This window comes from Elaeis guineensis, chromosome 9 (genome assembly GCF_000442705.2).
Source record: "Elaeis guineensis isolate ETL-2024a chromosome 9, EG11, whole genome shotgun sequence".
Classification (NCBI taxonomy): domain Eukaryota; kingdom Viridiplantae; phylum Streptophyta; class Magnoliopsida; order Arecales; family Arecaceae; genus Elaeis; species Elaeis guineensis.
In genome coordinates this window covers 92197409-92269267 of record NC_026001.2, presented here as the reverse complement: position 1 = coordinate 92269267, position 71859 = coordinate 92197409, and the positions used below count along the sequence as shown (strand labels likewise).

General features: G+C 37.7%; 5 protein-coding genes across 11 annotated transcripts; 2 read left to right on the top strand and 3 right to left on the bottom strand.

The window, feature by feature from the left end:
• Window positions 1-1387: 1387 nt before the first annotated feature.
• On the top strand, window positions 1388-3248 carry LOC105032693 (uncharacterized). Its single transcript, XM_029261104.2, has 3 exons — window positions 1388-1778; window positions 1946-2116; window positions 2198-3248. Exons 1-3 carry the CDS (start codon window positions 1394-1396, stop codon window positions 2980-2982), a joined length of 1341 nt encoding a protein of 446 aa, XP_029116937.1. The 5' UTR covers window positions 1388-1393; the 3' UTR covers window positions 2983-3248.
• An 18963-nt stretch (window positions 3249-22211) lies between these two features.
• On the bottom strand, window positions 22212-36003 carry LOC105032692 (uncharacterized). The gene is made up of 5 exons (XM_010907205.4): window positions 35741-36003; window positions 33208-33272; window positions 24126-24324; window positions 22849-23309; window positions 22212-22562 (listed from the first exon to the last, which is right to left on the bottom strand). The coding sequence occupies exons 1-4, from the start codon at window positions 35870-35872 to the stop codon at window positions 22863-22865; spliced, it is 843 nt and encodes a 280-aa protein (XP_010905507.1). The 5' UTR covers window positions 35873-36003; the 3' UTR covers window positions 22212-22562; window positions 22849-22862.
• Window positions 36004-37370: 1367 nt separating this feature from the next.
• LOC105032691 (uncharacterized) lies at window positions 37371-43864 on the top strand. Its single transcript, XM_010907204.4, has 3 exons — window positions 37371-37554; window positions 43283-43396; window positions 43489-43864. Exons 1-3 carry the CDS (start codon window positions 37434-37436, stop codon window positions 43533-43535), a joined length of 282 nt encoding a protein of 93 aa, XP_010905506.1. The 5' UTR covers window positions 37371-37433; the 3' UTR covers window positions 43536-43864.
• A 3309-nt stretch (window positions 43865-47173) lies between these two features.
• Window positions 47174-52886, bottom strand: LOC105032690 (uncharacterized). 4 transcript variants are annotated; one of them, XR_012134297.1, is made up of 3 exons: window positions 52656-52885; window positions 48469-51444; window positions 47174-47450 (listed from the first exon to the last, which is right to left on the bottom strand). XR_012134297.1 is itself a non-coding variant. In XM_019846405.3 (2 exons), exon 2 carries the CDS (start codon window positions 51293-51295, stop codon window positions 48947-48949), a length of 2349 nt encoding a protein of 782 aa, XP_019701964.1. In that variant the 5' UTR covers window positions 51296-51444; window positions 52610-52886; the 3' UTR covers window positions 48255-48946. The 4 variants fall into 4 exon arrangements, 3 of the variants coding, with proteins under 3 accessions (XP_019701964.1, XP_010905504.1, XP_073099409.1); XM_019846405.3 differs by lacking the exon at window positions 47174-47450 and having other exon boundaries at window positions 48255-51444; window positions 52610-52886; XM_010907202.3 differs by lacking the exon at window positions 47174-47450 and having other exon boundaries at window positions 48255-51444.
• A 4744-nt stretch (window positions 52887-57630) lies between these two features.
• Window positions 57631-65905, bottom strand: LOC105032689 (thylakoid lumenal 17.9 kDa protein, chloroplastic). Of its 4 annotated transcripts, none has more exons than XM_073243871.1 (5): window positions 65600-65905; window positions 65359-65473; window positions 65205-65274; window positions 64078-64267; window positions 57631-57811 (listed from the first exon to the last, which is right to left on the bottom strand). In XM_073243871.1, coding segments are annotated over exons 1-5 (639 nt in total). In that variant the 5' UTR covers window positions 65863-65905; the 3' UTR covers window positions 57631-57810. The 4 variants fall into 4 exon arrangements, with proteins under 4 accessions (XP_073099972.1, XP_073099974.1, XP_073099973.1 ...); XM_073243873.1 differs by lacking the exon at window positions 57631-57811 and adding an exon at window positions 61243-61259; XM_073243872.1 differs by lacking the exon at window positions 57631-57811 and adding an exon at window positions 63076-63110.
• Window positions 65906-71859: the final 5954 nt, after the last annotated feature.

The following is a 71859-nucleotide window of genomic DNA, read 5'->3' as shown; positions in this document are numbered from 1 at the left end:
TACTGAGTATATAATCAAGATGTTCCTTTTTCTTGTAATTGCTGTAATAGCTGGCCTTGTAATCTATAAATACTCCTATTGGAGATCAATGAAATCAAAGTGTGAAAATTAGAAATTATCCTCAATAAAGAAATTATCATTGTCAAATTGTAACTCTCAAACCAGATGTAAGTGTTAGCTATAAACTACGCAGTATGCCACCCGCACTAGCATACCATACTGAACTGGTACAAAGACTTAGTACAAAGGGCATACTAAGTCTCAATATATTGAACCAAACTCTGCCCCAGAAATATTGATATTGTACCAGCATAGAACCCATATAGCATCCAATCAGATGGTGAACCTAGAAATAGTTTGAAAAAAATGCAAGTTTAGTAGATTAACATGTACTTATTTATATATGGCACAAGAGCATAATGCTTGTTCTTGGTGATTTAGAACATGAAACACTAAGTCCAGCTCCAAGTTGATCATCATATTTTGTCCACAAAATCCCTTCTGGTCAATGCTAAATTTGATTTTAAAGTGTTCGGCTATCCTGTGGTTGTTCCTTGAACAGGCCTTACTGTTTAGTTAACCAACAAACGTTCATATCCAACTTTATCAGAATATTTTTTTTAATAGAAGCTTTTATCTGGGAGTACAACATAATGTGAGAGAATACTATCAAAATTGTGTGTCTGCATGTGTAGACATCCAAACCTTTTGTTCTCTTAAAATATGCTATCACCGAACACCAAAATGCCACACTTATGCTCCTATGTCGGTGTTGGGTGCAAACGCTCTCAAAGTTGGGCTTAAATTGAAGGGTCTGGGTAACATACCTCATGACAATATTAGTTTTGGAGTAAACCTTATGAGAACGTTATGATAATCATATCCTTGAGGCTTTTGTAGATGATGATTGCATCTGCATATGTTGTTATTTATACAGTTACATCTATCGAATCAATTAAATTTAGGTTAACAAGTTATAAAAATAAATAAAGAATAGTGATAGCCAGCACTTAATTGTATGTTTGATATCATTTTGTTAGAATTCAGACTCTGCTAAGTACCTATCGACAAGAAATTTACGGCAAGAATAGCAGAGTGGACAAAAAGAAAAATTTGGAACATTTCTAATTGGAAGGCATACCAATGATGGTTCCAGATAAATGTGTTCAAATTCTGAGACACTTTGAATTAGGCCAATCCCAAGCTTAATCCTTTTTTTTGTTTTTCTGGTAGGAAGCTTAACATGCTTTGTCTAACCAATTATGAACTTATGGTGAGACTTTTGTTCTTTGAACTGAAGTCGTGACATGTCTATCTGCCTTCCATTATCCAAATTCTGGCATGCCATATTGCTCATTTAATTTTAACCAAAGTCATTGATAGGCACAGTAAGATGATAAATGAGAAGCAAGTCAAATCACCTCGGTCACAAACATTCCCAGTCTCTGAGGATGAGGAACTCCTCAAATTCTGGACGCCCATTATGGAAGAATTAGAAGCCAAAGAAGCAGAATATAACCACCAACAGGGAGAGGCAGAGGCAGCTTCTGACCGAAAGAGAAAGAGAATACAAGGCAATCTTGTAATTGAAGCTGGTGAAGGTAGTACAATCCTCCCTCTGGAACCAGAGCCAAAGCTAGCTGAACCAAGTAGCAAGCAGAACAATGCTGAACAAAGCAAGCTTCCTGAGCCAAAGTTGCCAAGCAACTTGACAAGAAAAAGGCGAGTGTGTCGACAAAACACAGGCATATCTTCCTTAGTTCGATCTTACTGTTTCGGTAACACTCAGATCCTAAAACCTTGCAAAGTTACTTAGCTCATGCATTTCACTCTCGAATCGTGTTTTCCATGATCCATCTTAGTACCAAATGATGCTGACCATGCCATCATTGCACTAGAAGTGAAGGGAAAAAAAGATGCTAACTGTAGTTTATTCTGCTACCAGAACCTGCATATGAGAACTCCATGTTGAACTTGCCAAGCACTCCAGTATTTCAGAGCCAACAACCAGCTGTTACAACCTCTAGATTTTCCCTTGGAATTTCTAGGGAGATGGAAACCTGGAGAAAAAGGGACATCCAAATGGATGGAATTCAAATGTCTGCTGGATATAGAGGTACATAGGTTTCTTCTTACCACATTTCTACTTTAAGATTACAATCAAAAATTCCACTCTCATTCATTTCCATCTTCATAGGAGACAAAAATGCTTGGCCTGCAGTAGCTGAACCAAGGAAAACAACTCTTCCATCAATGCTTGCACTTGGTGGATTTCAACCCATGAGAACAACTTTGTCATCAATGACTGCGACTCCAGCTTTGGGTTCAAAGCTGTCTCCTGCCATGGCAAATATTCCTAGATATTTCTGTAATAATGAAGCTTTGTCATCCCCATCTTCAAGTAAACAACTGGTTGCATGGACCAACATCAGAGGAAATATTGAATTTGTTGTGTCTCTGCTCAAGGAATGGCCTGTGGCAACTGAAGCCATTGAAGCCTTTCTTGATGAAATAGAGGCCAAGGAAAAGACTGTGGGGTGTAGCTTCAAACGCTTCAGGGATGGTGTGCGTCAGGTAATAGATGTTATCAGAAGGAACCAGTCCGCTAGTGTGAAGTTGATGGCAGAAGAAATGACCTCAAAGAAGTTAAGTGAGATTTATAGACAATGCAAATTGAACGCCATCCATGGAGCAGTGCATTTGGAAAGGAAGCCGAGTTCTGATCAAGGAGAACACATGCAGTGTATGGTTTCTGCTTCGGAAAGGGAACTGAAGGAAGAGAAGGTTAAATTGGCTGTGTATGAAAAGAGATCTCAGAGACAAGAAAAGGAAATAAGGATGGCAGCATCAAATACGATCTCAGATAAAATTGGGAAGGCTGAAAGAGAACATAGAGAGCTGGATATGCCCCAAGCCTTGTTCCCTTTCAAGCTATTTGGAAACAATCTGGTCGCCACCTTTCAAAATAACATCATTCCATGACTATGAACTTTGGGTATCATGAGAACTCAAGGTGAAACTAGAACTGAAGGAAAGAAAAAGGAAATGTAGCAATGTTCTTACTTCAATTTCTTGGAGCATTTGGCTTCTATCAGTCGATATCTTTGTTGGGCAATCATGATGTGATATTCTTACAAATGTGCAATTCTTCTTTGTAGTTCAATGAAAGAATTGGTCCTGTATTTAAGTTCATCTTGCGTATATGTAATACACACATTTTATTGAAACCAATCAATGGATGGATTAGACAAACTGCTTACACATCCCTATATGAGCAATTGAAATGCACACCGCAAATGCACTAGCATGACAAATATGTCTATAAAACTTGAGTAGCTTTATTTGGTTTGTGGGGCCCATCCAAATACAGATGAGTGTAACATGTTATTATACTTCCGATCTGAGATCGTGAGCCAAGGATCCTGGCAACTATCGCATATTTATGAAGAACTCTCTTCACAAGCATGCAAGATATCTCATCAGGATGTCATAAAGCAACAGCAGAATAAAATTTAAATAATTAATGTTCGACTTAATTCAAATAATGAAACCAAATGTCTTACAAAATAATATTCCATGATTTTGTATCAACTTTAATAAATTTTAATCTAAAATGAAAATATCAAAGTCTGCCTCTAATGCTCTCCCATATTGAATCTCTGAGTCAAGCTAGTCCTCTGAATCTGTAAAATAGTAAAATATAAAGTAATGAATTAGACAGCCCAGTAAGCAACGAATAACTTGACTCATATAATAATATGGATTATAAATATCAAAGTACAATTTATTATTAATTCGGGTACAAATGTTTTTGCGGGAAAGATCCACCTATCGATACCAATTCTCCACAAAGACGTGCCTAAGATAATGTGGTGAGGCCACACTAGCTGTAAACCTAGAAACCATCCATTCAGCTCATTATGCAGGTGAAGTCTGTACTTGACATCCATGACTGACAATCTCAATACGGAGAAGTGAGAGAGATTCCTCCCATAAAGAAGATCATAACATAGTCTAACAGCCTATAGAGCTAGATCTAACAAATGCAGATTCTGATTAGTAGCCTATAGGCCCACTCTTCAGATAAAAAGAGATATGAAGGGGATCTTGAGGTAAGAAAAAAAAAGCAAGTAAGAACACCCATAAGCACGGAGGAGCTCTCTCGCTCCATCTTTGCTATCTTTTCTTTTCACTATTCTCAAAGCTCCGACTAACTTAAACATCAGAGGGTCTCCCTCCAGAGCACTCTCGATAAGTGTGGACTTCCTTTGCAAGTACTCTCTGACATCGTAGTTTTGGACCAATGCCCAGCTATAGCCACGTCAGTACCCCATCGGAGCTTTGAGGTAACAGATTGGTGCTAGAAGAGGAGCCTAGGCCTCTTTGAGAGAAAGAAAAATATGGTGCAAATAAGAGTACAAAACTCCATGGCCTCCCACCAGTAATCCGCCCATCACAACCACAGCAGCACTATCGGTGGATACATTGCGGTGCAACCTTTGGCCATAATAGATCCACTGTCATTCAAAGCCCTGGCTCAGTAGATCTAGGCACTAACCAATGCTATGCAGTGACGAATCCTAGAGCAGTTCTCTCTCATCTCAGCTAGTGGTCTTATTCCCAGAGTCCAAAATCTACCCTCCGATGGTACTCTCGCCACTCTATTATTGTTCCAGTTCGTTCATCTTCCCATTGGAGCTTGAGGGAAAAAGCACATCATAAAAGCTCTTCCTCCACTAGCAATTCGGTCCCGACTTACTTTCTTAAGCCCGAAAGTTCCCGACAGGAGGAGGAACTCAACAAGAGAGTCCAAGATATTGAGCATCATCTCGATGAAGCCCAAAGTGGGCCTCACTGGAGTAGTGATGACCTCGACTTTAGCTCTCAACTGCCATTTATTCAGATCATCCTGGAGGAACCGATCCTAAGTCAGTTCAAAGTACCCCAGTTGGAGCCATATGATGGCTCCACAAATCCTCTTGATCATCAACAGGATTATAGAAACCTCATGATACTCTAGGGTGCTTCAGACATCCTTCTATGCCTTGTCTTCCTTGCCACCTCAGGAAGTCGATGCGGGCATAGTACTCTAGACTCAAATTAGGATTCATTCATTCATTTAAACAGCTCAGCAGGCTATTCATTGCTCACTTTAGCAACTGCCAACCCTAATCGAGGAACTCAAATAGTCTCTTTTCTCTCCAGCAAGAAAAGGATGAGTCATTACACGACTACATCATGCGCTTCAATGCTATCACACTCGAGGTATGAGATCTTGACCAATCGTTGGCAATGTTGGCGCTCAAGCGTGGCTTACGGAATGAGCACCTTACTTTTTTCCTCGACAAAAAATTCTTGAAAGACTATGTTGACCTATTGGCCCAAGCTCGGAAGTACATCTAGGAGAAAGAAGCTCAAGAGCTCCGTAAGAAGTTGGAAGGAAAGAAGGTCTCCGATAAGAAGAGAAGTCAGAAAGATCCTTGGCTGGCTCAAAGCATGAGAAAATCCTTCCGATCGTGAAAGAGCTATCACCTGAGGAGTCCTCCCTGGCAATTCAATAGCTACACTCTTCTGTCTGCCCCTCAATCCTAGATTCTGATGGAGATCGAAGGCCAGGAGTATTTGTAATGACTTGGACAGACGAAGTCCTCTTCGGACAAGGGGAGCAGGAGGAGATATTGTTGCTTCCACCGTAACCACAGCCATGACATCGAAAAGTACCACCAGCTCAAGGATGAGATAGAAGCCATGATCCACAGAGGTTGTCTCAGTAAATATGTGTGGGAGCAGTAAAATCAAGCCTCTGATGAGAAGAACAACAATAACTGATAAACGGCTAGCATCATCAATGCCATCTCCATCCCCGCTAAAGGTGTGGGGGGGCAGGAGATAAAATTGGAGAGATAAAGGGAACAACACCCTGGGAGGCATCACTCTCCATTCTAACTTTCAAGAGAAGTCAATGGCACCATCGTCGTACTGCCACCGATGGCCAACCCTTATGTAAATACACTTCTTATTTATAATGAAAACCTATCTGACACTCTATTTTATAATATTGTTTGAAGGATAAAACTACCAATCAACCCAAAAAAGGAGAGGCTGGAATAGTAGCCATGTCGAACAATGCACAGCCCCAGCAATGGTATTCTCGAAAGCAGTCTTGAAAGGCTCATGCAACATACAACAACCCAATCAAATAGTCGGATCCTCTATTGATCTCCACATACAGATGAAGCCTCGAGCCTCCCAAGGCTCAGCATCCAAAAGAGAGTGAAAGGCTCCCCGAGGCTTCCTATGACATGGAGGCTGTACTGCCGGAAAAATTCAATGAGGCCCGTTATGGCCACGGGTGACCCAATGTAGCCACATAGCCCACTGTAGCTAATCAGCCCACCATAGCTAATCGAGGCAAGTCCTCGAAAAATTCAATGTGGCCCACTATAGCCACATGGCCCGCTGTAGCCATCAACGTGGCCCACTGTGATCACGGGTGGCCCACTATAGCCAACTAAGGTAAGTCCTCAAAAAATCCAACATGTAGCCCATTGTAGCATGGATGGCCCACTATAGCCACACGGTCCACTATAGTCGAGACAGCCTACTGTAGCCAATCGAGGCAAGTCCTTGAAAAATCCAATATGGTCCACTGTAGCCACACGACCCATTATAGTTGAGACGGCTCACTATAGTCATCAATGTGGCCCACTATAGCCATATGGGCCACTATAGCCAATCGAGGAAAGTCCTCAAAAAATTTAACGTGGCCCACTGTAGCCACATGACCCACTGTAGCCAAGACGGCCCACTATAGCCACACGGCTCACTATAGCCGTTAATATGATCCACTGTAGCCATGAGTGGCCCACTATAGCCATATGGCCTAGTGTAACCAACCAAGGCAAGTCCTCAAGATATCCAATGTGACCTACTATAGCCACAGATGGCCTACTATAGCCAACCGAGTTTTTGAAAAATCCAACGTGGTCCATTATAGCGACGAGCGGCTCACTGTAGCCACATGGCCCACTATAGTCAAGATGATCCACTGTAGACATCGACATGGCCCACTGTAGACACGAGTAGCCCACTGTAGCCAACCGAGATAAGTCCTTAAAAAATTCAATGTGGCCCACTATAGCCAATCGAAGCAAGTCCTCGAAAAATCTAACGTAGCCCACTGTAGCCAACCAAGATACTCTAAAAAAATCCCATGTAGCTCACTGTAGCCATAAGTGGCCCGATGCAGCCACATGTCCCACTGTAGCCAATAGGGATTAGTCCCTTGGACATCTTTGCCAGCAAAAATCGATGATGACTATGGGAGAAGAACCGACTCATCCCAAAGTAATAAAGAGAAGCACTGATGACACATCAAAAAGAGCCTCAATGAAAGAAGTACTTTATTCAAAAAGTTTATGTACATTCTAGAGAAACTCATTACATTTCAATAGAGTGAAGCTCATTATAACAAAGAAAGCAAGAAGGATCAAAAGGGCCTAGCCAACATCCTCGAAGCATGAGCCAGACTTCTAGATGAAGCAATACCTGACAAAGAGCGCAGCCCTCCCTGTTTGGCGATGCTTACCAGCCACCTCAAAAGGATGTCAGCAATGGCATGGGCACTTCTCTTTTAGAAGGCTAGAAAGCAACTATGGGCAAGAGAAAAAGCAAGCCCTCTAGAATGGTCCAAGATTTTATTGTGGAGGATAAGGCATCAAAAAGCCTAGATGGCCGCCTCTACAACCCTTTAATCGAAGCAATAGAATTTTTCAATACCCCCCATGCCAAAGTAGGACACCCACTGAAGCACTCCCTCAAAGCATATGGTGATTGACCGCAAGGAAGGAGATCTCCCAAGACAAAGAAAAGCACCGACAGCGTTACAGCATTGGACAAGGTAGCTCCACCACAACATTGAAAAAGATAATTAAGGCAATACCAACCCTAGCCTGCAGAGCTTCTATTTATATCAGGTCTGAGTGAATTCAAATGCCCTATTATTTATGCGATAAATGTCACCACCATAAGGACTTCAAAAGCCACACTTCCTGAAAAGTAGATATCGGTATTAAATGCGAGCCCATCTAGATCTCTATACTACATGGCTCCCTAACATGCAATGCCGAATGAATCTTTTTTGATTTGCAAAAGTGATACATCACCAATCAGCATTCAATGCTTGGCATGTGCACAAGCTTGTGACTTCCAAAAAGTCCATGTAGATAAAGTAGAAGCTTTGGACAATATCAATAGAGTCAGCTCAAGCACAAAAATAATCCGACTGATCCATCTAAGCCATTCAAGCCTTTGATCGAGGTAAAAAGCCGACCATACCAACATCACAAAGAAGTGAAAGCTTGAACGAAAAGTAAACATGTTGAAATATATATATATATATATATATATATATATATATATATATATATATATATATATATATTTCATTGATTTAAAAAATATTATAGAATTTTCTGTAGATGAAGGCACTAAAAATAAATACAAAAAGATGAAGACCTAGTCTTCATCTGAAGAAAATGCCCTGACCTCATTGTCACTATTGCTGTGGCAGAGGCACCTCAGACCCAGCTTCAGAACCATCCTCTTCATGTGCGCCTTGTAGTCCTCGAAGCTTTGAATGCACTAAGCCAAAGATGCTTCGACGAGCTCGTCCTCAAAATACTCCTTGATGCATCAGAGTCTGGTTTTGGTTTAGACCTCCATTGCAACTTCGGTGAACCCTCAACTACCCCCAGGCAGACAAGGGTCCACCTCGAACCTCATCGATCCTTCAAAGGGAGGTGGGGTCCAGCCTGATGAAGAAGGGGCCTGGAGCGACCTTGATGTAGCAGCATGCGGCCCCATGGCTGTGACCGACCCACTCCCTGTTGAGGACTTCCACGAGTCAGGGACAAAGTTCAGGTTAGACACTTCTCACCCTCTTGGATGAAGACTCTCCATGGGAGGAGCTCATCTTCTTCACAGCCAACTTAACGGCTGACGGTAATGGCTTCATGACTACCAGATAAAGAAGAAAAAATCTCTCTCTGATGACTACAGCAACAAAAGAGCAATTGATAGTCAAACTACAGGAAACCCCATCGAATGAGTGGCCCATTATATCGGTCACCGATGGTGTGGATCCAGGTATCGAATTGCCAGATTGTGTCACTTGACTAGCCTTGAAGTGGAGGACTGCACGGCCCTTTATCACACCCTTATCTGATTGAATCATGTGGGATAACTTGTCGATCGAGATCAATTCTCTACAAAGGCGCACCCAAGATGCTGGGGTGAGGTCACACCAGCTATAAACTTAGACACCATCTATTCAGCCTGCCACTCAAAGGAAGCCTGCACCTGACATCTAGACTAACAACCACGATATGACAAAGTGGAAGAAAATTTCTTCCACGATGAAGGTCAGAACATGGTCTAACGGCCTACAGAGCTAGGCCTAACAAACGTAGATTTCGGCTAGCAGCCTATGGGCCTAACCTTCAAATAAAAAGAGGTATGAAGGGAATCCTGAGATAAGAAAGAAAAGGCAAGTAAGAACACCCACAAGCATGGAGAAGCTCTCTCACTCCACCCTTGCTATCTTTTCTCTCCACTATTTCTAAAGCTTCAATTAATTTAAGCATTGAAGGATCCCCCATCGGAACACTCCCAGTGAGTCTAGACTTTCTTTACAGGTACTCAATATCGTAATTTCAGACCGGTGCCCAGCTCCAGCCATGTCAGCCCCCACCAGAGCCTTACAACAACAAATGTAATTAAATTTATTTTCAAAATATGATTTTAATAATATCAATATTTTTTAAATATTCATATACATAATTATATATCTGATTTTGAAATCAATCATATTCAAAAATTGATTCAAAATAAATGTTACTCAACTTATCAGTCTTTAACTGTGACCACACTTATATCCTATGGTCGGACCAGAATATCATATTTATATTCTATAATTAGGACAGAGTACTATACTTATATCCTATGATCAGACTAGAATACCATACTAATACCTTATGACGGGATCAGAATATCAAACTTATATCCTGTGGCGGAACCAGAATACTATATTTAAATCTTGTGATAGGGCCAAAAATAGAAATGCACTCAAAGTGGCAACATATAATCTCCAATTGGTAAGATTCAGAATATAGTCAGTTTGAGAACCCAAACTCGATTCGTATGAAAATTTTTTTTACAGAATAACATATATTTCATAATCAAATCAAAATATGAATATATGATTTTAAATAAATAAATAATTATAATTATAATTTAAGAAATATTACTTCAAAATTTTATATCAATTTTCATTCAAAACATATTTTGATAAGATTTATATATAAATTAATTAATAATTTATTTAATATTTAAAATAATATTATATAAATAAAAGATCTAGAGAAAGTAAATCATTACTTACCTTACGAGCAAAATCAATCACACTTGAAGAAAAAAACCTAGGGCGTATCGCTCAAATTATTGGCCCAGTACTGGATGTCGTTTTTTCCCCGGGCAAGATGCCTAATATTTATAACACTTTGGTAGTTAAGGGTCGAGATACTATCGGTCAGCAAATTAATGTGACTTGTGAGGTACAATAATTATTAGAAAATAATCGAGTTAGAGCTGTAGCTATGAGTGCTACAGATGGTCTGATGAGAGGAATGGAAGTGATTGATACGGGAGCTCCTCTAAGTGTTCCAGTCGGCGGAGCTACTCTCGGATGAATTTTCAACGTTCTTGGGGAACCTGTTGATAATTTAGGTCATGTAGATACTCGCACAACATCTTCTATTCATAGATCTGCGCCTGCCTTTATACAGTTAGATACGAAATTATCAATTTTTGAAACAGGGATTAAAGTGGTGGATCTTTTAGCTCCTTATCGCCGTGGAGGAAAAATCGGACTATTTGGGAGAGCTGGAGTGGGTAAAACAGTACTCATCATAGAATTGATCAATAACATTGCCAAAGCTCATGGAGGCATATCCGTATTTGGTGGAGTAGGCGAACGTACTCGTGAAGGAAATGATCTTTACATGGAAATGAAAGAATCCAGAGTGATTAATGAAAAAAATATTGCGGAATCAAAAGTAGCTCTAGTCTATGGTCAAATGAATGAACCGTCGGGAGCTCGTATGAGAGTTGGTTTAACTGTCCTAACCATAGCGGAATATTTTCGGGATGTTAATGAACAAGACGTGCTTCTATTCATCGACAATATTTTTCATTTTGTCCAAGCAGGATCAGAAGTATCCGCCTTATTAGGGAGAATGCCTTCCGCAGTGGGTTATCAACCTATCCTTAGTACAGAAATGGGTTCTTTGCAAGAAAGAATTACCTCTACCAAAAAGGGATCTATAACTTCGATCCAAGCGGTTTATGTACCTGCGGACGATTTGACCGACCCTGCTCCTGCCACGATATTTGTACATTTAGATGCTATTACTGTACTATCAAGAGTATTAGCTGCTAAAGGTATTTATCCAGCAGTGGATCCGTTAGATTCAACGTCAACTATGTTACAACCTCGAATCATTGGTGAGGAACATTATGAAACTGTGCAAAGAGTTAAGCAAACTTCACAACGTTACAAAGAACTTCAGGACATTATAGCTATCCTTGGGTTGGACGAATTATCCGAAGAAGATCGTTTAACTATAGCAAGAGCACGAAAAATTGAGCGTTTCTTATCACAACCCTTCTTCGTGGTAGAAGTATTTACTGGTTCTCCAGGAAAATATGTTGGTCTTGCAGAAACAATTAGGAGGTTTCAATTGATCCTTTTCGGAGAATTAGACGGTCTTCCCGAGCAGACCTTTTATTTGGTGGGTAACATCGATGAAGCTACCGCAAAAGCTATGAACTTAGAAGTGGAGAGCAAATTGAAGAAATGACCTTAAATCTTTGTGTACTGACTCCTAATCGAATTATTTGGAATTCAGAAGTGAAAGAAATCATTTTATCTACTAATAGTGGCCAAATTGGCGTATTACCAAACCACGCCCCTATTGCCACGGCTGTAGATATAGGTCTTTTGAGAATATGCCTCAACGACCAATGGTTAACGATGGCTCTGATGGGTGGTTTCGCTAGAATAGGTAATAATGAGATCACCATTTTAGGAAATGATGCGGAGATGAGTACTGACATTGATCCGCAAGAAGCTCAGCAAGCTTTTGAAATAGCTGAAGCTAACTTGAGTAGAGCTGAGGGTAAAAGATAAGCAATTGAAGCGAATCTAGCTCTCAAACGAGCTAGGACACGAGTAGAGGCTGTAAATGCTATTTCCTCCTAGTCAAGTCAATACATCAAAATAATCAAAAGAAGTTCTTTAGAACTGTATGATATAACGAAAAAAAAAAAAGAAAATGGGTAGAAAAACTTATTAGATATCACTCAATTGACTTCAGTATCTAATAAGTTCTACCTACTATTGGATTTGAACCAATGACTCCCGCCGTATGAAAGCAATACTCTAACCACTGAGTTAAGTAGAATCCAATTAATTTTGAGAACCTCTCTTAGAGTTTGTTAGTACTATATCGAAAGTTTACGCATCTTATTGCGTAAAAGTATAGACCCTTCCTTGGGTCTGAAATTTCAAATTTTTATCTTTATTTTGTTTAGCTATTGGGGTAGGCTGACCCTTAATTCTTTGTAGGCACTCGGCTATTTTGTGACCTATCTTACCATATTTAAAGGAAGCATCGATGATCTAACAACATTCACTATCAACATGAGCTTTACCACAGCTAGAATATTTAACGCTGTCAGATGGTCCAGAATTATCACTCATTGACTTCTTGTTCCAATCCCTAGTATTTTTATTATTCTATTCTTGAGAATTATTTGATCTATTTTTCTTCTTTTGATTTCTTTCTCTTTATGTACATTCTTCATTGACTTTCTTTGAATTATTAATTCTTTATTCACCACATCTACATAAGTAGTTAATTCATATAGTACCACTTACTTTCTAATTTCTATCTTCATTTCCATCTCAAATTTATATACTCAATCACACTCATCCTCAACCAACCTCAGAATAAATTTGGCAAGCTCAGTAAATTTAGCTTCATATTCTGCAACTATCATATTTCTTAATTTCAGATAAATAAATTTTTATTCTTTCTAAATCTTTATACTTTGAGAAAAATATTGATCATAAAATGCTTTTCGAAATCTTTCCCAAGTCAGTTGCTCCTCTTCTTACTCATATTTATGTTATAGTCTTTGCCACCAGTTAAATGCTTCACCTTGTAAGAAATAAGCTATATAATAAATCTTTTCATCATCGCGGCACTCTTGGACTGTAAACACCTTCTCCATCTCTATAATCTAATAATCGGCTTCTAAAGATTCGATAGTCCTCTTGAAAGTCAATAGAGATAACTTCTTAAATTCTATAATATTACTTTATTGATCTTGTTGCTATCTATGTTCTTATGGTGGGGGTGTTTGTTGTTGTATATGATGTTGTTACAGTAACTGTTGTTATAACTATTTTTGTGATTATACTAAGCCGACTAAGATCTACATTATTCAGACTATATTTGGTTCTTGCTGCTCTATCTAGGTGTTTTTGATAGAATCAATGACTCCTTGCTGACGGATGCTACCAACTTACTAAGGAGTATCGCTATTATGTTGGTTTAATATTTTTCTAGCAGCATCTCGAGTAGTCTTTTTTATCCGACGTGGGCCATCTTAATCTTGCATGAATAACAAGCTTTCCAAAAATTTTTTTTTAAATGTAATATTCAAAATCATACTTTTATCAGAATTTAATCATGATTATTTCAAAATAAAAATCCTAAATTTTAAAATCATTATAGGGCTGGCTAAGCGATAATGACCAACATTCCGATCGGTTTAATTTAGGGCATCTAATTGATCAACTAGAATTCAAGGGTTAGACTAGAATGCAATCAACGATGAAACTTAGTGATGCTCGACTTGATCAAGATAATGGCCAACAGCTTGTCCAACTATCAATAATCAAGATCTCTTCATCAAGATCTATCAAAGCTATTATAGAATCTTTCTAAGATCTAGAAAAATCTTTGAAGATAGACATAATCTAGAGAGACACTTTTAGAAAGAAAAACTTGTAGAGAGAGAGAGTGAGATTTTTCTAAAGAGAGAAAGTAGGGAGAAAAACTAGAAAGAAAATCATAGAGAGAGAACTAAAGAGAGGAAGAGAAGAGAGAAAAATTTTATTGTCTCTATTTTTTTTTTCTATCTTTCTTTTTTTTTCTTTTTGTTTCTTTTTTCTTCTTTTTTTCTCTCTCTTCTTTTGGTTTTAGGATGAAACAAGAGATTATTTTTTCCTTTTTTCTCTCAAAATAGTGAATCACCACCAGCATGGCTTTGGCCAACAGTGGCTGGGGTTGTGATGGTGCAGTCGATGAACTCTAAACCAACAGTCGGCAATAACTACCGCAGTCAGAAAAATCAAAAGGAAGGGGTAGGACTAGGGAAATATAGGGGTTGGGGTTTCTTAAGAAAAAACCAGCGATTGTCGGTTGAAGACCAGGCTTTGGTGGTCGACGAAAAGGAAGAAGGCAGTGAGAAATATTTTTACTTTATCTCCGGTGACGTTTGGACACAATCTTGGTGAACTCGGTGGAAACTCTCGGAAGAAGAAGAAAGGAGAGGAAAAAAAAAAATTTGGCAAAGAGCGGTGGCTGTGGTGGGGGTTTGACAAGGGACTTCATCCCTTTAAATAGAAGTGGAGGAGAGAGGAGTTGGACTCCTCCCCCATGTCATTCTTTGACTTTGATTGGGAGTAATGAGAGTCCTTTCTCTTTTTCTTTGGTGGCTGCTTTAATATTCGTAAGACTGGATTTTTTTTTTTCTTTTCTTTTTTTTTTTTTTGGCTGGACTTGGGTATTACACATGTGCCTTTAAGTTGCAACACCTTGATGGATCGACTCCTGAATGTTGAAAACGTGAAAGTTTATATGCATATTGTAAGTCATAGAAAGATTAAGAATAAAGTGGTGATCAGTGTAGTTGGTTTTTTTCTTTTCCTTAGCATTTGCAAACTTTTAATCCTTTTATTCTTTATGAATAAAAGGATCATGGACTGGGAAGGACCAATTAGCCTGAATTACAATTTTAAGAGATCAGAATGCCTCTGCCGGGGCACTTGGGCGATATTCTCATTTCAATGGTGAATTATACCACAAAGAATTTTATTTTGCGACCATCTGAAGGACTAGGTAAACTAATTTGCTCTGTTATTATGGTTCCATTTTGTAGAGATGCTATTTTGTCTGGACAGCAATTTGCTGAGGATTGTTCTCTGGTTACACTACAAGTGGGAGACGGGGCTCTAGAGATGGCAAAGGGCAGCAGGTTTGGCCCAGGCAAGAGATCTCACAGCGAAGAAAATCGAACAGTATCACCTGCTGCTTTAAGTTCAGCTAAGAAGCAGATTTAGAAAGAATTTCCCAATAATCTAGTGCTTGTTCATGGTATGATAACTATGGCATCAGCTGGTGAATTCATTTGTGTCCTTGGTGTCAATCAAAGAGGCAGATTACATCCTCTAATCTCAAGCTTGACCTTGTTTTTAAAGCATAATCCTGAATGTAGCATAAGGTTTTGTGGGTAGCAGCACTTGATGCATAATATAATTTGTGAGGTCTATGCTTCAACCCAGACTCCAGAGAAATTGGATATACCTCCAAGCATGATAATTTCCAATGTAAAACCTAAAGCAAAGTCTGTTCATAGGTAGCACATTCTACTTTATACATCAAGACCCAGATGGAATTGTGTCACTAGATACAGCAAAAGGTACCTTCAAGCAGTCCATCTTCCAGTTGCCGCGGCAAAGGACTATTTACATTAAATTGATCATTCTTTATGAAAGAAGATAAAATATAGAAAACAAAAAGTTAATCATACTGAAACAGCTTTAATTAAGTAATCTCTTGTTCATTGTTTTGTCTGTGAAGGCTTTTTGAGGCCTTCATCTATCTACTCATGGAATAAAGATGATGGGCCATGTGTCATATGGTAACTCATGGTTATTAAACTTGATTCTGGAATTGATGCTTACAGTCGCCACTCTGTTTTAAAGAATTCATGTACTGCCCTCTCTTAGCTGATGAGTAAAAGATTTGATCCAACACATTGTGATAGATGAATTAGGAATTTAAAACATTGTTTGTTTAACTGATTTCTAACTGGACTGTATGTCCTCTCTTTTACCATTTTTGGATCACTTATCTCTTGCAACTTCGACAAATATAAATTTAAATCCAAAGTAGTTCACTGTCACTACAAGAAGATTCAATACCTTTTTGTTACCCTGCCCACTCTAGTAGAGATCAGTTAGCCCCTTTTCAGGTGAGATTTAGATTAAATCCAAACCATACAATCCAGAATCTGATCCCAAAACTCACTTGTTCAAAAAACCTCTGAATGAAATGAAGCTTGGGTCAAGGACAGTTTAAACAGTTTTTTTTTTTTAAGCAACTGAAGACAGTCAAGTTTAAATTTGCTGGATGCACTGAAAAGCAATTTAAGAAAGAGATTTAAGAAAGTCATCTAGTCAGTCATACCAGTAGAAACTCCCTCTAACTCAGCCTAAATGACTCGTTCAGGTTTTCTTTTATTGGCAGGAACTCGGCCTGGTTCTCCGACAACAGATAATATTGGATGCAGCTACCTCTCAGCAGCACCAAAATGGACAACTTGTATTGACGTGCAGAGCCTCAAGGGAGAAGCTTTGGATCTGATTACTCTACAAAGTGGATCTAGTGAGTACTTTCCACTAGCCTATATGTTCTTGTTCTGATTGTTTCACAAGTTGAATGACAAATGTCCTTTGCGCAAAGATTGTAGCTACAGGTAGAAGTCTGTATATTTTAGTTACAGAAGAGATACAACGCCCCCAGACCAATTACGGTTCTACTGTCATGAGATAAACTTCCCTGCAAACTAGACTCAAGCAGATTGGCATTCATCTCAAAAAGAAGTAAAAGATGATATCAAACCAAGAGCAGAACTGTAAATATCAAATTACATTAGTAAAATTTTGTTTGGATGGGGAAATCAAATCTATCATGCTCTGTTGAAAGCACATGCATCTCCACCCTGAGAACCCTTCATAAGTAATCATTTTAATCTCTTTTCAGATAAAAGTTGTCTCTTGGTTTAGATTCTCCCTGCCCTTCTTAACGATGATATACAAGAAAATACAAAGAAAAAAAATGAGTGCATTTTCCAATTCATGCATGTAAGTAAAAAAAAAAAAAATCTTTAATCAAAAGAAGTCGCAGCCATTCATCTTCCTCATGTTATAGCATGTAACAAGCGCTAATAGTTCATATTTCTATAAAGAGGGTGTTGTATAAAATATTTTATGGTTCTTCCTTCTACATTCTATGTATTTGAGCATTTATCTTGCTGGCAGATGCACTGCAAGAAGCTAAGATGAAGTGAAACAAGAAGATTTTCTTTTCATAGATTAGGTGGGGCTAATCCTATCATTTTTGTTGGGTGGATGTCTGGCCAGGACACCACCTCCCAAGACCCTTTCAGTACCACGCGATGCAGCAGGAAGAAAGAAGAAACAAAACAGAAGGAAAAATAATCAAAATACGTGGATCAGCCACAAAAGGGCTCGCCTCCACGGGGCATGCAAACTTCACTATGAAAAGAAAATTTTACAAGAGGAGACCTCACCCTCAACCCTTGTACACCCAATTCTCTCTCACATGAAGTTTCCCTCACAAAAGCTCTCTTTCTCTTGGAGACCCCCTGAACCCCTGAAGAGCTTGGCGACCGCTGTCCAGGAGCCTCTGCTCCTTCTCTCACAGTGCCTCACGCCTCTCTCTCTCTCCTCTCGGTTCGTACGGCGGCGAGAAACCGAACCCCGTGCTTCTCTGTTCGTCTCAGGCTTTTTAAAGGCTTAAACCTGGTTTAAATTTGATTAGAGAAGGATTAGGAATCCTAAACCAAGCCAAAGAACCCTCCTGACCGTCGGATCAAGACCGGGAGCGTCCTCGGCCCTTAGATCGCGCTCCGGTCCACGAAATAGGGCCGTGGACCGCGAGAAACGCATGGGAAACGCCCACGCGGTCCACAGACCGCGCCGTGGACCACTCGGTCCACGGTGGACCGGGGATGGGCCAGCAGGCCGCTGGGTCGCGCGTCCCGCACGGGCCTGGGCCTGGGTCGCGCGTCCCGCGCGGGCCTGGGCCTGGGACGCGCGTCCCGCGCGGGCCTGGGTCGCGCGTCCCGCGCGGGCCTGGGTCCCGCGTCCCACGCGGGCCTGGGACGCGCGTCCCGCGCGCCGCCGCCTGCGGCCGCGCCGCTGCCGCCAGTCGCCGGTCGCCGGCGGTCCTCCGCCGCCTCGATTCTCGTGCCGACTTCAAAAGCTCGTATCTCCTCCATCCGAGCTCCGATTCAGGTGATCTTGGTCTCGTTGGACTCCGTTTTTCGCCGCGAACCTCGCTGTGGGCTCAATGTGGGCTGAATCTCGAGGTGTCAAATCCTAACAATCTCCACCTCGACTCGATATTCGGCCTCCTCCAAACTCCGAGAGCTTCTGGATCTCCGCGCCCCCATGCCCTGGAGCAATCGCCTGCTGATCATGGATGGGCAAACATGGGAGTCGAGCCAGGCTGCTCGATCCCATCTCCGTCGTATGCTGTGCTCCTCCTGACCTGAGACCTGCTCGGGGCATCATCCTGCGGCAATAGGAATCTTACCTTGCGACGTCGCCTCTCGTCCTCCCGAGTCTCTTGTCTCGTGCCCGATCCGCCTCCTGGAGCTCCACCTCGCTCTGGGCTCCACCTGGCTCCCGATGCTCCACCTCGCACTGGGCTCCCTGCCAGGTAATAGTGTCCTCTGCTCCCCTTCTTCCCCTCCAGCACAATCCTATCGCCGCGTAGCACCCTCAGGATTCCTCCACCAGCTACCGTCCTGTAGCCTCTCGAATCCAGTCTGCTAAGTGAGATAAGATTCCGCCTGAAATCGGGTATGTATCGGACCTCCCCCAATCTCCTCACTGCACCGTCATGTGTCCTCCAGCTGACCGTCCCAATGCCTCTGATCGCACAGCTCGATCCATTCGGCAGATATACAGTGCTCTCACTGTTCTCCAGGGAGTCAAACTGCTCCTCTCTGCAACACACATGATAGGGGCATGCAGAATCTAATATCCACTGCTGGGAAGAAGTAGATACCTCGTCAGATATCTCCAGGACATCTCCATCTGAATCGCTGCCGGCCGTCGCTACAGCAGCCACCGTCCGATTTTTCAGTTGAGGGCAATCTCTGGCTAGATGCCCCAACTCCTCACACCGGTAACACTTGGTTTTGCTCAAGTCCCTCCTGGACTTAGACCGCCCTCGATGCGATCTCCTGTCGCTCCGTCTACCGCCTCCTGCACCTCCAGAAGCCACCAAAGCTGAGCTATCGACACTTGAGCTCGAAGCTGGGTTCTCCCTCCTGAGAACCTCGTTCTGGAGTATCGCCGCGGTGACCTCGTCCATCTTGATAGTGCTCTTCCCCACTAGAAGAGCAGTCACCAAGGACTCGTACGAAGAAGGAAGCGACGCCAGCAAAACCAGCGCCCTGGTCTTCTCCTCAACGTTCTCGCCAACGCTGAGAAGGTCGGTGAGGATCTTCTGGAAGTGGCTCAAATGCTCCTGCACGCTCTGTCCCTCAGTCATCCACAGTTGGTAAAACTGCCTCCAGAGGAAAAGAGTGTTGGTGAGAGACTTCGCCATGTACAACTCCTCGAGCTTTGACCACAGTACCGTCGGGGAAGTCTCGCTCAGCACATGGATCACCACCTCATCCGCCAGGTACATACGGATGGTACTCACCGCCTGCATCTGTAGCCGTTTCCAATCCCGCACCTCCATGGTGGTCGGTTTCTCATCGCACAAGAGAGCATCGATCAACCCCTGTTGGATGAGCACGTCCTTCACCCTTGCCTGCCACAAGGAGAAATTGCTCTTACCATCAAACTTGTTGATCTCCATCCTGATTGTTCCTGTTTTCTCCATCTTCAGTCTTGCTCACCACCACTGCAATCTGCGTCCTTGTACCGCCTTGCTCTGATACCACTTGTTGGGTGGATGTCTGGCCAGGACACCACCTCCCAAGACCCTTTCAGTACCACGCGATGCAGCAGGAAGAAAGAAGAAACAAAACAGAAGGAAAAACAATCAAAATACGTGGATCAGCCACAAAAGGGCTCGCCTCCACGGGGCATGCAAACTTCACTATGAAAAGAAAATTTTACAAGAGGAGACCTCACCCTCAACCCTTGTACACCCAATTCTCTCTCACATGAAGTTTCCCTCACAAAAGTTCTCTTTCTCTTGGAGACCCCCTGAACCCCTGAAGAGCTTGGCGACCGCTGTCCAGGAGCCTCTTGCTCCTTCTCTCACAGCGCCTCAAGCCTCTCTCTCTCTCCTCTCGGTTCGTACGGCGGCGAGAAACCGAACCCTGTGCTTCTCTGTTCGTCTCAGGCCTTTTTAAAGGCTTAAACCTGGTTTAAATTTGATTAGAGAAGGATTAGGAATCCTAAACCAAGCCAAAGAACCCTCCTGACCGTCGGATCAAGACCGGGAGCGTCCTCGACCCTTAGATCGCGCTCCGGTCCACGAAATAGGGCCGTGGACCGCGAGAAACGCATGGGAAACGCCCACGCGGTCCACAGACCGCGCCGTGGACCACTCGGTCCACGGTGGACCGGGGATGGGCCAGCAGGCCGCTGGGTCGCGCGTCCCGCACGGGCCTGGGCCTGGGTCGCGCGTCCCGCGCGGGCCTGGGCCTGGGACGCGCGTCCCGCGCGGGCCTGGGTCGCGCGTCCCGCGCGGGCCTGGGTCCCGCGTCCCACGCGGGCCTGGGACGCGCGTCCCGCGCGCCGCTGCCGCCCGCCGCCGGTCTCCGGCGGTCCTCCGCCGCCTCGATTCTCGTGCCGACTTCAAAAGCTCGTATCTCCTCCATCCGAGCTCCGATTCAGGTGATCTTGGTCTCGTTGGACTCCGTTTTTCGCCGCGAACCTCGCTGTGGGCTCAATGTGGGCTGAATCTCGAGGTGTCAAATCCTAATAATTTCTATTTTCTGTTCTATGCTCATCCTACCCTTGAGGGGTGGACTCCAACTAGAACCGAACCCCCATACTTTTGCCACTCGGGCAAGGGGTGATACCAGCTGAGCAAGCCCTCGGTGATGAAACAAGCAGATTCTGGCAGTCATGCTCTTGAATAACAACATCGATGATGGTTTAGGGACTTATCTAGTAATAATTTACTTGCACTACATGTGCATTAAGATCATTATAATGATAGTTGTGTAATACGATTAACGGAATATGATATTATTTTACTATTATAACAAAATATTTAACCTTGTATCACTATTCTATTGTTAAGACATCGTTTCCACAGTGCCTAATAACTGTCATCATAGGACAGTAATAAAACAGATCCCAAAAAATACAATTTGTTGGAATATTCTTGCCAAGCAGTGGTCCTGTGCATTATGACATTATAACAGTAAATAATTATTTTGAGGATAGTTGTTATATACCTCAACTAAAAGCATGCTAATAAACCAACACAATTGATGGCAAAGTCTGGTGGCTAGCACAAATAAGGCCTTGTCCAAGCGTTTGAAACTCATCTAAACAGTAAAATTGAAAGAAACAACATTGTTCACCCAATACAGCCTTCCACTGATGTTTTTTTGGAGTAAAATAATGGTAGTTTGCTTTTACCAGAAAAAGCAATGGTTACCAGCAACCACAACAAAAGAAAATGATGTTTTAATTGCAAAATAACAGTATTATTTCATAAAATCTCTATTCACATGTTCAAATATTTGTTTGGATTCATAGATATATAAACTTACAAATATAAGTACAGGGACAATAGTTAATTTTGGAAAAAGTTGAACAGTGAAAAGATCCAACGATCGCTGTTATTCCCACTAAATATGTAATAGTATATATGGAAGGGGGCCTTCAAAGCCATAATAACACAGCAACCACAAATGTTACAATGTCCATTATTTTACACCATGATGCAAATTTTAAAAAATTGACGTAAATACCAAGCACTACATGCTATTGCCAATCTTTACCCGAAAGAACTGACAACTATTCCCATGGCCAAGACTCAGCACCTTGAATAAATCTCTAAGGCTAGCTGGAAAGACAAACATAAACGGAAATGAATTACCAAAATTTAAGGAGAATAAACATGTATATTAATCCCTGTGGGAACCAGTCTAAACATTAATTTTCCAAGTAATGTGACAATGACATCAGGGCATTTCTTTGGAGCTTCAGTTAAACATATAAGATACCAATTGACCAAAGTGATGCCATTACCATTCTCAGTCAAACAAATCAATCAGAGTGGTGATATTAACTCGAAGGAAATATCCAACATTTCACCATTCCCAGGACTTGGACACCATCTTTGGGAACCTGAAGCACACAGCTGCACACCCAAAGCCACTCGCTTGAGCTTAAGCAGGATTGGTAACAACTGCTCCACCTAGGAAAAAAAAGTAAATAAAAGACTCATCATGACCTTTCTAAGCACAGCCAGTCTATTGACGAACAAGTTATCTTATAACCAAATTGATGCCATGAACATCAGGCCTACTAATTATTTGTTAATCTTAAGATTAAGATAAATGGATGCTGTTGACTATCATGTGCTTCAAAATTCTCGATTGACATAAACAAATAAGACAAAAAGGAAAGCAAACACATCTTAAATTAAATTGGTGGGATGGGGCGCAGAGACTAGAATGAAGAGGCACAGAATGTGTACTTACAGACTATGAAATTGCTATCTCTTGGCATCTGATTGCTGCTTTTGATTCTGTCGAATTGACCGAGGGACAAAAGCAAAGCCACGGGCATGTCGGTGACCGAAGCTTATGCTTGAAGGAGTAGAGTCTGATGTGCTTAGCTTGGATACAGCTGAAGCAAGATTATCTATCTTCTCTTCAACTTCCATATTTGTTTCCTCTGACTCAGGACCAGCTTGTTTGGGTCGATATTTCTGGCGTGGCTGCTTCAAGGTGTTCCTATCAACATCCATATGTGTCTCCTTAGTTCCCTCCCACCTATAGGCAGCTTGCCTACGTTGATATTTCTGGCGCTGGTGCTTGGATGGGTGTGCCTTTCTGTAGAATTCAAATGAACGAGGAAATTTGTGTTTGTCTACAAGGTGCTGTTGCCGGCTTTTATAGCACTTCAACTTCACTCCACAGCCTTCAACCAAACACTCATACTGTTTTAGACACAATGTATAAACTGAGTAAGGGCGTCATCCATTCAATGCTACAATGAGAAAATATTTTGACAAATCTTGATATTAAGGCAAATTTGATTCTGTAAGCGTAAATAAAAAGTTCTTGACAAAATCACTGCATATGCGTATTCCTGAAGAACCATGATACAGAAAAATGATTACAAAAGCATTATCCCTTTCCATGGATTGGCAGGGTTTCCCCTACCAAATGGAGTTTAGCCTCCTCCCAGAAATATGTGGACTTCCATTTGCCCACAAACTTTGGATCTTAATCATCTTTTCCAACTAAAAAGCCCAGTTCAGTTGTACAAGTCCATCCGGAAATAAAACAAGGCTCACCATGTACTCATTCTGAGGTCAACTAGCCAACCACAAGAGAAAACTGACTTGTTTCACATGCACACAAGAAAATAGTATAAAACAAGTTAGTTCATAAGCAACTCTCTTATCAAGACAATTCCCCTAATGCCACAGCAGAGTCATTGGCTAGGTCATCAGTGGTTTGCTCTACATAAATGACCCAAAAATCTCCCATTACAGCAATATCCTTGTTCTCAATGTAAAAAGGCAAATTCCCATAGGGCAAGAATCATGAGAAACCACCAATTCAGGGCAGGCTACCAGAGCAACAGACCATGGAATCTGTGAACGTACAAAATACACTCAAACAGAGAAAAGGAAAACAAGAAAAAGAATGAGAAAACACAATGTCACTATTAACTGAGATTATCAAAATATTGAATACACATATAAAAATTTAAACTATTTCACCTATACATAATAGAGAGGACTTACCATTGGAAAACCACGTGCAACCTTTGCTTGAAAGAAGGAATCATGTGCTTCAGAGACATGTATGCTAAGCAATCGTGATGTTGGGTAAACCCTTGAACAAACCGAACATGAAGCAGTGTGCCGAGCATGGTAATGATCCTCAAAGTCCTCTAGACAATTTAACTGAGCACCACAGCCAACAATAGGGCACAACACAGTGCTGCCAAAAATATGAAGTCATCCATGATATGATCAGTAATAAACTTGGGCATATGAGAAAAAGAAGAAAGTAATACAAGCAATATGTTTAATGAAAAGATAAAGCAATACAAAATCATATAGCATTTTGGACATAGAAAACGAATTGAATGCATCTAAAACAGACATTACGGACAAATTCTGTCAGTTAGTAAACTGTAAAATTGTCACTTTTGAAAATCCAATATCATTCAATATATTTGACTAAAATTCTTCTATGCAACATAACGGCGATTGAATGAAGCATAAGGCAGGTTGTTATTCAACCATATAGATATTATTAGAATGACATCCCACAGGCCTTTTAATCATTTCCAAGATTTTTGTAACCATCAATTTGTCCAATATCACTTTATCTATCCATATGATACAAAGCCTTGTGACTGTTATTTACATGTTCACGACTTGCTCTAGTATTCTTCTAATAAAGCGTGCTCCTAAAGAAAACTGAAAATTAAACTTAGTAGAGTCTGATCCAGCTGACTGATTTCTGAAAACAAACTTTGGCCTAAAGGTGCATATATTAGCAGCCTACAAGAGATAACATTACAGAGAGTGACTAATAGCACTGATTACCAGTAAAATCTAGCAACATCTTTCCTCTCCCAAATTACGACTGCACTGTGTTACCTTTGGTTCGATCATGCCTAATTGCATTTTTCTTTTTTTGTTTTTGTGCATGTGCGTGCGTGTGTGTGTGTGACATTAGAAGAAGAATGAGAAGAGGCATCCTATAGATGGGCACCACCAGCAAGGTTTAATGTACCACCCATACCATCCGGCATGGGACATACCATACTCTACCAGTACTGTACGGTATGGTGTGCTCTACCATTCTAACACTGTTGTACTGTATCGAAGAACCGCATACCGATACTGTAATAAGATGGTACTGGGACAGGATCTGATACTAAGATGGCAAACCTTGACCACCAGCTTACATCATCAGATAATTTGAACACAGATTAGCCTTCTGTATGCTCAACATCTTGCATATTATCTTCCATCACTCAAGTGGATGAATCTCTAGATTCAGAAGGCTATGTAATGCACCACAAGTCTAGAACACTCATCTGCTAGAAGTCTAAGTTGGATTGTCCATCAAAAGACTCTTGTTAATAAGCGAAAAGAAATATAAGTGATGGTTCAAATATGTGTGATTTAATAGAGCTTCCCTGCTTCTCATGTGCACCACAATGACTCTACAAACTCCCCACTTAGAAGGACACACCTGTTAGGTTAAAGAAAAGAATATCTTCAAAGTATAATCTCTAGACTTCTAAAATTATTGAGGTAAACAATGTATTGGATTGGGTAGCTTCTCATGTTGCCAATCACTTGGGGGTGGTGCTTTGGGATTCTATTTCCTTTGCTCCTGGGCATTTTCATGATATTTTCAACCATGTTAATAGTTGCCGTCTTAAAAAAGAAAAGCCTTAAAATAATGATTGGGATGTGCAAAGAACCCATATTATGAGCAAGAGTTAATTTGGGGTTTCAATGTATCAAATGATAAGTTTATCAATTCTCATTTCAGAGCAACTATCACAAATTTTTTTGACAAGGTTTTTATGATTTTATAGGACCTGAATTCAATTCTAAAAATAAGAAGTCTCTACTTATCAAGACAAGCTAATAGGTGAAAGAGTAAATAAATAACTTAGACTACTATATATTTGATGAAGAATTTATAAACACCAAAAACAATTATGTGTGGAGAAGATCTCTGCTGACGCTCAGAGTGCTGTTGTAGTTTTTGACTCCCTGCATTAATGGGCTTGCAGAATGTAAAAGGTCTTGGGCCAGCTGAGCCTGTCAACAAATAAACAAACAAACAAACAGATAGATAGATAAAAAAATAAATAAAAGCACTCATATTGCCAATGATTCAGACAGTTTCACTGCAGCTGCTAACAAGCTAGAAAATTATCTTAATTAATTGCTGAGATTTCCCCTAACACATGTGAATCCAGTTAGTCGTACCCCTCCAAATGTCAAGATAATCAGCAGAATCTATGGTGATGCTCCAATGAATATTCTGTATTACTGTCAATTATCAGTGGTACTCCCACAACCATCCAGTATTCCTTTCAAGTTTCAATGTTGCCTCCAATTCTATTGCATATTTCCTCATAAGCATAAACACAAACACAAGCTCTATCCCCCACTTTAGGATCAGATTTTTGTTCTATAATGATTCACCAATAATTCATATAGGTTAATCTTATTCTCACCAATAATTCATATACGTCAATCTCACCTATGAAACATTTGCGGCCAATCATCTACATTGGGCACCGTCTATCAATCAATGGCTTTAAGGTTAAATAGCCACATCCATTCTCCTCTACAACTTGGCCCTTTTCATTCATGACACCTGCTCTCTTTGTTGCGACAACTTGTGCACTAGTCTGTACTCAGATTACTGATAATCAACTTGTCTATAAGCAGAACAGCATCTTGAGACCATCACCTCATCGAACACTTCTAGTTGCATCTAGCTGTTTCATCAAGTCTAATCTATTAGGAAACAAATGGACTTCTTACAAGAAGTCAGGCAATTACATTCATCTTCAATATCTACTGGGTCTCTTTTTCTTGGCCTATGATTAGTTCTAAATCTCATGAGGTATTAGTAGCGGAACATCACATGAGACAAGGCACATAGATGATATGGACCAAGGAGATATCACCTGCTGTAATCATGGTGGAGATCAAGAGCACTTTCAGGTGATTTGGTGATGTTTGGTAAAAAATTTGAGACAACTTCCTGGTCCCTTAGAAAGTTGAAAAAAGTCTACTTGAGGCAAGCTCCATCTTGGCCCTATTTGGGATCGCTATTAGTCATAGAGCATTTGTCAATAGAGATTTGGGAAGTTGAGATTTTTTGCTAGCAGAGCTTTAAACATTAAAAAAATGTTTGCTATTTGGTAATTACATTTCTAAAAATATTATGGCATTTTAACTTCTATCTGGTAACCAAACTAAAAGTGCTTTTCATATGAGAAATGACAGTAAAGGACATTGCATAGTACTTTCGATTTTTAAACTATTTGTACTATCAAGAGTTGTTATTTAAAGTATTCTTATTTTATAAACAATTTATTTTGAATAGTATAATATCAGAATAGTATAATTTTGTAATAAAATCGTATAACATTATAGGAATATAATAATATTATACCATTATTATGATATAATAATGATAGTAACATAATATTGTCATAATATTAGTATTATATAATATTATACACCATCATACATATAATAGAATATATTACAAGATAATTTAATATAATATTGTACACCGTAGTATAATAACATAACATAACATAATATAATATAATACAATGTAACTATTATTAGATAGTAATTATAATACAATACTTTGATATAAAATATTACAATATTATTACATGTTAATATATTATTATAATATAATAGTATTATATTATACAATAGTATATAATATTATATTGTATAATATTACAGTTTATACTATTTTTATATGGTATTATACTATAATATAATATAATTATATTATCATATTATTTTTGATGTTAACAATAATATAGGATAAGCTATTGTTATTCTATAACTTATATATTTTAATTTAATCTAAATATTATAAACAAAATGTAATTATCTTTTAAAGGGAGATTATCAAGTAATAAAGAATGCCCATTATTAAAAACAGGAACTCTTGATTCTAATAGCAACAATAATATAACAAACAATATTCTTGTTTACTGTATACAAAATACTAAGATATAAATCACAACATCAACGTTACAAGCGTAATTTTATACAAAAAAAGTCAAAAGTCATGCTTACTCATTGTTTGACTTTGCTCTATACTCGGTTCTTCCTATGATTCATCAATCTCTAAATAGTCGAAAGGAAGTAGATCCTTATCATCATGATTCCTAATGAAGTTATGAATGGCCATCGAAGCTACTATAATTTGAGCTTGTTTATGATAAGGAAAGGTAGGTATTGTATTCAACATTCTCCATCTACTTGTCGAACATCCATATATCCTCTCAATAGTGCATCTTAGTAGGGAATGTGCACGGTTAAAGATTTAATGTATACCTCTTAGATGACTTTCACATAGAAAATCCACTAGATGATACCTCTTCTCTTTGTATGGCCTCATATATCCCACCACATGAGGATACCTTGTATCCACCAAGTAATATTTACCTATCTAAATTTATATACATTAGTATTTTACACTTATGTATCAAAGTCAAAATATATGCCTATTATATTAATATATTTATTAAAATATATATCTCTAGGCTGGTGCAGACATTGGAGCCCTTCTTTACGTATAGCCTCTTAAAAGATGTGTATGACAAGCAATACCCTCCCATCTAGTCCAAACAAAAGTGAAACATATTTCAAAATCGTAACAGCCATGATATTTTGTGTGGGAACCCTTTTTTGGCTAACAATATATGATATTTGTTTGGATGGAGAAACCTTTACCAGCACATGGGTACCATCAATTGCTCCAATAGAATCTTTAAAGTACGGCCACAAACTACCATCATCATATATTTTATTTGGAATATTCTTAAACAGTCTATCAATCAGGTTGATAATATTCTTGGTCACTTTTAAGACAACATTTAAGACATGAGTAAAATGCTTGATATCATTTCATTTAATTGTTGCTTGATATCATTTCATTTAATTGTTGCTTCAACTCCTTGTAGTTTGAAGAAAACCTCCACTTCAATTGGTCTTTTTTCATGAAACATAGATATGAAATCAAACATACATAGATACATATATTGCTGTTGAAGAACTAGCAGTCATATGTTTGATGATTTTGGGAGATGGGTTTAGGCAAGTTTTGTTGTCTCGATACTAGAACTTATACTAGTACCATCCTTTTATAAGGTCAGTACGTCCTGTATAGAGGTTGGTTCAGTGTACCGAATGTCGATACACCCATCGTACATTGTGCTGATTTGGTACTAACAGAGTACGATTGGTATGCATCGATATCGACTGATATGGCAAACCTTTGGTTTAGGAATATGATGGCACAAGAAAGATTTCGACATTCAGGAGAAACAGGTAGTAGGCATTTTACCCATGTCTTAAATGCTATCTTAAAAATAGTCACAAATATTATTAACCCGACCAATAGAGAGTTTAAGAATGTTCCAAAAAAAAAGTCTTAATAACAGCCATTTGTGGCCTTATTTTAAGGACTGTATTGGAGTAATTGATGGTACTCATATACCAGTAAAATTTTTTCCATCCAAACAAATACCATATATTAGCCGAAAAGGGATTCCCATGCAAAACATCATGACTTGTTTTAATTTTGAAATGTGATTCACTTTTGTTTGGGTTGGATGGAATGGTACTACTTATGCTACATTTATCCTTTTAAAGGCTATACGCAATGAAAAGCTCCAATTCTGCACCCACCAAGTGGTATGCTTGTACTAAAATATATTATATAATAGGCATACATTTTAACTTTGATGCATTAGTGTAAAAAACTAAGGTACCTATGCTTATGCAAGTAAATATTATTTAGTGGATATAGAATATCCTCACATGACAAGATATATAAGGCCATACAAACGATAAAGGTATCATCTACCAGATTTCCAATCTAGAAGTTAACCAAGAGTTATGCATGAAATCTTTAATCATGCACATTCCTCAATAAGATACGCTATTGAGAGAACACTTAGACATGGGAAAATTAGATGGAGAATATTGAGAACAATGCACAGCTTTCCTTATCATAAACAAGTTCAAATTGTGGTGCTTTCCATGGCCATTCATAATTGCATTAGAATTAGAAATCATGTAGTTAAAGATTCGAGTTTGAACCTTATGACGATGATGAGGTGTTATTTAGAGATTGATGAACCATAAGAAAACTGCATATAGAGCAAAGTCGAACAAGGAGCAACTATGAGACTGACGTTCTGCATGATTGTATTGCCGCTCTTCTTATATTTTGTTGACTTCTTTCTTTATAAAATTATACTTATAACATGGATATTATGATTCATATATTAGTATTTCACATTGAGACAAAAAGAAAATTACTTGTTATGCTTTTTTGTTGCCATTAGAATCAAGAATTCTTGTTTTTTATGATGACAATATTTGTTAGCTAATAATCTCCCTTTAAAAAAAATAATTACATTGTTTATTATAATATTCAGATTAATATAAATATAAACTATATATTAACAATACTTTAACTACATTACTTCAATATGCAAATAACATTACAATATAATACTTTTGTATCATAATAACATATATTATAGTATATATATTGTATGAAAATAATATAATATTATATACGCTTATATTATTATATAATATAATAGTATAAACTATATATTAACAATATTTTATACTACATTATATCGATGTGCAAATAACATTACAATATAATACTATTATATAATAGCATAATATTATATGAAAATAATATAATATTATATACTATCATATAATATAATATTATTATATAATATAATGACAATATGAGAACAATAGTACAATATAATACTATTATATTATTGTATATTATATTATAATATCATTATATTATAAATAATATTTTAGCATGTAATAATATATTAATATGTAATAATAGCAATAATTGTAATAGTTCATATCAAAATACATTTTCATATAATATTATACTATAATATAACATAATATTATAAACTATATATTAACAATACTTTATACTACATTATATTGATATGCAAATAACATTACATGTAATAATATATTAATATGTAATAATAACAATAATTGTACTACTTCATATCAAAATATATTTTCATATAATATTATACTATAATATAACATAATATTATAAACTATATATTAACCAAGGTTTTACATCCCAACAAGATGGAGAGTGTCCCAGCCATCCCGTCCTATTCTTGTGAGAAAATGGAATAGGATGAGGTCGGGACTCCGAAACTCATTCATGCAAGGAAAAAAGAAGAAAGAGAGAAGAAAAAAGAAGATAGAGAAAGGAAAAAAGTGAAAGGAAAGAAGAAAAAAGATGAAGAAGAAAAATAAAGAAAAGAAAGAAGAAAGAAAAGAGAAAGAATAAGAAAAAGAAAAAAAAAGAAAGAAAGGAATAAGAAAAGAAAACATAAAGAAAAGAAAAGAAAAGAAAAGAAAGGAAGATAGAAGAAAAGAAAGAAAAGAAAAAAAAATAAAATGAAAGAAAAAGAGGAGAGAAAGGGAGGATATCTATCAAGATACATGACTGGGATAGCTGTCAGGACAGGAAGGGATAGTGGGGCCTCCCGTTCCATGGAGCTACTAAGACACCTCTATCCCATGAGATTTAAAACCTTGATATTAATAATACTTTATACTACATTATATCAATATTCAAATAACATTACAATATAATACTATTACACTATAGTATAATATTATTATATTTCTACAATATTAAACTATTATATTACAATATTATACTATTGTAATATCAAATTATTCAAAATAAATAATTTATAAATTAAGAATACTTTACAATAATAGTTCTTTATAGTATACAGTTAAAAAATTGAAAGCACTGTGCAATATCCTTTATTGTCATTTTCTCATACTAAAAGCATCTTCTCAATTATATCCAATATATTTAAAGTTCCATAACACTTCAAAAATGTAGTTACCAAATAGTAAACAGCTTCTTTTAAAAGTTCCACTAGCAAAAGATCTACTTCCAAAAGCTCTACCACCACAAAATCCTAAACAAAGCCTTAATATACCAACAAGTAACACCAGTGCTAAAATAAACTGAAGGGCATCAATACCTTTGCTGTTTCACATTATTTGAGGTTGTAATGCAGCCCTTTGTTATCTACTTCCTCAACATTAGTTGTTCATGCAACAATAATTTGTTTTCCAATGCTCAGACAACTGATATAAGTACCACTTCTTCCATTAAATTTTGGTGCTGCTCCAACTAGAAAATGATGAGTTGCTCCCTCATGCTTCAGCTCATAATCTGCTTGTGCATGGTTTTGCCATTTTGTCATCACTATATTCAACATGCTATGCACCGAGGATCAATGGTCTATTTCAATTATCTTGATGATCAATCCACATCTATTCTGACAATGAGCAACACTGATGCCACTCAAACTGAAGAACATCAACATGTTTGCTGTTACACACATCTTATGGTTGTCATGAATCCTTGGTTACGGTACACTTCCTCAACATTATTTGTTTATTCCACTCACATAATCAATTTGCAAACTACTTCTTCCATTGAATCTGGTGCTGCTCCAACTAAATGATGGTAAGCTATTCCAAATTCTTCATTTCATAGTCAAATTGTGAGTGAGACTGGTCTATGGTTCATGAGGTCATTTGTTCATATACAATGCTCAATTTACAATATTGTAATTTCAGTATTCATCAATGATGCATCAAAAAGCAAAGTTTCAGTTTTAGAATGAACAAACGTTATAGAATTCTAGATGATGAATCAGTTTTTCCACTCAACTGGTGCTAGAATGTCCCGGGATGGGTAGTACCAACATGGAATAGAAAAATTAATATTGAATTGTTAGGATCACTACATAGAAAATTGCTATATATGTGTTATTTATTTCAAGAGCATTGATAACTACAACGACCAGATGCCAGAGAAGCACATGATTTTATATGTAAGCATAAAGCTTCTCTAGCCAATTATATCTTTAATCAACAACGAGACAGAAAAGCACAGAAAACATATTTATACTATTCCTTTATGTCAAATCCACGTAATTGGAAAAGGAAAAATACTTCAAAAAAAAAAAAGGATACATACTTGATGCCTCCACCCTCCATTTTCTGAAGCTGATACCGTTCATCTTCAGTTAAATCTAGTGCAACCTAATCATGAAGGATCAAACAAAAAGAACATGACAATATCATAATCTTAGTTATAAATTATGTGTGCTCTTGCTTGAATATGAATTCTTAGGGAAACAAGTTATGCATACATCCAGAAATTGACAGGTGCTGACATAAAATTCTTTAGTTAAACTAAACCAATATCAAAGCACAATTAATAACAACACCCTAGAAAATCAAAAAATAAAAATAGCAAGTTATATGGCTTCATCTCTCTGTGTGAAAGAGATTTTAGAAATGTTCAAAATATATGGGGTGGTACAGTAGGCTGATTGAGACCTTATAAGACCACGAGGCACAGTCCCAACCCCTTGTAGGTGAGTGTAGTATTGTAGAAGCCAATGATAGTAGAGGTGAAAGTGGTATGGATATTATCCTTTCGGATCCATTTTCATATCCGAATCAATCCAAATATGGACAAAAAATTGAGGATCCGACTAATATCCGTATCTGTATCCATATCTGTCAAAAAAAAAAGGATATGGATAGACAATTATCCAATTCGTATCCAATCCGAATCTATATGTACCCCTATATAATTTTATATAGCACTTATTAATTTTTAAAGAAAATATATAACTATATAAATATGTTATTAATTTGATTTATCATCTATTTAGTAATATCTTAGATTCTATAATCATAAAATTCAATTATCTAAGTTATATCCATAATTATATCCACACTTTCAATATCCGAATTGTTTCCATATCCGTTTAAAACAAATATGGATATGAATTTTTGCATCCGAATAATATCCGTATCCGTATTTGTATTCATCAAACAAAATAAATATGGATATGGATATGCTGGGATCCAATCCGTATCCGAACCAATTTCAGCCCTAAATGACAGCTATCTAGTACATATGGTCATCAACGTGTTCTTCAATGATGCAAGGTATTTTGTTAACTACAACAGAGTTATGTTTAAAAAGGTCAACACGAAGATTACAATAATGTAGAAGTTGTGTTACTTGCCACAGCCATTGCACCCGTCTTTTCTGAATCTCTAAAACAAATACAAATCAATCAAGTTCTTCTCCACATCATTTACACATATTAGGACTCTTAATCTTCATGTTTGCATCAAAGATTTAAGACTTCTAATTGTATTAAATGTTAGTATATCCTCTCTGTCATTTGATGGATATATTTGAAAGATTGCACATATTCTCATTAATCAATTGCACCAAAATCTAACCACATAATTTCCATTCAAATGTTTTCTCCATACATAAGTGGACATCTGACAATTTTAAAGGTTTTAAAACCAAGAATAATGCAATTTGGTTGCATGTATATGACATCACAATCCCAATGGTATTGTGGATAAGTATCTTGAAGTAATTTACAGTTATGTCACATCATTTGATGCAAGGGACGTATGCATTAAATTACAGCAAGCCATGAAACCACAGAGAAACCATCGATGCAGCTAGAGTCCTAAGAAATTCCTTGTGGACTTATCTATAGTGTATAGCATATGTGTATTGGTTGTCAGCTTCTGAATGTTGTGAGTTGTAGCTAACAAGTTCCTGCTTTGAGTTGGATTGTCCAATCAATCCAATCCTAGGTTAGGTTAAACCTCCCTTATGGAGTTCATCTAAGACTCGATATTTCTAAAATAAATATAAAGGACTATTTATCGTTAGAAGTTAGAAGCAACCGTGAGCAAAACAAAGTGCAGACGGTGTGACAGGCTAACTCATAACTCTTTGAAAATCAAGATAAAGAAAGCCTCTCCAGTGATAGTGTGCATCAAGTTGCAGTTTGGCTCACAATGAGATAGCAAATGAAGCAGATGCCAATAGGGGCTAAGGCATGAAGGTAAAAGAATCCACAATCAACTGAATAAGAAAAAGAGGTCAAAGAAAGGGACAAAATCCTCATGGTAAAGGTTCAAACTTTAAGAAGAAAGCATGTGGAAATATCAATCTAAACGAGTGCTATTTGTTTAAAAGATCAGTTCCAGCTTTGCAAATAAATGCTTCAAATTCTTCTTCGTGAAATATACCGTGCACCCGCAAACAAACATGCTATAAGTTTTATAAGCGACTACGGATTTTGCCTAAAGACCACATTTTTGAGGGATCAATAAAACAACTAGATTTAATTTCATCTGATCTTTACCATGAGGACAGAATGAAACCAGTAGAAAAAGTTACTTTTACCTTATATCGATCAGATGCTTATTTATACACTCTTGCCCCAAAAGATGCTGTAGCTTTTCATGCATAAAATCTAATACTATTCAGTGCAAAATTGTTAAAAATTTTGGGAAAAAAGGTAGACTGATGAAGTACTCGAGTTCCCAGAACTATTCAAAAGACCAATTCACATAAACCAATAAATCCAAAGAATTTAAGCAAAAAAAGGTAGAAAAAAAAAGGGGACTTTCGACAAGAATGACAGTAGATGGAGAGGGGAGGAGGGAAGAATGACTACGTGCTTCGCGATGAGCTCGCGTTCGATGTCCCCCGCGGCGAAGAAGGGATCGCCGGGCTTGAATCTCCGGCAAGCCGCGACCCAGAATGGAAACCCTAACCCTAATTCCTCTTCGCCTCCTACCGCTTCCATTCGTGGCTCCTCTCTTCCCGTCCTCTCCACTCTCGCACTCAGTGGCGTACTCGTTCGATCGAGAGAGATTGGTTTTACCTCTACGTACAAATATTAACCCTAACAGGCCTCAATATAAACATTTGTCGGTCTTGACAAAAATGAAATTGTACTAGCCGTTAGACATATTCCCACAGCGCCCGTTTATTCACCAGTAACGTCGCCATGTTGACCGTTACGGTAGACGTAAAGCTCGTTATATTGGCTGCGATGTTCTTATGTTTAGTACATACAATAAATTGCTAGGTATAATTTGAACATCTTGCACCAGAGAGAGAGAGAGAGAGAGAGAGAGAGAGAGAGAGTCCATATTGGAACTTGCAAGATTCCTTGTTGGTTCCAAACAAGGTAAAGATGCGGAAAAAAATTGATGTATAGTTGTGATTTTTTTATTTATAATTTAAAGTTAATTTAATGTAATTATAGTTTTTCTTTATATATTTTTATTTTTTTTATTATTTAATATTTATTAATGATTAAATAAGAAGGGTAAATATATTAAGAAGCAAAGTTTAAAAAGGTATATTAGAGAGAAGGTATACAAGAAACACAAACTCTTGGTCCTCCCAATTGAAGACGTTACTGAATGATTTAGGGTATTTTTCTGATAGGCCCAATGTTGTAACATGAAAAGCTTCCTTTTAATGGGAAAGCAAAAATGAAAAGCTTCCCATCCAAACTCACGTGATTGCTAGAAGATTCTTTAGTTTTGATTAGACAAGTTCTAACTTGATTTCCTGACCAAACCAAATAAAAACTAGGTGACCTTGAGTTTGAGCCAAAACCCAGAATATATAATGCCTAAATAAATGAAGCAACTCAAAAATGCTTATTGGACCATCTTACAACAAATTTCATGTTCAAATACCTCAAAATATAGGTAAATATGGAGAAAAATCATCAAAATTAAAGAGTGATCGATTCATAAAATCCAATGCTAGATAAGCTTAAGGACCCGGTCTACAAGATCGTTGGACAATCTCTAAATTTTTTTAAGGCTTGAAGAAGACAATAATGAGGTGACACTTGATTCATAAGCATCTATTGAGTTGAAGTTTCTGAATTGGTATAGAAAAATAATAAAAATAGAAGAAAATAACTCTACATTTTGGATTTCAAATATAATTTAGGTTACAAAAATGTTAACTTATCATGTTGGTAAAACCTTTGATGGTTGGATCACATGAACTGCGATCAAATCTCACCTATACAAAAGTTTGGAGAGTTGAGAATATTAAGGTTTGAGGGGTGGAGAAGGGTTGGGGTAAGTGTGCAAACTAGCCTTCATTATATATATATAGCTTATAATGATTTTTAAGACCATTTTTACCACCTCCCCACCCCCCCCCCCCCCCCCCCCCCCAAAAAAAAAAAAAAAAAACCCAAAACCGTATACCGGGACTGTACGGCAAGCGGATTCATACCCGAACTGAGTATAATTCAGCCTATTTCAAGACCCAAGAGATTCGAAGTCTGTTGACTGCCCCTGCTTTCCAACCGCGATAGAAAGCCAGAAAGAGAGATGAGCGGCGGTGCAGGGGGTGGTGGTGGCGGTGGCGCGGTGAAGACGCCGGCGGACTTCCTGAAATCCATCCGGGGGCGGCCGGTCGTCGTCAAGCTCAACTCCGGCGTCGACTACAGAGGTTATTATCTCCTCCTGTTTCTAGGGTTTTTCTTTTTGCATTTCCCCATAGCCTCTCCCCTTCTAATATTAGTTCCCAATTCGAGCAAAGGCCAAGCCTTTTCGCTGACTCCTGAACCCTCTAGTCCATGCTTAAGCTTTTTATTTAGTATTCTTGCTTGTTCTGGGATCAGTGTACAGGAAAAACCCTATATTGCTCGAACGCTAATTCTGTTCTTTATTGAAATTTGTCGGCAATTTTATTGTATATCTCTGCCATTAATTCGGGTTACTTTTTAATGATTTAACAGTCATGACATTGAACTCTGTGCTTTTTCGTAACTATTTATTCATAATATAAATATAAAAGAGCAATATTTTGAAGCTTTGATCTCAGAAACTGTGCTAGTTTTTGTGGCTTCTTTCCATTGCAATGTGGGATAGATTAAAAGACTGTGAAATTGAAGAAAAGGATGATAGACTGATTGATTTGTGTTGATGAGTCCTGACGATCACTTTGAGGAATTTGTATAACAATTTCATCTTGTACTTCATAAAGTTTATGACTAATATCACTTAGATTAGAAAAGTAATATTTGACAATCCAAGACTGTCCTTTTATGGCTAGCTCCTCAACCCAAGCCACCAAAATTCGTGTTTTATTCTTGTTATCATAAACTACATCTTCTTCATGCTTGGGTTATTGGACTTCCAACGAAAGATGATTCTTCATTTGACATATAGTCTTATAGATAAGGGATACCACCTTATTCCTACTCTAATGTAAATCACATTTTGTTGTTATGAGTGCAAATTTGAAATATCTTTGTATTCCACGTAAGCACTAACACATTAAGTGTTTATTTTTATCATTTATTTCTGACTTTTCCTTTAAACATTTTTTCACATCCCTATTTCTGCCATGACTACATGTGTTTTTGTCATATCTGCTAAGTAATTTGACCAATGAAACTTAGTATCTACAAGGGTTACTGTCTGTTCGGTTGAACGTTTCATGATGATTTTTTGACACATTGTCTATCTCCCAATTTCTCTCACTATTGGATTATTGATTCCTTAATTCTAATATTTTATTGTTAAGTACCTCCATGCTTGAATGAGGTAGTTGGTAGACATGCTTAATAGCTATCCATGACAGGTCTGGACATTTAGAAAGATTACTATTGGATTCACTAAAGATGCATATGGGGAATCACAAGGAAGATCAAGACCATTGGATTCAATATCTAGACCAACAAGTCTCTTAATCATTTCAAATTTTTGTAATTAATCCTCTGTGAAGGGCCATTAGTTGGATAGATAAAGGCAGTTTCATCTTCAAGTGTGACAGTACACAAGATTGCCATAAGATTTCAAGGTGGTAAACAACTATGTCTATACATTTCGTGGGTAAAAGGCTGCCTGGTTGCCTCTGGCTAGAGATGATTATGGTGCAGGGAGTGCAAGCAGTGAGTTATTGTTGTTTAGGAAGGAGGAGTATTCTATCCCTGAATTTGAATAGCATGCAACAACTAGTTGAGGGATTCATGCTTCCTAGTCCTTTCTCACTATATTTTATTGATAGTGAAAGATAAAATTAATGGATTATTATGCATGAACACTGATGGCTCCTAGATTAAATTTGATCAGGTTTCTCGATGCTTCTGCACATCTACAAAAGTTAGATTCCCTATATCGCATGACTGAATAACTCTTCTCCTATCTGTAAGATTATTACGGATGTTCACTGCCATATACTCACAATGCTTATGTTTTTCTCTTTATATGTTCAACATGCTGTCATGCCTTTTATCAAATGTATGCTGCTTTACATTGCCTTATATATCCTTCTTCACTCTAGGATCTGCAGTTGTAAACACAACCTGATTAAGAACAGAGTCTTGGCAACCTAGTACTCCTATAATTTGCAAGGAACTGTTGGATTATTAAAAGAACTTCTTGCTTTGCAATAGATCAAAGATTTGTTTTTCCATGAACATGACCTATGCAAAAGCTTGCTTTCTAATTGAAACTATCTTTCATACACTTGTGGCTTTGAAGCTCTTTAATATCTTTTTCAGTTCATAAGCATTATAATAAATACATTGAGAAACTTTTTTATAAATTCATCTGTTACTTTTAGTCACTCCTTTAAATTTTCACAAGTTTAAGGTCAAGCATGCCAATAATACCCACTAGCTTGAATGTATTAACCTCTCACTGGTTTTTTCCTCATTTGCAAGGCCTATATGGTTTTTAGTGCTAAGCAATGGTATGCATCATTGTAAGAGGGATCCTTGCACTATCATTCATCATTATTTTTACACCATTTACTAATTAACTTGTAATGGCTTATATATGTATCTCTCTTCACACCTAACAAAATATAGTTGTGGTGTCCTTTATCGGTATGAATTAGCATGACACAAATTTCTTTTTCATAAATTGACCTCATTTTCCAGTATCCTAATTTGTCTGACAAGATGACTCATGCATATATTTTTTAAAAACTTAATAATTCAAAAAAAGAAGAAAAAGGAAACACTTTCCGTCATTCTATTTTCTTTGGCTCATTACATTTTCTGTTTACTGTATGTACCTGTATTACTGGTTAGATGGAACTTATTATATTATCTTATAATGGACTAAGTCAATTTTCTCTGTCTTATCCATATTGTCATATTAAGGCCTTCAAGCTTAATTCTTTGACCGGATTGCGCAATTATTGTATTCTTTTATGATGTGTTTAATGGGTTGTTCCCTGTTGCAGTGTAATACATCCTCTCCTATTTATCTTTGCTAATTTATGCGCCTTTAGAGGATGTTTAAAAATGTGACTTTAGTAGTCATACCTATGGGCTATTTGTTTTACTGCATGTCAGCAATCAAGCATAACCCCCAAGCCTAATCCCCAATATTTTTGGAGTGGCTTCGTGGACTATTCTTTGACTCGAACTCTTCTACTTTTGTCATGATGCCATGGCTGGTAGTTTATGGTCTTCTATATCTAAAAACCATTGTTCCCACATGCATCTATTCTGTTCGTTCTCCTCCAAAATAAGGAAGTTGATGCTGTGTTACTAGTTATATCTGCAAATTTACTTATTTAGGTGTACTATTTGTTTTGGAATATATTTCCTACTCTATCTGAACTCAATGCCTTTTAAACAAAAAGTAACAAGCAAAAATCCATAAACAACAAACTTCATCTCATTGGTATGGGCTCACTTTATGTACCCTTCTTCATTCCCTTTTATTGAGAGCTATAGCTTTTGCTAGTGCTAGCTTTTTACTTGAAGGATCTGAATTAAGATGAAGTTGGATATATCCAACCTGAAAATGTGTTGATTCGAAGGCAAGAAAATTTGCGAGTAGGCTTAGTTGGTAGTCCACTTATCTTTCGGGATCTGTGTAGAAAATTCACATCTGGATATATCTACATATGTACAAGTAATTAGATGGTGAATTTTATTTAGCGCTTCAGCTATCTCAGGCTGTTTTTTGTTTTTGTATCATTAACTAGTTATCATGAATATGGAATCTTGTCAGAGAGCACAAAGAAACCAAAATTAGTTCCTTAGCATCACAATATAGTCAGTAAGCTCTCTTGTTATAAGCGATCTTGATGAGAGCTATCTTTGGACTTCTCCACTGTCTTGAGCCATGCTAGAATTGAAGTATACATCTTATTGTTTAACCAAAAAAAATTGCCCTTGTTCTTTTGTATCCTTACTGCATCTTCAGGTCAAAAGGGATGTTAGTCCTTGGAGGTTGGCAGTGTGAAAAAAGTGTAAAGAATGTGTCTCTTCAAGGAGCCTATTTCGTCATTCATATGATGACCTTCACCATGGCCAAGTAGCTAGCATGAGAATTAAATCCGAACCCAACTACATATGGTCCACTCCTCCAACAAACCACCCTTGTCCCCATCCCAACCTGTCATGTCTGATATTCTGGCCAGATGTAAGACATTGTTGCATCAAATGTGGATGTTGACATCATCTGTGATTTCCCATAAGCTTGAGAACATCCACTTCTCTATGCAGGAACTCGTTAATTTCATTGGGCCGCCATTCTAGGGCTTGCCACCTTGCTCTACAACACAGATAGCGATGAGGTTTAGACCAAAAACAGATCATCAGAACAGATCATCGTGAGTCCAGATTAATGTAAGTAATTAGGATTCGACCAAAGCCATCTTCTGGGTTAATCTATGAGCCAGGATCACTGCTGCCATCCAGACCTCTTGGCCCATCACCTAGTGGGGGTAAGAGAAGATTTCCAAAACTTGTCATCACAAGCACCTTGTCAGCCACCATCTATCTAATTTTGGAGTTTGTAATTGAAATTGGCTAAGCCAAAGTACCACTCCTTCACCTCTTACATCAAATGGGTTGAAAACATGCAACAAGAAATAAAATGTGTAAAAAGTATTGTAAACATGCCTAAAACAGTCGAAACCAGGAGAGGCCTGCCAAAAGCATCACCGATTATAAAGAGCCTCTTTCTTGAGTTCCAAGGTAGAGGCTTGAGAAATTCTCTATAGCTCTATCAAAACTAAAAGGAAATAGGGAAAAAAATGACAGTCTAGGGATATATGGAGATAGCTGATAGTTACCTCTTTCTCTTTAATAGAAAAACTCATTTGTTGTCTACGATCAAAATAATGAAGCTGGATTTTCTTTTCCAAATTGGCATTAAACTTGGAAGGAGAGTTTTATTATTGACCCATCATAGATAATATTATGTCAAAATTTCAACTTGACAGCTGAGTTAAAACTAAATTCTGTTGAGTACTCTTTTCCTTGTTTGGGTCCCTCCATCTTTGTCTAAGTTAGATTTTCTTGTGGTGTTAGTTCATCTTGCTTGAAGCAGTCCTCTATTTGATTGAGTCTGATATGATGGCCTTGTTTATTTGCTTAAGGCCATTTAAGCTCTTTCAGTCTCCAACTAATAGTTGATGGAGAAAGTAAGTGAAATGTTGTGTCAATAGGCATACTAGACATTGGTGGCTTGTCAAGATGCCATATATATATATGTTGTTCCTGCCAATTTTTCTAGTCCATTTTTTTGCCAGGTGATCTTTCTAAAGTTGTGGCCCCTAATGTTTACTTCCACAGATCCTCATCGGAAATAGAAAAAGGAAAAAATCAAGAGAAACTTGTGTATTGGATTTCTTATTTGGTCTTTGTCCTTGTTGAATGCATTTATGGATGCAGTACAACTTATCACAACACAAAAAGGAAAAAAAGCTGCAGAAAAGAAGGCAGATAGATTAATACATAGGCTGACTTATTGCGAGACCTATTCAGTGCAATGCATCTTATATCAAAATAAATCCAGTATCCTTCCTGCAACTTAGCATCATGCCTTTGGGATGGCATGGGTATCTATTTGATGGTTGTCTTTGTTTTTAGAACCTGCTGTTTGCCAGATAACTCACCTTTAAATTTGTACCATCAAGGATTCTGTGATCAATAACAACAACTTACAACAATTTTATATTGAATATCAATTCATATTTTCAGAATATTTTTACCACCCTTTTCAGATTAGAATATAATGAATTGCTCTTCTTGGTTTTATGCATCTATGTCAAGTGATTATCCCTGTTTGTAGTTGTAGATTCAGAGACTTAATTACCTACTAAAGAACTTGTGAATTTGCAATTCCACCAATGCCATATCTTCTGCAAGACAATATGCTTTTCTTGGATCCTCTTGTTTAGCAATTATATGCTTCTTGTGCAGGTATTCTAGCTTGTTTGGATGGATATATGAATATTGCAATGGAGCAAACAGAAGAATATGTCAATGGTCAACTTAAGAACAAATATGGGGATGCTTTTATAAGAGGAAATAATGGTATTCCCTTTAGTTCTATATCATCTATTTTCTTTCTTGTTCTTTCCAGATGGATATGGTTTGAATTTTTGTCTCCTCCCCTGTGGATGCAGTTCTCTATATCAGCACCTCAAAAAGGACTCTTGCGGACGGGGCATGATGGTGCTGCTGTGAAATTTCAATTTGTGCATGGTGTACCCAAATCAAAGAATATTTGTAGCTCTATCTGATTTGATAGAACAGATTGGCACAGCAGATCTTTGCTCTTCAACATAATTTTAGATTGGTGTTTGGGAAGTTGATGCTCAATGTCGTAGTGGCATATTACTTTAAGCTGCAATTACCAGCCTGCATCTGATTTCTTTTTTTTTTCTTTTAATGGGGTTTTATCTCTACTTAAAAGCATGCTTGTGTGCAAGGTGCTGTATCTGATATATGATGCTGCTTTTGGGCTTTTACAAATATTGAAGCGTGAAGACACTTTGTTCATTTTGGTTGGACCCCTATTCTAATTTTTAGCAATGGTAACCTTTTCTTTTTGACTTGGACAAAAAGAATCTGTTCAGCTTACACTTTGATGTTGTCAGGTGGGGGCATTTTGTTGTAATGACGTTTCCTCCTTTGGCCTTCTTTTTTTTGTGGTGGGGGGGTGTCTTGGGGTTGGGCGCGGGAGGGGAGGGATAGACTGTGTTATCTGATGGCCTCTCAATCATCTTCCATATAGCAGGGGCCCCTAAGGGCGTTCCATAGAAAGTTCTGAGGCTTTGCTGTGTCTGCCACTTCATTAAACCATCTTGTTTGTGTGGCCTCAGCTTTTGTTCTGTCTTCTTTGTACTGAGTTTTTTATTTCTGGTTTAAAAAAGGTCAGTGTTCTCCAAGATGGAAAGCATAGAAATGAGATGCATTACTTAAGCATCTGTTTGGTTGCCCAGAAATTTTTTAGAAAAAAAAGGAAGGCTTAGTGAGGCAACCAAAGGATCTGGAACGAGCTCTCAGCTATTTAGAGCTTAGATGACAATCACAAGGCAGAGAAGACAACAGGAGAATTCACTGCTTCATTCAGTCACATTGCCTTATTGATCTGCCATTGCAAGGTGGAAGTTCATATTTTGTTTCAGTTGCTGGAAATAATCCACTAAGCTCTCAATTTACACCTTAATTGATTAATGATATGGGTTTTCTCTTCCTTAGAGAAGATTTATCACCTAATATAGGTAACATTCTCCAATTATCCATGAATTTGTTAATTTCCACTGGAGAATAAGAGCCAGTTACAGAACCGCCTCCTACAACAAATCAAGAGATATCATTCTCCTTTCTTGGTTTTCTTTTAAGAGAAAAGCAATTGTAATTGGATGCTATCACACTAGTACACTGATCAGTTACCAGGGATGTACATCAGATTTCATATTTGCGGACAGAAGATACTAAGATTGTAGTAACAAAAGCTCTTCATGCACAATTAATGTGTGCGCGCGCATGGTTTTTAAATTCCATTTTCATAACTTAAATCTGGCTTTTGTTCGTCAAGAAATCCACGAAAGCATTATAATTCCCGTCTATTCTATATTATTAAATAAATAAATATGTCATTTTGTCTCATCCGTCAAATTCTTAATCAAAATACCTACTCTTTTTCTCCACAGATATCTAAAAAAAACATATATATATATATATGATTAAGAAGTTAAACAGCGGTGGTAGTCCAGAGGCACGAGCCTCGATTTCCAACCAAACGACCCGGGTTTGAGTCTCGATGGATGCCGGGATTGTCATTAAATGCTAAATTTAAATCGGGATTGTCATTAAATGCTAAATTTAAATGACATGCGGTGATTTGATCCTGACAACCTGAGTGTAGAGTCTAAAAATAGTTTCTGATCCACTGTATACTATAATGAGACTGAAGGTGATGTACTTACCCGACTAGAGATCTCTCCTCAAACGTGATGGGAGGGAATGATCCTTAATGCTCCCCTCCATTGAACATTCATTCAGCAGGATGAGAGTTCTTATGGTCACGCTCAAAGAAAGTTGCTATGTTGGTCACCCCTCACTCCATTTTTTTTATCAAAAAAAAAAAAATTAAACTTCTCATTCAAGTATGCCTTTATTTATTTCTGCATCACCATCTCTCACCTAAATAGTTTTACCAAAACATCCTAAGCTAATTAAACTCTATTCATAAAAATCTTTCTCTCATCTACATCCCCATCCCACTGAGCTCTTTTACAAGTTAAGAAACCATGAAAAACATCATATATTTTTTGGTAATTGATATTCTCTAACCCACATTTTATCATCTTATTTCCTAATTCTTTTGAATTCTTTTTTCATTATTATTCCTATTACATGCATTATACATGTTCAGTTGCTAGTATTTCCAAAAAAATGATATTTCTTAACCATTTATTATACTTGCAATATCAGAGAATGAGTTTTCACAATAAATACATGAATATAACTTCACAGATCCCCCAAAAAGAATTCTTAACCCTTTTTTATGATTATATCAATAAAAAAGATCCATAAGCAATTGGCGATACATAGAAGAACAGCACTCTCCAAATAACCTTAACCCTTTGGACTAGAGTGAAGGCAGCATATTAATCTAGTACAACCACCAAACTTGACCAGCTTGGTGAGTTTGCCCTTTTTGATTGTCAAGACAACTTGAAAATTACTGCATGACCCAAAACACCAAGCTTGCAGCACTCCAAGCTTTTCAAGAACTAATGGCAGAATAGCCCAATTGGTTAAAAGACAGAAACCCCACTCCATTTTCAGGCAGTTGCCAATGGTCTAAGTTGGCCAAGGAGTAGTTGCATTTGTGACAATTGGGTACAGCATAATTAAATCTCTAGCATGCTCTGCCTTCAAATATTGAAAACAGTGGTACCTGCAACTTGCAGTACAAACTATCAATGCCACCTCTCAGATTGAGTTCCCGGCGTGAACGACCAAGTTTGAAATAGTGCTGTCCTAGCTGCTGTCTTCTTGAATAGAATCAACTAAGAGGAAAGAGCCGTATAAACAGCAGGACAACCATAATAAATATTCTTTCAGTCAATAATCAGGGAACCTGAAGTTAGATTACATAATCTGGATAGATAATTGATTAATAAAATTATGTAAAGCATGGTCAAACAGTGGATAAGTAGAGCTCTTTAAATTTGAGGTCTACAAAGAACCCATCTGTTTTTCATACCATGCCCCTCCTCTCTGGTTCATAAAATTTAAAATGGGCAGCACCTTAACATCAATTGCAATCAATTTCTCACAGTTATGAATCATGAATTTTTGGCAGTTAATGCAACAGCCTAAGACCTCATCCAAAAAGATATTTGAATAACTTGACCCTATACAAGTACTCAAGATCTGCCCAGTGCATAGCCAATATAAACTGAAACATATACTTATACGGATCCTCACAAAATCCCTCTGGTTTAAACTCTAACATTCTTACTAGGCTAAAAATCCAAATACAGTTAATTCATTCACAAACACCACAATTGGCCTATGGTAGTCGCAAAAACCCATGCTGCAATGTCCCTTGGGGTCATACATGAGTCATGAACCCACTCCGCTGTAATAACATTTGCAACAACCTAGGATCTTACCTAAAAAGACTAGTTGAAAGTGCAATTTAGTCTTTGGCCACGCATACATACCTAAGATCTAGCCGACACATAGCCAATATGATACCTAATACACATGTGCATAGGTCCTCACAGTTAGGCAACTTAAAATTATATTTAAATAATCAACTATTCCTGTTACTGTGCAAGCAAAAAAATATCTCCATCAATCAATCGAGCAAACACCAATTGATATGGAATATGTTCACAAGAATCATGTCAAAGGATGGTAACTCAAAATTTTCTCCAAAGACAGCATAAAGTCGACCAGAAATGAAACTATAAAGCCCCATCTTCCAATATGGTACATACATAGCAACAACCTCATCATCCTGGCAAGCCCACTCAATATGGAAGACCATGGAGAAAGTACAAATATAGCTATGATCATGGCAGCAACCTCGAGAAGCACATCTACCAACACTTCAGTCGACTTGCTATTGAACCAAGGATAAACACACATGAGTTTTATTCAAGCATTCTACAAGAACCCCAGAAAAGCTAAAACATAGATGTTTACTTGCAAAACCAATCAAACCGGATAAAGAAACAAGGCTAAATAACTAACTGCTATGTGTGTCTCATAACACAAAAGAAAAAGGCAAAAGAATAATTTTAAGCTAGTCAAGGAAGCATAATAGTTACAGGAGAAATAGAAAAACTAGCGAACTCAGAAAAAGTTGGAGACTTTAAAATCAGTAACAAATGATTCCACTTATGCAAATCAATCTCCTGACATGCAAGATGAAATTGTCGTTCATTTTTGCTGTGTAGCAAAATAATTATTTTAAAAAATAGACTTTTATACTTGTACAACCAAACCAAATAACTGTTGCTAACCAGGTTCCTAAAATAATGTACACTTAGGATTAGATTTACATGATAACTCCATATATGTTGGAGTAGTTATACTCCCAATTCTCTGCACGAGCACAAGTACTTCAAATGATTGTCAAAGGAAAACGAGAAATAGTTTTGTTTAGAAGGTCTGGTGATTGGAATACATACATGTGGCATAAAAATATACATAATACCAATGACGCATGGAATTAGTGTTTTGACTTAAGCACGCAACAGTCAAGCATCCTCTTGATAAGAATTGACAAACTATGACGAGAATGATCAGAATTTTGAGATGTATCTGCATATCAAGTTATGAAAGTGACAATTGTTAAAGTCCATGATTGTAACTAAAAATTTTAGGCTTTATCGAAAATTCAAAAACGTGAACACAAATAAAAGCATCACTGAGAATACTGACTCGATATTATCATAGTCTGAATGTATTTTCAGCATTTAATCAGCATCATGAAGTTCAAACATATTGGAAACTAGCAGCAAATGCCTCCAAGAATACATAACAAGTAAATGAACATGGAAGGTAGGGATACATCTGGAATCTTATCTGTGTTGGCAAATTGAGTAGCTGGAACAAGTACTTGAGAAAACATTCACCTCGCCAATCATAGAAAGGTGATAACACCACAACAAGACTCTGGCATCAAAACATAAAGTCTCCACAAACCAATCCTGAGAACCTCGTCCAAATAATCTCCATTTTGAGATAAGAATAAGGTTAGAGATGCCCAATAATGACCATCATAAAAGATTGTGAAACAATAAGTTCATCCTGGTTCTTAATCCAAGCCATCAGCCGAAAAGGAAAAAAGATGACATCATAGATTTTAGGAGTCCAATGAATGTTGAATTGCTGGCTAGTGAGAGAGAGCTTACTCAAGAAGTAGCAGTAAGGGTACTAGAGGCGAGCTCAAATTACCACTAAAGTAAGCACAAGTAAATCCATTTCTCACCCGAACCCAATTCTCCTTGGTCTTCATATACAGGACAAGTGAAGGGAAGCTAAGAGAAAGCCAAGCAAGCACAATAATTCAGTACGTATGACATCAGAAATTTGCACCTGCAGACACCACAATCAACTAGATTCTTGTTCAGCAGTCTCCATCACCACATCTTTAACTTCTGTAATTACTTGAAGAAGTTCAAAAGGAGTAGCTGCTGGGTCCAGTTCACGGCAACCTTTTGGAGCATTATGAGCTTCTTCACCTGTAAGCAAATAAGAAGGAACCTGATGGGAAAACCGAAACATCTCTTCCCTAGGGATCATTCTAACCTCTTTTGGGTCTAGATGCCGATGGAACACCGTTTTGAAACCAGCAACTTTCAGTAAGGGGGTGACACACACACCGTGCTCCTCATCATAATCATCAAGCACTTCCACCATCTCATACTTGTATATAACATCATCAGGTGTGTGCTCATTCCAGTCTGGAGACCAGTTTTTGTAAAGTGTCCAGATATCACCTTTTCTAGGAATAATTTTAATAACTCCCCGAGGTCCTTTCTCCCATCTAACTCTATGAGAGAATATATTGACTGTATCACTGACTTCATATCTTCCCACCCTGAAATCTCCACATGTCTTGGAAAAACCAGAGGCGACCCAGTTTAATGGACCCAATTCACTATTGGACTTTGAGTTGAGAAAGCTCATGCGGATCTTAAAAGGCTTTAGTGAGATGACTTTTTGGACCAGGGCATATAGACGAGGCATACCATCTTCATTATCATAAGTAGCCCATACTTGATCAGCATCAAAAGAGCTTTCTGTACGATCCTTGTCAAAATCATTGAAATCAGGGTCAGGAACATCAATTGATATAGGTTGAGTAGTTTCCTTACCTGAATCTACATTACGGTCATTGGGGGAATCCTTGTTGATACCAGGAATTTGTCTTTTGCCAATTCTGGAGTCATTTGACTGGGTCTTATCAGCAGCAACCCCATCAACCCTATCTGCTGCATTTTCATTATCCTCATCATTTTGATATTGTTTCTGCTTTGTTGCTTGCTTCTCTGCCACTTTGGCTGCTGCATCCAAATTCCATTCTTCCAACTTCTTATGGACTGCCGATTTAGCCTTCTCCATCAGAATATTCCTAATGTCAACTTGAGCATACTCCCTGCTAAAATTGTTCTGCCTGGCGGTCACCCTAGTCTTACCATAATCCCCAGAAACACCATTAGCCCCTTCCAATTCAGAAGCAACAGTTTTTCCAGTCTCTGTCACCATTTGTTCTGTCCCATCTCTGCCATGACCAGCGTCGCCACTATTGTTTCTTCTTCTCTTTGCAGGTCTGCCAACCTTAGAAGCAGGTCGTTCCTGTTCATATGCATTGCCACTTGCACTAGCATCATAACTTACAGGACCATTAAAAGTTTTATTTGAGACATAACCCTTACTCTGAGGAGCCTCTTCCCTTCTAACTGGTGCTTGTGTTTCGTCATATTTTCTTTTTATTCTCTCATATGACTGATGAATCATATCTGCAGCCTGAGCAGCCGACTCTTTTGAGCAAGCAACACCAGCTGAACTAGTATATGAACCCCATTGGAAGTTTGTGTTGCTATAGGAGTCAACATTTCCTCCATGATGGAATCCTGGGTGCGCTGTTCCTGGAAAGGTGGAGTTATTCCCATGACCATAAGTATTCTTCATCGAAGAATTATGATTTGAGTTCTGCTGGTGCCGCTTAGTTGACCAAGAAATAGAGGAATTAGGTGCATTAGTAGGAACCCCAGTCTCAACAGCCAAGAAGGCTTGATGGCAGTTGGGGCATAGAAGGTTGTGATTAAGGTATACTCTGAGGTATTCATACTGCATCCTGCATCGGTTGCATGAGGTCCAGAATGTATCAAGTTTCGACGGACAAGATGGAGGAGGAGCAGCAGATTGAGCAACACCATTGGTGCTCTTACGAGCTCTTCTACTGGATTTTGTGTTGTTGGCAAAACTGTAGAAACCATTGGAAGAATTAGGAACAGAATGATCTCTATTTGGTTCAGAAACTTTCTGTTGGAAACCTTTTATGTTCCTCTTCTGGTCATACATCATTTTCCTTTTTTTATCAGACAAAACACTCCATGCCTCAGAAATAAGCTTGAAAGCACCTTCGGAACCTATTGATTTGTTTTTATCAGGGTGAAGCTGGAGAGCTAGCTTCCTGTACTGTTTCTTCATGGTCTCTTCATCAGCTGAAGCATCCAAACACAGAATTGCATACCAATCACTCTCTCCATTTAGTTTCATTTCTGATGCAAGATAAACATCCAAAGTTGCTATCATCTGGGTGATACCTTCAAGCGACGGAAAGAGATTTTGGGCCTTCAAAGCAAATTTTTTAGCACCCGCAATGTCCTTTGCATTGAACTTTCTTTCAGCAATTTCTTTTGCCCTGAGGGCCTCATCCCTATTGCATTCCATTAGCTGAGTTTTATCTTCACATAAATGGTCTTGCCGTGTATTAATACTTCACTCAAGACCACCAACAACACGATCTACCCTTCTACTAACTGAAACAAACAATTCTTCAATGCTTGAAAACACATGATCCTGCTAATTTCTCCTGTATCCTAAATGGCAAAACAACACAAAACCAAAAGAAAAATTAATGCATCACAAAGAGTAAAATGCAATGAAACAAGTAAGAATGCATTAAGATCAATTATTCATCTTCTCAAAAACTTTGTACAAGCACAGATTATAAATTATAATGTGGAGCAAGTAAAGCATGCAGAAAGTCATTGATTGACATTCACAAATCTTATTACAAGCACCAAACAAAGTGTACTTTTACTGAAACAAGCAGAAACATATCAAGATTAAGCCTTTGGTTTCTCAAATACTTACTGCAAGAACAAAGTATAAAATTTAATGTGTATCAGAAGCAAGCAAAAACATATGAAGATCAATCATTCAGCTTCTCAAAAACTTACTGCAGGAACAACATATAAAGCATGATATATACCCAACCATGTAAAAGCTCACTGAACTGATTACTCAGCTCCTCAAAAAGAACCTTAAGCACAAAGTACGAAGTGTACTGCATACAAAAAAACAGATAAAAACACTCAACATCCATCATTTCAGCTTCTATGATTTCCTACAAGCACAAAATACAAAAAGTAATGTGTATAAAAACAAGTAAAAACCAAAATTGATCAATTAGCTTCTCAAACAAGTAATTACGATAAGAAATTGAAAGCATAATGCAAGTGAAAACAAGTTAAAGCACACGAAAATCAACCATTCAGTTCAACTCCTCACCCATTTAACCCTAATCTAAAATCATAACGCGGGAATTCTAAAACCTGATGGTGAACTGTTTTCGAATCCGAAGATGTCAATATCTATCAATCAACATCACCAAATAAAAGCATCAATTAAGCAACAGTAAGATCACATTTCACAGGCACATCAAAACTATAAAAATGATAACAAAAAGCAGACTTTCCATTCATAAAACAATAAATTCAGAAACCGAATTTCCCTCACCCGTTTTAAGGCTCAAAATTCATAATTCTCGCAAAATCTCGGATCTCCAAAGCACCAGACCTTGGAAAACCGAAACCCTAAACGACAATCGAGCATGAAAGCAAATATACAGCACAAACAACACCAAGACATCCACGGAAGACTAAAATTCGATCGATCTACGAAGATTACTGGTGTTTAAAAGAAACTAAAAAGAAAAAAAAAAACACGGCTCAGAAAATTCCAATCTTTCGAGCTTCAAACCTTGAACCCTAGATGGCCCGATCTCTCTTAAGGAAGGAGAGATTACCCATTCGGATCGAACCACGTCGACGGAGGAATTTGAATCTTGACGCCGTCATGAGAAGCCCTCCAAGTCCAAATTTTTTTCCCACCAAAATGTTAAAAATTTGGGGGGAAATTGAACGTTTTGAGTCAAACCCCCATCAGACCGCAAAACAAAAATTCCCAAATACCAAATACCTGCAAAGAAAAAAGAGAGAAAAATAAAGAAAAAGGTCACACCCCCTATTTTTTTGATTATTTTTTTGCCTTAACCCTAACCTTACTTTATTCATGTAAGCTGAATCCCTAACTAGGGTTAAGTGCTAACCCAAGGGGTGGTTTGCCATTTTGGTCAATTTGTAGCATTTTATTATTCTGAATGGAAAAGTATCAAATAAGATAAAATACTAGCAAAGTATAATGCATGGTATGCTCATATTTGATATGAGTATTATGTAAATCTGGATGCAATATAAAATTACACTTAATCTCTGCTTAGAAACTTATAAAGTATAATCTCCAAATTTTATATTTTTTTTGATATTTTTGCTGAAATATATAGAACAACAGGACAGCACATGTGAAGCATTTCTTAGCTAATAAATATATATGTGGGAGGTTGTGAAACCTTAGGACCTTTTAGCCCATGGAGAAGGTTAGGTTAAGTGACTGTCAAAGTTAGGGTAAAAGGCTACCCTGGTGGTTAGATCAACTAGGACCATGGGTTAGAGGCTCTGCCCTTTGTGGTTAGATTAACTTGGACATTGGTTCCAGGGGATAGGGCACTAGAGACACCCAAAAGATCCCTAACCTTTGAGCACTTGCATGTGGGGCCCACTTAGTTTCTTGCTCGTAGAGTCGTCTAGATCATTTTCCATACTTTTTTTTTTGAGAAACTTTTTTTTTTTAACTCTGATAAGTAGGTTTTCTTCATATAATATCTAAAGGAAAACTACCTGCAATAGTGACACATTCCTGAAGCATAAAACCGAATTTTTTTTTCTTTCTTTCTTCTTCGGTTTTTTTTTTTTTTCTTTTTTCGAGGCTGCTATATCTCATCATCCCTCCTTTCTTACATTAATTCTTGTTTATAATATGGACAGCTTGAAACAGAGGATTCCATCTAATTTGACGAAATAAAGGTAATTTTTTTACTCATATAATGCATTCAGAAGTGCTATTTTAATTGAATTTAAAGTCAGGGTACATGCCTCTGGTTGCATGCTAGGAGTCAAGTTAGTTTGCAAGAAGTGATAGTACTACTTTGGTGCATATATAGCTTCAGTAATTGTTTGAATTATTGTTGTTATTCAGGTAACTAACTTTGATTTCACATTAATGTGACAAGACTCCAAAAATATATCAGTAGCGAGGCTTCCTATAGTGACTGACTTATTAGCACTTCCCTGTCACAGCAATAGAAGAGAAAGACTAGCTGTCAGTGTAACAAAAGCTTCTTTATGCATGAATTATTTCTGCATTAAAGAATGAACTTTTACTTCAGAATTTGAGCTTAAGGTTGTACAAGAAGAAGGTTGCTTAAGTGGTAGATCATTTATAGCTAAACTTAGATACTCATGAGAAGTTACCACTGAATTCTCCATCCAGAATGTTTGACAGCTGAAAACCTATGAAATCTCAGTGCAAAGGCCTGGTATGCATTGCAAGCATCTACTCAACTTTTGTTTTGAGACATTCAAAGTTTAGCACCTCAGGTGCAGGGTTAAACACCTCAAGCAACATCGAAGTTGGAAAAAAATAGGTCAAAAATATTCAACTTAGAGACATGATAGAAGCTAACAAGTACACACGATTCAATCAACGTACACCGATATGGCACTCCAAGAATGCAGAAGAAATCTAAAGATTAGTAGCTACAAGATAAGAGTGTAGTAAGTTGACTGCAAAACTTAGTTTACCTTGCATGAACACTCAAGCATAGGAAGGAAAGGATATATCAATTAAAGAAACCATCTTAATTAATCCATGCAGAAAAGGTGCTGCAACTGGACTATGAAATCCTCTCTAAACATAGCATAGACAAATGCAGGTGCCACATTATGAAAGAAAGAAAGCGAAAAATAAAACGTTCCACAATACAACATGCTTGAGGACAAATCGCCACCAGATTACTTATCAAAATGCCAATTTTGAAGGATTCAGGCAATGCACCGAGTATTTTAAGACTTCCCTAACAATACTTTACTTTGTAATGTAAACAAGATGCTATAAATTGTTCAAGTAAAATACTTCCATGTCAGAAGACAACGAATACTAATGGCATCACAAGTTGCAATAGAAAAATAATCCCCCAAAAAATAAGATAAAGGTGAACACAAAGCTTCAAAATATAATATACAATGATAAGATACCACACATCACATGGCCACACAATAGAATGACTTCTTTACATGAAAATAAGCTAGGAAACACTATTTAGACATTCTTGGTCCTATAAACAAGAATCAGACTCAAAATAGCTCCAATAACACACATTCCTGACATAACTAGGGAGCTGAAGAAAAACCAAATGCCTCCCTTGCATTTTAGCAGCTCCACCACCTGGAAACTTGCATCATGAAGTAACCTCTGGAGCTAAGATGCAGAACTTTTATGCATGTGTACTTGTTTCTCTGCTTCGTAGTCATATATACCACTAGCAATTAGATCCGAGAAGGTCAGCAATTCTGCAGGATTGGTGACAGCAAGAAAATTGTACAGGGCTCCGAAGTTTCCATAACATTAGGTTAGTGAATTTGGTTAAATTTATGTTTTCCTTGAGTTGGCCCTTTTCGGTCAAGTTGGTTTGAACTTGTTAATGTCAGGCAAGGTGGTCAATAACATTAGGGTAGTAAATTTGGTTAAACTTTGGTTTTCATATGAGATTAGCCCTTTGATAATGTAGAATACCATGAAACCTAAGTATGTGATAAATGACTGCAGAATTTTTTAAATATACTTTAAATTATTGAGAGAAAATATTAGGATCCATGCTTTAAAGACGGTCAAAGCTCTAGTAAGAAATGAGGAGTAGGTGTTTGGTGCTACTCATCAGAGAGAGAGAGAGAGTGAGACTTTGAGATCACCGACTTAGGAGACACTTGGTAGAAGATCTTGATGGTGAATTCGAAGGCATGAACTTCCAACATTATGAAAACTCGATGATCAAAATTCTCAAATTCTCAAGTGCTAAATCTTGCCCTATAATCTCGGAAGAATAGTAATGAGAAGGTTCACTAATGTATCCTTGGTTACTGTAAAAGCCCAGAGGCTTTGAGGATTGATGTTTTATGTTACTTTTGTACAATCAGCATTATCTTTGCATATTTGAAGCAGTCAGTCAAATTTCCAAGAGAGAGATTTAGCCCTCAACTTGAAGAGAAAGTTGCCTGTCGATTGAAAAGCTAGAGGTTCATTATTAGGATAAAGCAGCTTATATAATTGTTGCCGGTCCAAGTCAACCGGCACCTTCTCCCCTTTAGCAAGCAAGCATTTGAGGTAATCTATGAAGTGTTGCAGTATTGCTTTTTTCTTTATCATTGTATTTGTCCCAGTGTTCAGAACAATGATTTGATTCGCTCTATGATGTGCACTTGCAATTTTATGGCAGTAAGAAGTAGTCATTGTCTCCTTTAAGCCATTTCACCTTTGCGCTCTCTCCAATAAATCTCTGTCCACATAAATTTTGTGGAAATCCGCTTTAGCCTTCCTCCTAGCTTCAATTTCACTATCCAAGGAGATGGTGGATTTCCCTTTAATATCTAAATCTTGAATTAGGCAAAGGAGATCATTTTTTTGATTATGTCAGTGTGTTTTAATGCATTGGCTCTAATTTTTAAGTGCTTCTCTGGTGCTCTAAAGTTTTATGGCATCAGTACCTGCAGCATCATCCATGGTCTGAACAGTGGTCCAAGCATTAGTTACAGCTTTAGCAACGCTTTTGAGAACCATCATTTTTTAAATTTAAATTATTTGTTGGTTTCTTTCTTTTCATGGAAGGTAAGTTGGAGTGGGGCATGATCTCAGCAAGGGTTCAAAAGTGTCTTTATGAGTGTTCTTCTCAGTAGAGAGAGCATTGATCTAACTTCACCATAGCCAGTTTACTCCATGTGAAATCTCTTCCTTGAATGATAACTTGATTAACTGCAGCCTTCTTATACAGAAAATGAAGGCTTTGGAAATTTGAGCTTGATTGAGGATTACCCTTTTCGTCATTCGATGTGATATTTGCAACAAGATCGCCTCTAATAATCCAAGATTCCAGCATATTTCCTTCTCAAATCTGTTAGTTCCTTCCGAGACTCCTCTTTGGTTGATCTATCACTCAGGCCATATACCGATATGAACCTCCATTTAAGCCGGTAGAAATGTATCAAAATCTGCGAATTCTAGCCGACGAAGTTGCCTTCTGCCAAACCTGTAGCACTGAGATGTGATCAAGAATTTACACTTCTTCCTCAAATGTACAAAAACTAACAAGTGAGGTTCTGACAATTTTGTTTCCTGTAAACCAAGCATGCCACTGCTCAAGCTTATGATGCAGTCTCTCACAGTTTTCCTTTTCACTGGATCATCCAAACCTCTAACATTCCAAGTTAATAATGCTATTATATTGAACGCACCAGTACATAGAAAAAGAGTTCTTGCAGACTAGAGAGGCAAGTTGAATTGTTAACATCTCCAGTGACAACCTTACTATTAGAATCAACCCACATACAGTAATCCTATGTGTACAAAAACAAATAGGGCATATTCCTATATACTTATCCATAAGAATAACTTAAAAAACAACATTCACCATGGAGGGGAGTAATGCCTCTGTCTCTTTCGCTGCTTGAAAGCTGCAGGTCGTTCCCTTTCTAGCTCTTCAGCGAGGCTGTCACGCCTCCGACCCGAGATCGCGAGCAGGAGGTCGCGGCAACCGCCGCATACTTATGAAGAACTCTCTCCATAAGCATGCAAGGCATCTCATCACGATATCAATGCATCACAGCGGAATAAATTTAAATAATTATTCTTCAACTTTAATTCAAGTAATTAAATCAAATATCTTACATCCAATAAAATTTTACTAAAAATAAAACAATAGATCTAAGTTCAATGAAGTTGACAACGCTAAATCTCGCTTCTAAAAGCTCTGTCCCAATATTTCTTCCCATGCTCGAAATTAATTATCTGAATCTGAAAAATAGAAAGAAAGGTAATGAGCTAGACATCCCAGTAAGTAACAAATATCTCAACTAGATAATTCAGATATTATATAATTTTTAAGAATAATGCTGCAAATAAACATAAGAGTATATTTCATGCTGATTTAATGCAGATTCAATATTTTCAAATATTCACATATAATATAATCATAAATCCGATTCGATTCAAAACACTCGTAACTCAACAGCCTTGACTATGACCAATGTTTAACCCCCATTGGCGGGGTCCACAGAATACCAGCGCACAACCCCCACTGGCAGGGTCCACTGAGTACCAACGTATAATCCCCATTGACGGGATCCACTGAAACATAGTTAGGCTGAGAGCATAAATCCGATCTGTATCAAAACACTTTGTATCATAATATATCATAATTTTTCACTGAACATGTGCATAAATCGACGTACCATAATATTTCAAAGCACTTTTCTTTCAAAACATAATTTCATAAATCATGCATAATTTTCAGAGAATAATTATTTATTTTTAGAATAAATATGGAATATCTCGAGAAGATGATTCATTACTTCCTTTTCACGGAGCACTGAATGAACAGATCGACTAACTTCTAGAAGATTCTTCCGTACCTATTATCCAAAATTATATTTTTACATTAATTTTAATTCAAAATTCAATCTAAACAAATCCTAAATCAAAACCTCACTTAAAATCAGACTCTTCCCTAAACTCGATCAAAATCATCAGATGAAGTCTTCCACTACGCTAATTTTAGAGGAATAACTTTAAAGAGAGAGAAATCCATCAAGAGAGAGAAACAATCTAGAGAGAGAAAATTATAGAGAGAGAAAGTCCAATTTCAGAGAGAAAAAGTCAGGGTTCAGACTGAAAGAAGAGAGAGAAGAGAGAGAAACTCTCTCTCTCTCATCTTTTTTTTATTATTATTTTTTATTATTTTTTATTTATTTATTTATTTATTTATATATATATATTTTTTTTTATTTTTATTTTTTTTTATTTTTCTTTTCTTTTCTTTTCTTTTTCTCTTTTTCTTCTTTTTCTTTCCTTTTCTTTTTCTCTTTTTCTTCTTTCTCTTTTCTTTTTCTTCTTTTTCTTTTCTTTTTTTCTTCTTCTTCTCTCGGCTCCTTCCAGGCCGAACAGGGGACGGCAGTCCCCTTTTTGTGCCGGGCCGTTCAGGCCACGGCCGCCGCGGCGGAGGCCGGCGACAGAGGGGGGCCACTCCCCCGGTCACGGAGAAGCATGGCCGGCGATCGATTGCGATCGCCGGCATCGGAAAATTCACGGAAAAAAGAGACCAAAACAGAGGTCCCTTTTTCCGACCGAAAATCGACGACTCTCGTCGCCGGCAGCCGCGCACAAGAGCACGGGAGGAAGGGGAAGGAAGAGGGGAAGAAGAGGAAGACTCACCTCGGCCTCCGGTGACCCCACCGGTGGGCAATCACGGCGAGAATCAAAACGGTGTCCGCGGCTCCGATCGGAAAAAACAGAGAGAAAGAGAGAGGAAGGGGGCCGATGTTGAGTTCCTAGGAAAAGAGGAGGTCTTCTTATAGAGGGCCCTAGGACTTCGAGAGGTCCTAGGACTCCTAATTTGCCCGGATCTCGCCGGAGAAGAAGACTCCTATCGGGAGTCTTCTTCCCGGTTTTTCCTCTATTTTTTTTTTTTTTAAATGGGCTTGGGTCTGGCTGGATTGGGCTTGGTTTGGGCTATAATATTCTTCACCCCTAAAAAAAAATTTCGTCCTCGAAATTTTTCATACCTGTCACCATTGTATTGGAAGCCTGTGCATTCTGTTGAGTAAGCGCATACATTCTTCCCTGGGTTTTAGAATTCTGTCCATCACCCTTATGTTGTCCTTCATAAGTTCTTTGGCCAACTTGATTTTCTATATTTAGCGGGCAGCTAGCAATTTTATGATCCATCTGACCACATTTGAAACAAGCACCTGTATTCCAATAGTAATCCTTGTCTGCATGATTTTTGCCATATCTGGAGCACGGCTCACCATCAATCTGTTGAGTCTTATTGTCTACTGCTCCCTTAGCTGATCTTTTGATGTTTTTATTATTCTGCCCTTGTGTATCATTTGATTTTGCTCTCTTTCTTTGCTTTCTTTCTCTTTCCATGCGTTCTTCATTGACTTCCCTTTCAATTATCAGTGCTTTGTTTACCACATCAGCATAAGTTGTCAATTCATATGGAACCACTTATTTTCGAATCTCAGTTCTCCGTCCCATCTCAAACTTGTGAACACGTTCTTGCTCACCATCCACTAATCTCGAAGCAAATTTTGCTAACTCTGTAAATTTTGCTTCATATTCAGTCACACTCATACCCTTTTGCTTCAAATAAATAAACTCTTGCTCTTTCTGGATCCTTATACTCCGAGGAAAATACTGATCATAGAATGCAATCCGAAATCTTTCCCAGGTAAGTATTTCGCCATCTTGTTCATGCTTGCGCTGTAGTCGCTGACACCAGTTGTATGCTTCTCCTTGTAGTAAATAAGCTGCATATCGAATCTTTTCTTCATCAAGATACTCTTGGACAGTGAAGGCCTTCTCCATCTCCATTATCCAGTTGTCAGCCTCCAAAGGTTCAGTAGTCTCCTTGAAAGCTGGAGGGGCAAGCTTTTTAAATTCTGAAATGTTGTTCCGTTGTACTGGTTGTTCTCCATATTGTGGTGGTGGATGCTGATGTTGTTGTGTATCTCGTTGTATCTGCTGTTGTTCAAGCGTTTGCTACTGTATTTGTTGTTGTGCTTGTACCATTCTGATTAGGGTCTGCATTAACTGAGCCATATCTGGTTCTTGACATGCTCTCGAAGTACTCCCATTAGAATCTACGACTCCCTCCTCCTGAGGGGTGCCACTGATTAGATGGGGAGTGCTACCATCCCGTGGTTGTGATGTCTCTCTTGCAATTCCTTGAGTAGTTCTTGTCATTCTACGGGGAGGCATGGTAACCTTGTAGTAGTAAAACCTTATTAGATTCATTTATTTATTTGTTAGGATAGATTTATTATGATGCTCATACTTTAACGTTCTAATTTTTCTAATGTTTACCCACCTACACTCATACTATGTCAAATTCTATGTGTCATAATTTATCCACTTATGCTCTGATACCATATTAATTATCATGCCCCCGACCCGAGATCGCGAGCAGGAGGTCGCGGCAACCGCCGCATACTTATGAAGAACTCTCTCCATAAGCATGCAAGGCATCTCATCACGATATCAATACATCACAGCGGAATAAATTCAAATAATTATTCTTCAACTTTAATTCAAGTAATTAAATCAAATATCTTACATCCAATAAAATTTTATTAAAAATAAAACAATAGATCTAAGTTCAATGAAATTGACAACGCTAAATCTCGCCTCTAAAAGCTCTGTCCCAATATTTCTTCCTACGCTCGAAATTAATTATCTGAATCTGAAAAATAGAAAGAAAGGTAATGAGCTAGACAGCCCAGTAAGTAACAAATATCTCAACTAGATAATTCAGATATTATATAATTTTCAAGAATAATGCTGCAAATAAACATAAGAGTATATTTCATGCTGATTTAATGTAGACCCAATATTTTCAAATATTCACATATAATATAATCATAAATCCGATTCGATTCAAAATACTCGTAACTCAACAGCCTTGACTATGACCAACGTTTAACCCCCATTGACGGGATCCACAGAATACCAACGCACAACCCCCACTGGCAGGGTCCACTGAGTACCAACGTATAATCCCCATTGACGGGGCCCACTGAAACATAGTTAGGCTGAGAGCATAAATCCGATTTGTATCAAAACACTTTGTATCATAATATATCATAATTTTTCACTGAACATGTGCATAAATCGACGTACCATAATATTTCAAAGTACTTTTCTTTCAAAACATAATTTCATAAATCATGCATAATTTTCAGAGAATAATTATTTATTTTCAGAATAAATATGGAATATCTCGAGAAGATGATTCATTACTTACTTTTCACGGAGCACTGAATGAACATATCGACTAACTTCTAGGAGATTCTTCCGTGCCTATTATCTAAAATTATATTTTTATATTAATTTTAATTTAAAATTCAATCTAAACAAATCCCAAATCAAAACCTCACTTAAAATCAGACTCTTCCCTAAACTCGATCAAAATCATCAGATGAAGCTTTCCACTACGCTAATCTTAGAGGAATAACTTTAAAGAGAGAGAAATCCATCAAGAGAGAGAAACAACCTAGAGAGAGAAAATTCTAGAGAGAGAAAGTCCAATTTCAGAGAGAGAAAGTCAGGGTTCAGACTGAAAGAAAAGAGAGAAGAGAGAGAAACTCTCTCTCTCATCATTTTTTTATTATTTTTTTATTTTTATTTATTTATTTATTTATTTATTTATATATATATATATTATTTTTTTTTCTTTTTCTTTTCTTTTCTTTTTCTCTTTTTCTTCTTTTTCTTCTTTTTCTTTCCTTTTCTTTTTCTCTTTTTCTTCTTTCTCTTTTTTTTTTTCTTTTTCTTTCCTTTTCTTTTTCTCTTTTTCTTCTTTCTCTTTTCTTTTTCTTCTTTTTTTTCTTTTCTTTTTTTCTTCTTCTTCTCTTTTCTTTTTTTCTTCTTCTTCTCTTTTCTTCTTCTTCTCTCGGCTCCTTCCGGGCCGAACAAGGGACGACAGTCCCCTCCTTGTGCCGGACCGTTCAGGCCACGACCGCCGCGGCGGAGGCCGGTGGCAGAGGGGGGCCACTCCCCCGATCACGGAGAAGCATGGAAAAAAGAGATCAAAACAGAGGTCCCTTTTTCCGACCGAAAATTCACGGGAAAAAGAGATCAAAACAGAGGTCCCTTTTTCCGACCGAAAATCGGCGACTCTCGTCGCCGGCAGCCGCGCACAAGAGCACGGGAGGAAGGGAAAAGAAGAGGGGAAGAAGAGAAAGACTCACCTCGGCCTCCGGTGACCCCACCGGCGGACAATCACGGCGAGAATCAAAACGGTGTCTGCGGCTCCGATCGGAAAAAACAGAGAGAAAGAGAGAGGAAGGGGGCCGATGTTGGGTTCCTAGGAAAAGAGGAGGTTTTCTTATAGAGGGCCCTAGGACTTCGAGAGGTCCTAGGACTCCTAATTTGCTCGGATCTCGCCGGAGAAGAAGACTCCTATCGGGAGTCTTCTTCCCGGTTTTTCCTCTGTATTTTTTTTTTTTTTTTTAAATGGGCTTGGGTCTGACTGGATTGGGCTTGGTTTGGGCTATAACAGAGGCACTTCTGTACGTGGGGCACCCCCGTTTCTCTATGTTTCAGCATAAATTCAGTAGTAAAAGAACTTGCATCCTTCAAAGAAGAGAGTAATGTGGTTTCTGGCCTTGGCCTCTAACTTACATTGCTTGTGCTGAAAATTAGTACATGTAATATAGTCTAGAGTGAAGTAGTACACAAATATCCTTGACTCCAGCTTTCATTGTTCCTCTTTTGCATGCATTATCACATCAATACCATCTGAATAAAGTCTTTCTGGTGATTGACAAGTCAATATAGAAACATTTCTTAACACAAACAAGGTATTATGTTAGTAGAGATGGGTGGCTTTTTTTCTGAAGCGTGCATGTTCCAAAGAGTCAACATTCAAAATAATTATGTTACCAGTGAATAAACATAGAAATGATAGCAAGAAATTCTTCTAGAAATTGCAGCATGAGCCCTATAATGTCATGACTTCACGTACTTTTTTTTTCCACTTCACTTTTCCTTCTGAGTAATACATTTTCTTAACTATGATGTTTACTTTTCTTTTCTTTTGGTACAAAACTATGATGTTTATTTGAAAGAATCGTTTATTCCTAGCTAATAGTCATTATAAACAGAGATCTTCACCACCTACTGCGCCCCCAGAAAAGCGTTTTGTTAGAGATGTACGTGGTTGTGCTCATTATATAATGCAATGATCCCAGAGATGTGTTCCATAAAGTACTCTATTAACCTTAATTTGTTGTTCTATCTTCCTACACTGCATCTCAACTATTGCCTATACCAGCAAAACTGTTAGGTTTAACTAATACACCAGAAAAAAAGTTCATATTAAATGTCAGTTTATCATCATCACTTGATCATATATTAAAGAAGGTAATTTTGTTTATAACACTACTCAAGAAATCCAATATAGGCCAGTAAATATGGACACATATATTGTTTACTGAATTCAATTGCTCTTTTACAACAACCAAATCAATTAGTCCATTGATTCAAAATTTGGAGCATACCAGCCCAAATCTTCCATGATTCTATTCATCCTTTCCTTCTGTCCTTTGGAGTCACCTAAAGCTGTTGTGAATGGGTATATGTATGTGACTTTTGCGGCCATAGATCTGTAGGCAACGACATCTCCTTTAACCAAAAATTCCATCACATCACGTCCAAATCCTCCGTCAACCTCGGCTTGCAAATAGTGGCCTGATAATTGCACAATCACGGTAAGTTTGTTTCATAATGTTTCACAAACAAAATCCATCGAGCTTTTAACATCATTATATACAAAGAAATGTTCACAAAAAAAAAAAAAGTGAAAGAAAGAAGATTCCCTGTAATTAAATTCAAAATCTAAAAAATGTAGTAGCTCCAGGAATGTGGAAGAAGATAGTCAGATAGAGGATATCATGCAATCAATATTATGGCGCAATCAATATCATAGTCATGTAATTTGTTATTCCTCAATTAAAAAATAAACTACATAAAGCTATTGCAAAATAACAATAAGAAATAACCAAACATGTAACTTTCCTTGGAGACCTGAGCATGTAACTTTCCTGAACCTTTTATACAAACACCATTATGGTAAGTTGCCGTGTCTCAAACTTCTTTATAAATCTATATATAAGCAAATAGAACCTGTTATTTGTTTCAACTTACTTGGGTCCAACTTTTACATGATTCATTCATTATAACAAACAATAAGATTTCATCCCAAAAAAAAAAAGAGTGTTGACCAGGCAAAGATGTTGAAACATAGATATAAAAATAAGGAAGAAGAACATAAATATGGGCAAAAATCATATTCAGTGCTGGTCCTCCAACATTGTAATAATCTATTTTATAAATGTGTGCCTAACACATGATCACTATAAACCCTTCGATGTAGCCATTACTATAATGCAAGATCAAATTCGAAACATGATCTTCTAACCAACATGAAATGTTTGTTTCACATCCTTAATTCAGGAACCATATAGACACCATTGGTGGTACAAAAAACCAATGAATTAGCCAGTAACTTCGAATATTTCATTCTCTTGTCATCTATGCAAAGTTAGTTTTACTGGTCTGCAAAGAGTTTCTATCACAGAAAAACAAGTAGCCATATCTCAATCTTCATTGGATCTTACGAAATTACCATTGGGAGTTTCCTCATCAACCTCGATCTTCACATTCTTCTGTGTTTTCAGGATCGCATCTCTCAATTTCTGTAGCACAACGGAGATGCAATATATCAAATTCTTTGAAATTTTCAGAACTCAGAGCACACAAAAGAACTCAAACTTCTTCACCTGAACAGCACTCTCCGAGGAATTCTCAGGAATCACCCATGGGAAAGCAAAAGATGATGACTGTGGATTCGTCGACACACAACCAGGATTTGTGGATGGACATGGCCTAATTTTCCTGCATTAAGACACCAACGTCTCACAGATATCTTCCCCCAAAAATTTTTAGAAAAAATGATTTTGGTGTGTGATAGTTTGGGAAAAAGCCAAAGCTCCTCAGAGAAAGAAGTAATTTTGGGGTTACCCATTCTCCAATCCAAGCTGCAAATTCTGAGATTGGGAGTAGGGAGTGGTGGAAGGGAATAGAGAAGACTGGGAACTGGTAGAAGGGATGGCTACACTGGCAATGGGTGAGCTTAGTGTGATAGCAAGGGTGAGGGGAGCCAGAGAAGAAAGAAGAAGCCTTTTGATGGTTGAATTCTGAGAAGTAGCCGTTGGAGTTTGATGCTGGGGGACACTGTTGGAGGAAAATGGAGAGCAGAGAATTCTAGTGATTGACATCACCATGTTATCTTTCCCCTCCCCCTTTCTCCTGACTTATCCACTACTTGATGACGATGCTGAAAACATAATCTGTGTCCATCATTTGGACCTGGGTCACGTGCACTCTCTATGTTGAAAGCCTTGTACTGCCCCCTCTCTCTCTCTCTCTCTCTAACTTGTATAAGTATATATTACTTACCCGAAGTGTAGCTATAGGTCACATTGGTGTCTCATGGATGGTGTAGAGAAAAATAGTATAGTTTGATCAAACATGAAGCACCAATAAAATAATCATTCCAGCAGGCAAGTTCCAGGGAAGTGCATATTGCCCACCTAAAAAGAGTGCAATAGATACTTAGATGTCAGGCAAAATATAGGTCTGAGGAGGGAACTGAATTTTTGCTACTGATCCATACCTACAATGCATGGCAGTCTTTCAGGTTTATGCATACATAATTTCAACTTCCAGGCAGAGGTAAATTGCACACTGCATATGTAATTTAGAAGAAAGGAATCCATGTCCGCCTTTCTAAGATTTAATATTGTTCGTTGGCAGAAGTATATTTGTTACAGGATAAAGTGTGCCTACGATGGAATTAACACTCTTGGATATGCCCGGTCTAAATATTAGCGGATTAGCCATCCTATGTAGAGGTGAAAGTAGATCAGATAATATTCATCCAGATCTATTTTTGTATTCCAATTTATTCGAATATGAATAGAAATTTGAGCATCTAATTAATATCTGTATCTATATTCATTAAAAAAAAATAGATAGATATGAATAGACAACTATTCAATCCATATCCGAATATTTGATTCCATTTGTGATCATTTTTATTTTTATATAGTACTCATAATTTTTTTAAAAAAATAAATAATTACATTAATATGCTATTAGCTTCATCTATCATCAACTTAATAATATTTTTCATTCTATAGTCATAAAATTTAATCATTTGACTTATATCTGTATTTATATTTATATTTTTGGTATCCAATTAGTATTTCTATCTACTTAAAATAAATATAGATATAAATTTTTACAACCGATTAATATCCGTATCCATATTTATATTCATTAAATAAAATAAATATAGATATGGATATGCTAGTGTTCGATCTGTTTTCAGCCTTTACCTCTATGGATCAATTTTCTTGTAAATATCAAGATCCTATCTAAAAAGAACTAGTCTTTTGGATGATGGGCTCAAGACCATATAAGCACCATAAGAATTCTCAACCTATCCGATATAAGATAATTATTCCTAATGCTGATAATATATCTTAATGAATAGCTAACCAAAAATTAGTAAACAATTTCTTCATAAAGTTATAAGAGTTATAATGAATTACATGTTAAAGAAGTTTGGATCAACCATTTCCCACTTCATTTGCTGTTGTAATTCATTTATTGGCGGGCAACAAGGACATAAGGAAAAAAAAAAAGGTTGGTATCTTGCATCTTTCCACTTCTCTCCTATTTGTAAAATAGGATTTTACATGCAAAAACACCTTAAATTTTTCAAAACAAATTACTAAATTCATATGATTCATTCATCACCTGTAGGTTTTTAGGAAGCTTCATATAATAGGCAATACCCACTTCAAACAAGTGGAGATAACCAAATGACTCACTATGCTTCTTGCTCTACTTTTTAACACACAAATCTGACATTAAACTTACATTGCTTCCCAATCCAAATAGGTCTTCAGGACAATTCAAACAATCAATATCAGATTTTCTTTTTGCCACTAGCAGATAAAGCTGGCAATGGGTTGGGTCAGGTCAGATATAGATCAAATTGGATCAAATATAGATCGGATCAAATGTGGATAGGATCAAAATTTTGTCAATTCGAATTTAACTTGTTTATTAAATAGGTTAAAAATTTATATATGAACCCAATATGTTTATTAAATAAAAAATTTGGCCGGATATAACCTATCTATTAAATAAGTCAAGTCGGATCAAACAAGTTAAATAGATTAAATAGGTTAAGCATATCAGATTAAACATATCAAACATAAGTTAAGCAGATTTTAAACAAGTTAAATGAATAGAGTTATGATCTAACCTAATTATTAAATTGGTCAAAACCAGCTAAATATGTTAAAGATCTAAATCTGAGCTCAACCCTTTTAATAAATAAGGCAAAACAGATTGATTTGTTTATGAACAAAATCTATTTATGTTAAATATAAACTTGCTTAAAATGGATCACAAATTGCGACCTTTACTAGCAGATATAGCTGAATTCATCTTGCAAACTCATAGGTACTGCAAAAGGCTTGCTATGATTGAAATCTGATCAAGGCAGCCAATAAAGGAAAATTAGTATTTTACATGGAACATATCATCTTGGGCAAATAATTTGATTGAGAGCAAATTTGGTACCACCAAAAGAACAAAGCAAAAGAAAAAAAAACATCCGATTTGGGTAAGAACAGGGCAGCGGTTTTATTGAGCAATTCTAAAGGAGGAAAACCGACTCAGATGGACCTCAATCGACCATCCCTGGAGAGGGCTTCTTCTCTAGAGGTACCCAACGGATCATATTCATCCATGAAGGGGGCAACATCATCATCTTCATAGAGTTCTCCCCAGAAGAATGGTTCAAAGGATGTGGGAGTGGGGAAATATTGCTCCCAAGTTCCCGATGCTTCTGATGGGAGATCGCATCTGATGGGAGATCTTAAAGGCTACTGAAGAAGAAATAGTAGCACTTGAAGCTAGATTCAAAGACATGGTTGTCTTCTCAGTAGAGGAGATCAAACATTCATCAAGCAATTGAAAAGCAACTCTTTTGGGTAAGTTCCTAAGAAAGCAATTTTTGGTAGATCTTATTCAACATGAAATGTGCAATCGATGGAATGCGAAGGGAGATCTTCATGTCTCTCTAGAGGGGCAATTGCTAGCCCTTGAAAGCTAGAGATCAAATTTTCGATTGAGAAGGGATGTAATCGGACATGTTAGGGTATGGGTTCGACTTTTTGATCTATAATTAGAACTTTGGGAGAAGGAGAAGAATATAAAGATAGTATCACTGGTAAAGACTCTATTATTCCTAGATGAATGGATGCTGACCTCAGTCTGAATGGGTTTTGCAAGGCTATGTGTGCTTATCGACACTAATAAATCCACTTATCCAGGAGCTAGGGTAAGGGCAGATGATATTGCCCTCTGACAGTAGTTCACTTCTAAAGTGTTAGGGTAGATCTCTCAATTGCGGAATACAGATCACCCTCCCAAAATCACAACAACGTCTGAAAAGCGGATGTTAATACCACACGAGAAAAAGAAGAAAGAACAACAAATAAATACAATAAAAATACGTTGATCGGCCTCAAGCCAACCTTCACGGGGCATGTAAGCTTCATTATGAGAGAAACAAAATCAAAGAATACAAGAGAAACTCATCACTCCACTATTGTACGAGAGTTTCTCAACAAGAAACTCTAAAATTCTCATAAAAGCTCTCTAAAACTTCTCAAGAAGTCCGTCTGCATGATCAGGATGTCACCAGCTACCAGATGCAATAAACGGCTCATCAATCGAAGTTATATAATCTTCAAAAATTTTAAAATAATATTTCACTAGGAGACCGAGTCCAATCAAATCCAAAATCAATTCTGACTATTCGATCATGATTAGCTTATACCAGAGCCGTTCGATTGTGCAAACTGTATCCAAATCATGCTCGAATTCGATCTAGGCCATCCCATCTCCACTGACTATGACGTCAACTGTCGGATCGTGCCTTCGGTCCATGCGTGTCCTCATGAGCTACGATATCCCATGCGGTCCATGGTGGACTGCGATACCCAGGCAAGCTTGGGAGCCCGCACGGCCCCCGTGCGTGCACTCGCGCTTGTTTGGGCCAGCCCAGCGTGCTGCTGGCCCATGCACCAGCATGCTGCTGGGCCTGGCCCATGCCACCGTCAGCCTGCATCAGCCCGTGGGCTCCTCCGACAGCCCGTGGACTATACCTGCTACTTCCAACCTTCTCTCGCATGTATCTTCTTTATCTGAACTCCATTTTGACTGTTTTTGGACTCATTGGATTTTGTTCATCGTCTTAAACCTTATCTTAGGCTTATTGTAGATCAAATCTTAAGATATTTTTCTCAACAATCTCCACCTCGATTCGATATTCGACCTCTACCTGTCTTTGAGAGCCTATGATATGTCTTGCCCCCATGCCCTAGGGCATGCCTACTGCCTCATGGATGGGCAAATATGGGAATTGAGCTAGGCCATTCGATCCCACCTCTGTCATGTGCTGTGTCCACTCTGATCAAAGACTTGTTCGAAAAATTCTCCTGCAGTAATAGAAACTTTACTCTGCAACATCGCCTCTCGTCCTCTCGAGTCTCCCACGTCGTGTCCGATCCACATCCATCTGGAACTGCACGTCAAACTTCGCTCCTCCGGCTCTTGAAGCTTCAACTCGCATCGAACTCCCTGTCAGATAGTAATATCCTCCTCTGATCTTCTTTCTCTCCAATATCATCCTATCACCGTGCATAACCTTCAGGATTCTATCACCAGCTACCCACTTGTAGCTATTTGAATCCAATCTGCTCAGTGAGATAATATTTCATCTGAAATTAAAAAAATATCGGACCTCACCCAATCTCTTCACTACACCATCATGTATCCTCCAGCTGATCGTCTCGATGCCCCTAATTACACAACTTGATCCATTCGGTAGATGAACAGTATCCTCATTACTCTCTAGGAAATCAAACAGGTCCTTTCTATAATATACATGATGGGTGTATGCAGAATCTAAAATCTACAACTAAAAAAAAAAAAGATACCTAATCAGATATCAATAAGACATCATCCTCTGACTTGCTACTGACCGTCTTTGCAATAGCTCTTGTCCGATCTCTAAGTTGAGGGTAATCTCTGATACGATGCCTCAACTCATCACACCAGTAGCATTTGATCTTATCAGGATCCCTCATCTTGGACCTAAATCATCCTTCTTGTGATCCTCTATCGCTCTGTCTACCACCACCTGCTCCTCTATAAACCACCAAAGCTAAGCTACCACCATCTGAGCTCGAAGTCTGGCTCTCTCACCTAAGAATCTTATGCTGGAGAATCATCATGGTGATTTTATCCATCTTGATGGTGCTCTTCCCTATTAGAAGAGCATTCATCAAATACTTATACAAAGGGGGAAGCGATGCTAGCAAGATCAATACTCTGATCTTCTTCTCAGCCTTCTCATCTACACTAAAAAGATCGGTGAGAATCTTTTGGAAGTGGTTGAGATACTTCTGTACACTCTATCCTTCATCCATCCATAGTTGGTAGAACTACCCACATAAGAAAAGAGCGTTGGTAAGGGACTTCACTATATACAACTCCTCGAGCTTCGACCACAGTACTATCGAAAAAATCTCGCCAAGTACATGAATCACCATCTATTCCGTTAGGTACATACGGATGGTACTCATCGTCTGTAACTATAGCCGCTCCTAGGTCTTCTCCTCTATAGTGATTGGCTTCTACTCATTCAAGAGAGCATCGATCAATCCATGTTGGATAAGCACGTCCTTCACCCTCGCTTGCCACAAGAAGAACTTGCTCTTCCTATCGAACTGATTGATCTCCACCTTGAGTATACTTTATTGGAAATTGTGTCTCAAAATTAATCATCAGTCCGTTGACAGTTGTACTCATTTGCACTTATATATAAAGTATTTAATAATAAAAGTTATTTAATTTTTTCATCATAAATGTTTACATCTTTAATATGAACTTCTGAGTTGTGATGAAGTCCTTAGGACTGATTTAAATAGAGGATTTGGTCCTTAAACTTATTCATGATCAAATGATACGTTATTACTAGGACGATAATGATATCAAGTATAGATCGTTGTGTGCCATATAGGTTGGTTGTTTTTTTAATCAAAGAGTGTAGAAACACTCGTATGGCATGTAGTGGAGTGTAGGAGTATATTCGCACAGAACGTGACCAACTACAGAGTACTCTACTGTCAAGA

Excerpts from the sequence above, each read along its gene's own strand:
- LOC105032693 (XM_029261104.2), top strand. The coding sequence starts at position 1,394 with ATGATAAATGAGAAGCAAGTCAAATCACCTCGGTCACAAACATTCCCA. Across the intron at positions 1,779-1,945 it reads AGTTCGATCTTACTGTTTCG|AACCTGCATATGAGAACTCC; the intron begins GTAACACTCAGA and ends TTCTGCTACCAG. Across the intron at positions 2,117-2,197 it reads AATGTCTGCTGGATATAGAG|GAGACAAAAATGCTTGGCCT; the intron begins GTACATAGGTTT and ends CCATCTTCATAG.
- LOC105032692 (XM_010907205.4), bottom strand. The coding sequence starts at position 35,872 with ATGGAAGCGGTAGGAGGCGAAGAGGAATTAGGGTTAGGGTTTCCATTC. Across the intron at positions 33,273-35,740 it reads GCGAGCTCATCGCGAAGCAC|GTTGCACTAGATTTAACTGA; the intron begins GTAGTCATTCTT and ends CTTCATGATTAG. Across the intron at positions 24,325-33,207 it reads ATGGAGGGTGGAGGCATCAA|CACTGTGTTGTGCCCTATTG; the intron begins GTATGTATCCTT and ends TATTTTTGGCAG.
- LOC105032691 (XM_010907204.4), top strand. The coding sequence starts at position 37,434 with ATGAGCGGCGGTGCAGGGGGTGGTGGTGGCGGTGGCGCGGTGAAGACG. Across the intron at positions 37,555-43,282 it reads CTCCGGCGTCGACTACAGAG|GTATTCTAGCTTGTTTGGAT; the intron begins GTTATTATCTCC and ends CTTCTTGTGCAG. Across the intron at positions 43,397-43,488 it reads TTTTATAAGAGGAAATAATG|TTCTCTATATCAGCACCTCA; the intron begins GTATTCCCTTTA and ends CTGTGGATGCAG.
- LOC105032690 (XM_019846405.3), bottom strand. The coding sequence starts at position 51,295 with ATGGAATGCAATAGGGATGAGGCCCTCAGGGCAAAAGAAATTGCTGAA.
- LOC105032689 (XM_010907201.4), bottom strand. The coding sequence starts at position 65,862 with ATGGTGATGTCAATCACTAGAATTCTCTGCTCTCCATTTTCCTCCAAC. Across the intron at positions 65,474-65,599 it reads CAGCTTGGATTGGAGAATGG|GAAAATTAGGCCATGTCCAT; the intron begins GTAACCCCAAAA and ends GTCTTAATGCAG. Across the intron at positions 64,268-65,204 it reads TGATGAGGAAACTCCCAATG|GCCACTATTTGCAAGCCGAG; the intron begins GTAATTTCGTAA and ends TGCAATTATCAG.